This window comes from Cavia porcellus, unplaced genomic scaffold (genome assembly GCF_034190915.1).
Source record: "Cavia porcellus strain 051 isolate PalLab524CR breed Dunkin Hartley unplaced genomic scaffold, mCavPor4.1 scaffold_7, whole genome shotgun sequence".
Classification (NCBI taxonomy): Eukaryota; Metazoa; Chordata; class Mammalia; order Rodentia; family Caviidae; genus Cavia; species Cavia porcellus.
In genome coordinates, this window is record NW_026947490.1 from 35870042 (window position 1) to 35942130 (window position 72089).

At 41.1% G+C, this 72089-nt stretch overlaps 1 long non-coding RNA gene across 3 annotated transcripts; it reads right to left on the bottom strand.

Annotated features, from left to right (window-relative positions):
- Positions 1–18982: 18982 nt before the first annotated feature.
- LOC106026647 (uncharacterized) lies at positions 18983–35132 on the bottom strand. Of its 3 annotated transcripts, none has more exons than XR_010048751.1 (6): positions 34980–35132; positions 34769–34804; positions 31766–31930; positions 30986–31272; positions 30326–30374; positions 18983–20788 (listed from the first exon to the last, which is right to left on the bottom strand). It is a non-coding gene; the product is annotated as an uncharacterized LOC106026647 (long non-coding RNA). The 3 variants fall into 3 exon arrangements; XR_010048752.1 differs by having other exon boundaries at positions 30326–30465; XR_002790107.2 differs by lacking the exon at positions 30326–30374.
- Between the last annotated feature and the right edge of the window lie 36957 nt (positions 35133–72089).

Genomic DNA, 72089 nt, shown 5'->3' on the forward strand with positions numbered 1-72089 from the left:
TTCCTCTATAGATTATCTGTTTCTTGTCTCTAACAGCTTTTAATATTTTCTTCTTATATTGAATTTGTGGGATCTTGATTATTATATGCCTGGGTATAGCTCTGTTTTGGTTGTAGGAGGCTGGAGTTCTGTATGCCTCATATACCTGAATATAATTTCATTTTCCTATGTTTGGGAAGTTTTTCTTAATTATTTCTGTGAATAACCTTTGTAGTTCCTTTGTTTGTACCCCAGCTTCTTCATTCACATTCTTTATTCTCAAGTTATAGATCCTTTCATCATCTTCTACCCTTTGTATTGCTACTGCTTAGTTCCTTGTTATTTTTAAAAAGTTTTCCCTTTCATACTCCCACGTTGCAAAATTGTCCTCTAGTTTGGATAATCTATCCTTAGTTTCTTTCAAGATGATTTGCCATCTTTCCATAGAGTTTTTAATTTCCTGGTTATCTCTGAATCTGCTTCATGTATTCTATATTTTTTTATATTCTTCATCAAATGGTTCTTTCCTTTGAGTTCTTCCCTTCTTCCGTCGGTGTCTGCTTGAGGGGTGCTTAGTATCTCTTTAATTAATTTTCTTATACCTTGCTTTATTTGGCTAAATATTTCACTTTTGAACTCGTCTATGAAGTCCTGAAGATATCTCTTTATGTCCACTGGTGCCATGTCTGATATTGCATGTTTGCTGTCCTCATTCTGCTTTGTATTTACCTGTCCTGAGTCAATTTTCTCAGAGTTGGGACCTGGAGATCTTTTGTTGCTTCCTCTTCCCATCTTTTTTGTTTCTTCCAGGAGGCCCCAGTTTCTTTCTTTGTTGGTTACAATTCTTCTGAAGCACGCTGGCTAGGTGACCCTTCCCACTCCTGTGTGCTAGTGAGTTGCAAACAGGGGCAGTGCATGCTGGCCCCTCACCTCCAGGAGGGTCAACCCGCTGAGGCCTTCACTGCGTTAATGTGTGCTGCCACCGTAGGGAACTGATTTTGGATAACCTAGGCCAAGTTCACTCTGCCAACCCCATTCAGGAAGGGAACAATGGACTGAAGTCACTGCTGCCCCTTGTTCCTTCCAGTCCTGCCTGATCCCAGAATGTCTTCTGTTGGAGCCCCCTTCTCTGCGGAATGGCTTTATTCCTGTCGGTCACCACAGGTCAATGCAGGTTCCCTGCCAGCTCAGCTCTCTGTTTGGCTCACTGACTCCCATTCTCAGTGCAAGTGCATTTCTAGTGAGTTGAAGCAGCAGGATTTCCAATGGCTCAGTAAGTCGCCAGTGCTCGGATTCGGGCACTGCAGCAGGAGCACTGAACCTTCAGCTGTTCCAGTAGTAGCACTGGGACTGTATTTTGATTGGTTCTTCTCACCTTAGTTTCTTCTTGGGACGAGAGAATTCATCTCCCTCTGTTTGGAACTCTCCAAGCTGTATTATGTTGAATTCTAAGTTAACTATCTCAGGGAGCCTTTGTACCTGCTGTTATCTATCTACCGTCTTTGCTTCTCCACTACAATTAACTGTTCAAAGAATTATAACAATAATACTTTTCTAGCACCATGTATGGGCCATTGCCAGTGGGAGGACAGGCAGACCCCAGCCTTTCCCCGAAAGTCAGTGCCATTCACAGATATTGTGGAGAGAGAACAAGGACTCACCAAGAAGCAAGCTCTCCCTGTGAACCAGCACTATGTGCTGACCACTACCAGTAAGGGGACAGCCAGCCCCAGCCCCTTCCAATATGTGGGCTGGCAAACAGGTAAAGCCAAATGAACCTCCCCTGTAAATGACCAGCTGATCAGAGAAACACGGGCTGTGATGGTGGCTATTGAGGTGAAATGCAATTGGATGCTTGAAGTGCTGAATGCTTCATTGACCTTGCAGGTCTAGCACTGATGGTCTGATCATCTATTCAGAAGATATTGGTATGCAGTGTGGCACCTAGGGAGAATCTCCTTCTGAAGGGGGTAGCCATTGTTAATTTCCTACTATCTTCTTTTGAAGTCCTGTGTCATTTTCATTGTTTTGTTGGGTTGGGTTGTATTCTGTTTTGTTACTTTTGATTTTGTTATATCTGATGGCTTGGGTAGCTATTTCAAAGACAGCATGATCTATTGTTATAGCCATTTTGGATTTACTATTGTCTTGTTTTGAAGTCCTTTCTTGCATTCATTTTTCTGTTTTTATTGATTCTATTGTGTTACACTTTGCTTGATTTTTCCTGTGTCTAAAGGTATGGCCAGCTTTTTTTATTTTAAAAAGATTAAGGTAAAAGGGGACATAACAAAATAAATCAGAACAGACATTTTAAGCAACAGTGCTTCACCACAAAACAAAACAACATAACAGTAGCTACCATAGTGTCTCTTTCCTTGAAATAGTTGAGTATACCTTCATAAACTATAGTATCAAAAATAACAAAATAGTATAAAACCATTCAAGAGAATGAAAGCATTACAGGGTATTCAGAACCAACAAACAGAAAATGAACAATGGTTACTATATTATCTCCTTGTCCTTAAAAATTTTGCTTATACTATCACATATAATAAAATCCAATAAAATACAACATGATAAAACCGATGGAGACAGAAGAACAAAAGCTTGGTAGGACTTCAAAACAAGATGATATTAAATCAGCACTAGTTATTACAATGTCTTTTTTTCTTCCAAATAGAGGTTCATATCATCACAGACAACAAAATCAAACAACACAGAATAAAACTATTCCAGTTAATAAGTGAAAACATTATAAGGCTTCAAAGCAATATAATGCGGAATAATGATTACCACATACTTTTATATATTCTTACCATTTCTTACACTTGGGAGACTATACAGTATTTATACATGTGAGTTTGATTTATTTTGCTTGTTAGTATGATCTCAAGTTGCATCCATTTATTTATAAATATTTCAATGTGATCATTTTTTATAGCTGAATAGAACTCCATTGTATAAAAATACCACAATTTTTTTATCCATTCCTCAGTTGATGGACACTTAGATTGTTTCCAAGATCTGGCTTTTACAAATTGTGCTACTATAAACATGGGTGCACATGTATCACTGTGGTATGATGTTTTTGATTCTTCTGGGAATATGCCTAGAAGTCGAATAGCTGGAACAAATGGGACTTCCAATCCCAGCTTTTTGAGAAACCTCCAGACTGACCTCCACAATGCTTGTACCAATCTACACTCCCACCAACAATACAGGGGAGTTTCTTTCTCCCCACAGCCTCTCCAGCATTTGTTGTTGGCAGTTTTCTTGATCCTGGCCATTCTTTCAGGAGTGAAATGGAATCTCAGTGTGGTTTTAATTTGCATTTCTCTAATGAGTAATGATGATAAACTTTTTTTCATGTATTTATTTGCCATTTGTATTTCTTCTTCTGAGAACTATGTATTCATCTCAGATGCTTATTTTTGGATTAGATATTTGAATTTTGAATTTTTTTAATTCTTTATATGTTTTAGACAGAAGTCCTTTGTTTAAGGGACAGTTCACTAAGATTGTTTCCCAGACTGTGGATTTTCTTTTCACTCTACTGGAGATTTCTTTTGATGTGCAGAAACTTTTAATAAAATGTGATCCCAGCTGTTGATTCTGGGAAGTGTTTCCCGTGTGGTTCGTTCCTGTTCATGAATTCTCTACCTACCCCTATGTCTTGATGGTTTTTACCTAATTTGTCTACCAACAGATTTAGCGTTTCTGTTTTAATATTCAGATCTTTGATCCACTTAGATATTAATTTAGTACATGGTGATAGGCTTGGGTCTAGTTTTAGTTTTCAGCATATGGACAGCCTGTTTTTCCAGCACCATTTATTAAAGAGATTGTGGTTCTCCCAGTGAACATGTTTGGCCCCTTTATCAAAGATAAGGTGGTTGAGTGTGTTTGTAGTTGTGATTATATCTTCTAATCTATTCCATTGATCTTTGGCTCTGTATCATGTTGATTTTACTACAATTGATTTGTAGTATAACTTCAAGTTAGGGATTGTGATGCCTCCTGCCTTGCCTATGTTGCTTAGAATTGTCTTTGCTATTCTAGGTCTCTTCTGGTTCCAGATGAATTTTAGAAGTGATTTCCCTAGATCTATGAGGTATATTAATGGTATTTTTATTGGGATTGCATTGAATCTGTATAACAGTTTTGGGATAATGGCCATTTTCAAAATATTTATTCTTCCTATCCATGAGCAAGGGATGTCTTTGCATTCTCTGAGATCCTCTTTGATTTCTTTTTCAGGGTATTATGATTTTCCCTGTATAGGTCTTTCACTTCTTCCATGAGATTAATTGGTAAATATTTTTTTTTTGGTTGCTAGTGTGAATGGTGTGGCTTATCTTATTTCTCTGTCAGTGATTTCTCTGTGAGTGTATAGAAATGCTATTGATTTTTAAAGCATTGATTTTGTTTCCAGCTACATTGCTGAATTTATTTATTATATCTAGGAATTTTCAATGGAGTTTCGGGGGTCCTCTATGTAGGGTATCATGTCATTTGAAAATAATGATAATTTAACTTCCTCTTTTCCTATCTTTACCTCTTTTGTTTCTCTCTCTTGTCAAATTGCTCTGGCTAGTATTTCCAGTACTATGTTGAATAGGAGCAGTGTAAAAGGACATCCTTGTCTTGTGCCTGATTTTAAGGCAAAGGACTTCAGTTTTTGGCCATTTAGTATGATACTGGCTGTTGGTTTGTCATAGATGGCCTTTATCATATTGAGGTAAAGAACATCTATTCCAAATTTCTATAAGGCTCTTATCATGAATGAATGTTGGACCTTATCAAAAGCTTTTTCTGCAACTATAGAAACGATTATGTGATTCTTTTGGCTTTATTGATATGGTGGAATACATTTATTGATTTACATATGTTGAACCATCCCTGCATGCTTGGGATGAATCCCACTTGTTCATGGTGTATAATCTTCTTGATGATTTGCTGCATCCCATTTGCTAGTATTTTATTGAGAATTTTTGCATCTATGTTCACTAGGGAGATTGGCCTGTAGCTCTCTTTTTTAGTTGGGTCTTTCTCATGTTTTGGTACTAGAGTAAAATTTGCTTTCAGGAATGACTTAGGAAGGATTGCTTCCCTTTCAATTTCATTGAAGAGTTTGAGGAGTGTCGGCATTTAGTCTTCTTTGTATTTCTTTTAGAATTCCGCAGTGAATACATCTGGGCCTGGGCCCTTCTTTGTAGACAAGGACTTAACTACATTTTCAATTTCAGTAATAGAAACTGAGTTATTCAGCAGTTTTACATCTTCTTGACCTAGCTTTGGTACTTCATATGTTTCTAAGAATCTGTCCATTTCTTCTGTGTTATCAAACCTATGGGAGTAGAGGTTATTAAAATAGGTGCTGATGATCTGTATTTCTACAGAGTCAGTAGTGATTTTGCCTTTTTCATTCCTTAGTGCGTGAATTTGAGCTTCTTCTTCCCTTTTTTAAATAAGATTGGCTAGGGGCTTATCAATTTTACTTATTCTTTCAAAGAACCATCTCTTTGGTTCATTGATTCTTTGGATTGTTTTCTTAGTCTCTATTGCATTAATTTCTGCTCTGATTTTTATAATTTCCTCCCTTCTTTTGGCTTAACTTGCTCTTCTTTTTCTAGTTGTTTGAGGTATAACATCAAGTTATTTATTTGTATTTGTTCTGTTTTCCTGATGTGGGAACTCAGTGCAATAAATTTTCCTCTGAGGACAGCTTTTATTGCATCCCATAGATTCCACTAAGTTTTATTTGTATTTTTGTTTGCTTGTAGGTATTGCTTAATTTCCTCTTTAATTTCCCCTGTGACCCACTGATTACTCAAGAGTGTGTTATTCAGTTTCCATGTGTTTGTGGATTTTTGCAGCATCTTTTCTCATTAATTTCTAATTTCAAAGTGCTATGATCTGTTAACATGCATGGGATAATTTCAACTCTTTTTCATTTATTTAAGTATGTTCTTTGGGCCAATATATGGTCTATTTTAGAGACTGTCCCGTGTACTGCTGAGAAGAATGTGTATTCTGATGTTGTTGGACAGAACACTCTGTATATGTCTATCAAGTCCATTTGTTCACAGGTGTAGTTCAGTTCTGTTATTTCTTTGCTGATTTTCTGTCTGGTTGATCTGGCCTCAATGGTGTGTTAAGGTCTCCTGTTATAATTGTGTTACTGCTAATTTGATTTTTCACTTCTATTAATACTTGCTTTGTATAACTGGGTTCTCGGGAATTTGGTGCATATATATTTAAGATTGTTATCTCTTCCTCTTGAAGTTTTCCCCTAACCAGTATGTAGTGACCTTCTTTATCTCTTCTGATCATTCTTGGTTTGAAGTTCACATTGTCTGCAAACAGAATAGCCACTGCCACTGTTTTTTAGGTTCCTATTGCATGAAATATTGTTTTCCATCTTTGTCTTTCAGTCTGTGGGTTTCCTTTTGTGTGAGATGGGTTTCTTGTAGACAACATATGGTTGGGTGTTGTTTCTTGATCCATTCTGCCAGTCTGTTTCTTTTAATTGGTGAATTGAGGCCATTTACATTAATAGTTATAACTGTTATATATTGGTTTATTGTTGACATGTTATCTTTATGCTGTTGCATCTTCATCTTTCCATTCCATTTAATTGTCTGCTTTGCTTAGTGGTTTTTTCCTAAGAGTATCTAAACTGTCTTTCAGTATTCTTTGCAGGGTTGGCTTGGTGAACATGAAGTTCTTCAGCTGTGTCATGGAAGTATCTTATTTCTCCATCCATTTTGAAGGACAGTTTTGCAGTCTAGGTTGGAAATCACTTTTCTTTAGGATTTAAAATACTTCACTCCATGCTCTTCTTGACTTTATTGTTTGTGCTGAGAAGTCTGCTGTGATTCTGATAGGTTTTCCTTCATAGGTGATCTGTCTTTTCTCTCTGAGAGCTTTTAATATTCTATTCTTTTGTTCGATTTCTAGGATGTTCATTATTATATGTCTGGGTGTAGTTTTATTTTGGTTATGGCTATTTGGAATTCTGTATGCTTCACTGATCCTGAAATCAGTTTCCATTCTCGTTTGGGATATTTTCAGCTATTACTTCTCTAAATATCCTCTTGATATCATTTGTGTTGTCCCCTTCTTTTTCATTTATCCCTATCAATCTTATGTTATTTTCCTTTGCATCATCTTGCAGCTGTTGAATTATTATTTCTTGATTTCTTATTATTTTTAAAATATCTTTCCTTTCCTTTCTCTAGCTGAAATCTTGTCTTCAAGGTCTGAAATTCTATCTTCACTTTCGTTGAGGTGGTTTTTACAACTTTCAATGGAATTTTTTATTTCCTGTGTATCTCTTTAAATCTGCTTCATGTGTTCTGTTTGTTTCTTATATTGTTCATCCAGGTATTCTATCTTTTTGTTTTATTCTCCTAAGATTTTAACTGTGTCCTCTTTAGATGTGTTCAGCATCTCTTTCATTACTTTTTTCAAATCTTCTTTTACTTGGGAGATTATTTCTAGTTTGAATTCCTTTGAAGCTTCCCGGATTGCTTCTTTATTTCAGCTGCTATTATTTCAAGTATTTCAGGTGTGTGGCATATATTTTCTTCTATGTACATAACTCCTAAGCTTTCATGGGATGGGATGGGTGTTTGAAATTGCATTTTGGTCTTTCATTTTGTCGCTTTCCTATATTTCCCTATTTCAAGTGTTGTCCTAAGGCTTCCTTTGGGCCTGTTGAAAATCATCTTGTATGCCCTCAGCTCCTAGGACTCTGGCCGCCCAGTTCCTGGGATTGAGCGAAGTTCACTGCATGGCCTAGGCAGGGCGCAAATGTGCAGAGCTGGTCAAGTGTGGCAGGAAGCTGTGAGGTTCCTTGACCACTGGGAGTGATGATCTTAAACTCTCGGGGTCAGGATGGTACATGGACACTCACCTCTGGCTGCCCAGTTCCTCAGATTGAGAGAGGATCACTGGGGGTGGTGCAGACAGACCCAAGACCTACAGAGCCGGTTGAGTATGGCAGGAAGCTGGGAAGTTCCTTGGCCAGTGGGAGCGATGATCTTAAACTGCCAGAGCTCAGGATGGTGTGTGGACACTCACCTCCGGCTGCCCAGTTCCCAGGATTGAGCTGGGCAGCTATTTTGAAGACAATAGATGTTATTGCAACTATTGTTGATTTTGTATTGTTTTGAAGTCCTATATCACTGACACTGGCTTGTTTTGATGGTTTTATGATTTTATTTTCCTTGGTTTTCTCCTCTTTAAAATAAAATTAAAATTAAAAAGTAGAAAAAAGCTAGTTTTTCTGCATGATGAGTAGGTGTAAGAGTCCAGTGGAAAAGAGGTGACAATTAGAAATTGTGCTTGTTGATCACCTAGTAATCTCTTTTTTTTTTTTTTTTTTTTTTTGCATTATATACTATGTCCATCCTCCTGTTCTAACTGACTCCTCCTGTTTTGCTTTGTCACATTGGGTTTTTCTTTGGTCTCTCTTGTTTTGTTTTTTGTTTTTTGGTTTTTTTTTAATCTTCTTTCTTTCCTCTTCAAAGAAAAAGTTATAAGAACTGTGGGAGTAATGGAAACCAAAATGTGTGATTGTTAGCATAAAAAAGAGAGGAAGGAAAGTGATCTAAAGGTTATAACTGCAAGTATATTTAAATGTATAGGATAGAGAACCATATTGCTGAGTTTTTGTTGGATCATTGAACAGAACTGTCTGCAATCTCACTGTATTAATGTCCACTTTGTATGCTTTAATTTTGTACTCTGGACAACTGTTTCTAAGATGACAATGTGTGATCTATTAACTGGTGAATTCTTACTGTATTTTTTTCCCTTGAAATTCTGTATTATTTCTAGCCTTTTACTGTTTTGCTTCACTTAGTTTTTTTTTCTCTTTAAATAAACTTTTTAAAAAAGAAAGAAATTATGCTGCAGGTAACTGGTGACAGATAACCTTTGAATGAGGAAAACAAAGAAATCACAAGTTTTAAGGACGTTTGAAGGACAAACATGAGGACTGTGATGGTTGGGCACTGAGACCAAGGGTCACTGAAGGACACTCCACACTGAAGACACCTACAGCTGCTGGGATGGAGACAGGAGAGGGAGAGGAGACAGTGATGTCTGTCCTTCAAGGGCTCTGTGTAGATCCCCAGTGGCTGAATGAGCCAACACCAAATCCTCCAATAGATAACCAACATGGAGGTTCATGGACCATTTATCACTGACTGAAAAGACCAATGGCCATCAGCAGCCCAAACCCTGAAAATGCTTAGACCTAACAACACTCCTCCACAGACCTTAGCCCCACACCACTCCTTCCCTGCTCCATCCCTGCCACTGCTTCTTGCATTCCTGCCTCCTCCTGTCCATGCTCTGTCCTTCTCAGTTACCTATAGTTCCCAGAATGCACCTGGAAATCAACATCACCCCTCTGTGCTCCATACCTGTGCTCCCCAGGCCTGGGGCATGTTCTCTGCCTTGACTCTGAGAAGCCTCAGCTACCTGGCAAATCTAAGGAACACAGAGTTCTGCCTCATCCACCAAGGAGGTGGGAGCTGTCCCTTTCAGCATGACCCATAGGATCAGGACCAGAAATCCACCTTAGGAATTCCACCACAAATGACTTTCTGCATTCTAATTGTCCTGGCAGCCATAAAAGCCCACTGTGGTCACAGAATCATCTCAGAAAGGTGACACAAAAACCAAGAAAGTCTTCTGGAATGAAGAAACTCAGGCAGGTGATTTCACTTCCCTTTAACTAGCAGCTGGTGATGCCCTTGCTGTCACCTACACATAGAGAGTCACAGACAGGGGCAGGGCTGCTGGTGGGAGACACAGCAGTGGCTGAGTGCTGCATCATCTTTCACACTGCACCCCAGGGTTGTCACTAAATCATGCATCAATTCTGTGACACCGTATAGATCTCTTTTCTGCAAAACAACTTACTTCTGCCTCCCACAAACCCTGGTACTAAGTACTGATGTCCAGGGTCTAAACTCCAACAAGAGTGGATTAGACAGGATGAGGGACACAGTGCATACCTACACTAACAGTGACCATGGTGACCACACAGAGTGCACTTGAGATTCCCACCACAGACTTCCCTTAATGCAAAGTAAAGGGACTCACATGTGATAGAAAAGTGAAGAGGGTCATTGGGCAGGGACCAGAGATGAGGACTGTGACTAGTACAGCCAAAGCATGTGTAGACCCCAGCCTGGTCCAGGCTCAGAGGGGAGATGAGGAAGGAGCTGTGGTTCTGCTGAGAACAGTCCTAGAGGAAGGAAGCTCCTCCCACCCTGCATAGGATGTAAGTGGCATAGGAGTAGAACAGGTGACACAGGAGAGTCACACTTCCTCCTGAGGCCGCCTGAGCACCTGGGTGTGCTATGAGAAACAGTTTGTCCTTATACACACCAGGAGGGAATAGAGCCCAATATGAAAATCATAGTAAAATAGCCCCACTTCCTTATTGCCTGAGAGAGCACAAAGAAACTGAAAGGGAATTCACACTGTGGCACTGCATGAGGAATCTGGATCACCAAACCCAAAATTTCTCCTTTGTAATTTCCCAGCAGCCAGGACAAAAGAGGGCCAGGAGGCTCTCCCCATGTGGTGGCACCTGATGTCTCCAGCCTCCTATGTGAGAGAGCAGAGACCACAGGTAACACCGAGGAATGGGAAGCCCGACAGCTGGGATTGAGACAGGGCAGGGCCTGTGCAGTGACCATCTAGACCAGGGAAAGGGCTATAGAGAGTCACACAGGGCACAATGTCCCTGATGTCCTCACCTGTCACCACAAGCTCCAGTGACTCACTGAATCCTGACCAGATTCCTTGCTTTGAGCATTCACAGGAATAAATCCCTGCATCAGCATGTGTTGTAACCTTCAGGGAGAAGGCCATCACCTCTCTGGCCCCTTCTGGGTATCTGTCATACCACTCTCCTCTGGTTTCTTCATGATATACATGTACTGCAGTCACCCTTGGACCAAGAGGAAGGAGAGGCCCCACCCCATTCCCAAGGCTCCCAAGCTGCTGATGCTGCAGCTGTGGGACAGAGCCAGGATCTGAGATGTCACCTTGGGTGTGAACCCAGGCCACTTCTTCCCCTGACAGGTGCCTCCAGGCAGTGGAGGAGCTTCTGCCCTTCACCTGAAAGGTGAGTCATTGTGGGGTGTGAACTTATCCTCAGCCTCTGACACCACCTGTCTGGGACAGGAGCCCAGCCAAAGCATGTGTAGACCCCAGCCTGGTCCAGACTCAGAGGGGAGATGAGGAAGGAGCTGTGGTTCCGCTGAGAACAGTTCTGGAGGAAGGAAGCTCCTCCTCCCCTGCACAAGATGTAGGTGGCATAGGAGTAGAACAGGTGACACAGGAGAGTCTCCCTGAACGAGCAGAGTCTGCTCCCCAGCTAATTCTATTCATCACTAAAACACTTGAGTTTAGAGTGCACCTATGTTCCTTCCTCACTCAGTTTGCCATTTGTACAAAGTTTAGCATAATCAACTGTATGACAGTTCAATAGTTCCCTGTACCCATAAATGTCTGGAAGCCAATGGTCAGCACTGTGAGTGATTCTTTTAAATGTATAGGCCACCACATTTTATAATTGTAGTGGTCAACAGAAACTCCTATTAATTTCATGATGGCCCAAGAAATTTAGTATAAAATTGTTTGCACAAGTTTTTCTCTCCTCAAGTGCATACACACTGCATATATATTCATCTCCAGCAGATACCCGTGCATCTATCCTCTCTCACCTAGCTACCCTTTTACCTACCACAGATCTCTCCAGCAACCCTTACAGGTCTCTCTCTACATCTAGCACCTATGTACTGGCCACTGTCTGACTGTCTGAGTATATATTCACCTCTGTGTTACACACACATACACACACCCTCACCTGATTTCCAGAGCAGATCAGTCACCTCTCAAGCACTCCTGGGTGCCTATGTGCAAACTGAAGCTCCTGCATACACACAATTACCTTGCCCACTTTCCTGGACTCTTCCATGTAGCAGGCATTGTCCTTCCCAAGCACTATACTGCTGGCTTCTCCCTTCTTATCCCAGCCTGGGAAGGAATCCTCTAAATCCAATTTCCACTTTCTGCTGTCCCCACTGACATGCACTGGTAGATATTATGTTTACTTGAATCACTGTCCAGTGCCTTCCTCTGTCTCCTCCCACATCAACCCAGCCCCTTCCCAATTCTCATCCTTACCATGGAGCATGGAATTCTACTTATATCTGTCTGTCATCTCTGTCCTCTGTCATAGCCTGTGGTGGCACTGGTATCACAGAGGCTCCTGAGCACTGATACCAGTCCACACAGTTCTGTGGGGTGCTGAGCACACTGAGACCTTATCCTCATGCAGCCCCATCGCTGCATGTGCTCTGGTTGTGGACGAGGCCTGGTCAGCACCCCTGGCTTCTCACTAACATCTCACTGTCCCCACAATGACTCCAGCATGTCCCCTGTATATCCTCTACCACAGGAAACCCCACCACAACCTGCAGCCCTCCTCCTGTGACTGACACCTGCAAATGTCCCCATGGCCCACTCTCTGCTGTCTGCTCTCACACTTCTCCACCTCATCTGTCTCCTCCCATCTCAGCAAGTATACACATTATGCACTGTGCTCCTGATCATCTCCTTCAGAGGGCAAGGCTATCTGGGTGTCCTCAGCACATGTAGCAATGTTAAGGTCATTGGCAGGGCCTCATGCATCTGCACTAAGTGAGAATGAACTTTGCTTTTGGAGAAGCAAAGAGGGAAAATGAGAATCACACACACAGAGCTGGAGATGCATGCTCTGTAGAGATGGAGGAACAGTGAGCATTACCCAGCAGCTACAGCCTCTGTGCAACCTCACTCAGAGTGCCACAGCATTGATGGTCTCAGACAGCATCTGCCCTCTGCCTCCACCAATAATAACCCTGCTGTTTCATTATATGAGAGCACAAACACCCATAAAACAGAGTCACTCATCTCCCTTGCAAAAATAATGTACACAGAGGCTCACAGAGCAGACAGGCATCGAGTTATGCATTGCGATTCAAATCTGTGTTTTGACTTTGGGAACCTTGGCCTGAGACAACTTCTCCTACATCAACAGACATCAAATGGAGAAAATGCAATCTCAATCAAACCATTGCCACTGCATCCTCAGGGGACCAGGTCCTGTGTGAGGTCTCCAGTCCAGTGCCGCATTCCCAGTGCCTCACCTGTGCTGGCCATGGGCACTGTGGGAGGCTTATCAGGGAAGACTGTGGATAGCAAGTCAGGGGAGGCTCTTTCTTGCCTCAGCCCAAGACCCTCAAGCTCCTCCCACCCTCAGCCCAGCCTCACTCACAGCTCTCAGCACTGAAGGGAGGGAAACTCACCACTGTGAGCCCAGATCCTCTGCTACAGGGCAGATACTAAAGCAGAGAGACCTGCTAAAAGACATTTACCTGGAACCCAGCTGACCCCCAAACCTGGGCTCAGGACACAGAGATGGGGTCAGGATCCAAAGGTTTCATCCAACCCCAGCAAGGAGTTCACAGAGGAAGAACACTGTGAAGAACCTTGGTGGTAGATTTGGCACAGTTCTTCACGCTTCTACCACCTATCCCTGAAGTGTTCACTGAGTCCAAACAGCAGAGCAAGCCCAGCAGGCATGCCACTGCCTCAGCCAGATCTCCACAGCTGCCCAGTCTGCAGTTCACACTTTCAAAATAGTGGACATCAGGGGATGGGCAACTTGGATGCCAATCCTTGTCACTATATGATGAGATCAACTACTAAACAGGAAGGGAGGAATAATACAGCTTTATGAACATGGCAGACAGATAGCAGCAGCTATGGAGGCTGAGAGACACAGCTTAGAATCCAGGAATGGTGCAGAGTGAGGAATCCTAAGCAAGAGGAGATATACCCTGCTGACCCAAGAACGACATGGGCTGAGAGAAACCAACTGGGAATGCAATCCTGGTGCTATAACAGGAACAGATAAAGCCTCAGCATGGAAGCTGGAGCCCGAGCCAGTGGAAGCTGTGATTTGGATTTCCTGCCTCCGCTGCTGCGTCTGAATCAACTCAGCAGGGAGAGAGATGCGTGAAAGCTCTGAGAACAGGAATCAGTGAATGGAGTTGAGAGCGGGATGGGCGGGGAGCCGTGCATCAACCTGCAGTGAGTGAGGGAAACTGGGGCTCTTCCACGGTCTAGGAGGCTCCAACAGAGGACATTCTGGGACCGGGCAGACTTGCCAGAACAGGGCACTATAGTGACTTCAGTCACATATCCCCCTCTCAAGTGGGATTGGTGAGCAGTGCCTAGCCTATGTGACACTGCTGGCTGAGACCTAGTAGGCTAGTACAACCCAGGTCCCAGCACCAGGAGGTGCACCCTAGCAGTGAAGCCTTTGGTAGGTTGACCTGGAGGGGCGGGCCCCACATAGGCTGCCCAGTCTGTAACTCCCTGGTGTGCTGTGATGGGCGGGAACACCTAGCTGGAACAATTCAATCAGACTGTAGCTGGTAGGGAAGGAAGCTGGGCCTCCTATATACACTTGCATATATAAGGAACAAAGAATGTGGGAAGAGGGAGCAACAAGAAAGACTCTTCGGCCCCCAATCCTGAGAAACAGGCAATAGCAGACACGGCACCAATAGACATAAAGCACTATCTCCAGAACCTCATAGACGAGTTCAGGAATGAAGTAATTAATGACCTGAAGCAAGACATAAACAGAATGGTTGGAGAACTGCTAAGCACTACCCAAGAAAAAACAGATGGTGGAATGGAAGAACAGAAAAAGAGGGGAGAATTGTTTGATGGAGAAAATAGAGAAAACATAGAATACGTGAAGCAGGTTCAAAGAGATTACCAAGAAACTAAAAACTCTATCAAAAACTGGAATAACAGCTTGAAAGAAACTAAGGATAGATTATCTGAACTGGAGGGCAGACTTGTAATATGGGAGAATGAAATGAAAAACTTCTTAAAAATAACAAAGAAACAAACAGCAATAATACAAAGACTAGAAGATGATAAGAGGATCTATAACTTAAGAATTAAGAACATCAAAGAGGAGGTAGGGACACAAACAAATGAACTACAAAAGCTATTCACAGAAATAATCCAGGAGAATTTTCCTAATTTAGCAAAAGGTAAAGATACTCAGATGTATGAAGCATACAGGACCCCAGCCACCTACAACCCAAACAGAGCTACACCCAGGCATATAATAATCAAAATACCAGAAATCCAATATAAGAACAGAATATTAAAAGCCATAAGAGAAAAGAAACAGATCACTTACAAGGGAACACCCATCAGAATTACAGCAGACTTCTTGGCACAAACCATCAAATCACAAAGAGCGTGGGGGGAAATAATTCAAGCTTTGAAAGATAATAACCTCCAGCCAAGATTGATATATCCTGCACAACTATCCCTGGAAATTGATGGAAAAAGAAGGTGCTTCCAGGATAAAGAGGAACTAGGGGAATATGCAACCACCAATTCAACTCTACAGAGAATACTGCAGGATATTCTAAAAAAGAAAAATACAAAGAATCCAGAAATAGTGGCAGAGAGGCCACAATGAATGGAGCACAAAACTAAATGAAGAAGACAAACTGACAACTAATGACAGAAAAAGAGCTCAACAGAAATGAGGCAGAGAAGATTGGATGATAGGAACAGCTATTTTGGAGAAAACGACATCATAATAGGTAATGCTGATTTAGTATCATCTTGTTTTGAAGTCCCATCAAGCTTTTGTTTTTCTGTCTCCTTAGGTCTTAACATGTTGTATCTTATTAGATTTTATTATATGTGATAGTATAAACAAAAACTTTTATAGACAAGGAGATTATATAGAAACCATTCATTTTCTGTTAGTTGATTCTAAATACCCTGTAATACTGTCATGGTTTTACATTGTTTTGATATATTTGATGCTACAGTATATGAAGTTATACTCAAAGATTTTAAGGAAATAGACAATATGGTAGCTACTTTTATGTCAGGATTACCTTGTGATGAAACACTATTTTGCTTAAATGGTTATGTTTTGATCTGCACTGTTTTGTTGTTATGCCCTCTTTTATCTCAATCTCCATTTTATTATTTACTTTTTTATTTTTATCCTTTTAATTAAGGGAAAAATTAAAAATAGCAGGATATATTATAGTAACCCACTTTGATTTTCTATTAACTTGATTGAAGCCCTGTATTGCTCTCACCATCTTGTTTTGCCTGATGTTCCTCTATTCTGTTTTGCTTGATAGTACCAGGTTCGAAAGTTTAGACAACAGCTGTGAAGATACTGGGATTCATTATGATGCCCATTCTGGTTGACTATTATCTACTTTTGAAGACCTGTAATGTCGCCAATGTTTTGGTTTTGTTGGTTTCATTCTTTACTGTTTTGTTCAATTATTATAACTGATGATATAGGCAATTCTATTTGAGATAGCAGGAGGCATTATGGTAACCATTGTTGATCACCTTGTATTATGTTTTTACATTATCTATTATGTCCACCCTTTTGATTTGACCGACTCTATTCTGTTATGTCACATTTGGTTTTACTCTCTTCAAAAAAAAGTAATAAGAACTGTGGGAGCAATAAAACCCAAAATGTGTAATAGTCATTGTACAAAAGAGAGGAAAAGAAAGTGCTCTAAACGATGTAACTGCATGTATATTTAAATGTATAAGATAGACAATGATATTACTGAGTTTTGTTGAATCATTGAACAGAACTGTTTGCAGTCTCACTGTTTGAATGTCCACTTTATATGCTTTAATTTTGTAACTTGAACAACTATTTCTAAGATGACAGTATGTAATCCATTAACTAGTGATTTCCTAATGTTTATTTTTTTCTGAAATTCTGCATAACTTGTACCCTTTTTCTGCTTTTTTTTTCTTTTTCTCCTTTAATAAAATTTTAAAAATAAATAAATAAACAGGAAGGGAGCCTGCACAATGCCAGACAATGCCCTTCTCCCTCCTCTGCTTCTCTGGGTTCTTCAGTGGGTTTCCTGCTCTGACCTTCCAACCACAATCACAAGGGAGATGAGTGACTCTGTCCCATGGGTGTGCAGGTCTACTGTCCACGAGATGAAGACATCACAGACAAGGAGGCATGGTTCAACCAGGAAGACTGTACCTATCCATGTAGAATCCATTTGAAGAGTGACATAGCTCTAACTGGGCTACAGATAGAAACCAAATCTGAAAATACAAGGAGGATATTTGGGGCCAGTGAGGGTGTCTACAGTCTAATACTTTTGTAGCAGATGGGTTCTCTGTAAAGGAAATTTCTCTGACATATTTTAGAACCCATTTCCTAGAACTGACAGTGCCCTTTTGCCATACTGCAAATTTGCTAAGAAAATAGCTCTTCTGTTTTTTATAAACACATGAATTGAAAGAGTGGCTTAGATATTGAGAGGTGACAGGTACACCCTTGCAGAAGCAGGTGCCACCAAATATACTTCTCTGGGATCTCATCAAGATGTGAAGGTCACTGCTCCTTCCATGTTACTCATCCCTCTACAGTGTGTTTAATGATGAAAGCTTCTCCTGAGTTATTGCAGCCCAAGGATGCTGCCCTACAAATCTCTCTTCATGGCGACATCATTGCAAGATTTTGGAATGGAAATGTTAATTCACTTAAGGTGATAGGAGCATTCTGTGTCCTCGGGGAGTATGTAAACTCTTGAATACCTGTTGCCTCCTTGCATTTTAAAAATTTATCTTACTTCTCATTAAATATTTGTGATAGACTTTCATGAAAAAGATTCAATTGGATATTTCATGTCATTATGAAAACACACATATGATTAATTTCATAAGATTTTTTTCCAATTCGAAGTGTGACCCAACACTGTATTTCTTAACTTGGTGGAGATTCTGATTTTTCCCATTGTAATTCATTTGACTGGCTGGAGTTGTTTACTCGGGAAAATTTTCATTTCTACAGTAAAGATTCAGTTCCAAGAAATGAGCAACCACCCACATTTCCCACCACCCGGAAAAGCTCTAAAATGTAACCTTACAGTTAAATTGTATAAAATCTGACAGGAAGGAAGGGCATCAGCTGTAACCACCTCCAGAGAATGACTGATACTCTGGATTTAAGACCCCTGTTTCTATCTGCAGAGAAATTATTCCTGTCCTAGGCTTTTCAGCAAATCATGATAGACACACCATCCTAAACAACATGTTCCCTGGGGTGGGTTAAGTGCAGGACTACGGCACTCAAGAAGGAAGGAAAATAAACATAACTGGCCATTGTTCAGAATTTAAGTTTGCAAGAACTTTTTGGAACATTTCTGGGGAGAACAAGGCCAACACAATTGCTATAATTTGGATAATGACATGGGAACTGAACTCATGCATCTGTAAGCAAAGAGGCACTCAGCTGGTCCCTGAGTCCCCAGAAATACAAGGCTGGCTATTGCTGAAAGAGGAGGTTCAGAAAGTGCCCCCAAGCCCAAGCTGTACCTAGAGCACAGCACCCACAGACACCCCAGACCTGTGTTGAAATAGGTGTGTGTGCTTCTGTGCATGGCTGAGAACACTGCCCCCTTACCCACAGTGACTGGAGAAGGAGGTGTTCACCAAATGGCTTTGATGGGAAGGAAAAGCCACCCCCAAGGCCATGTTGCCTTGTTCACCGGTCTAATCCCATGGTCCCATTCCTCATTCATCTGGAAGTGACTTGAGCTCATGCACCCAAAAAATCAAGTGGATCACACCAAAGTCACCCTCCAGCGAGGCCTCAATTCCCATCTCCTCAATCCCTTGTCTCCTCATCCTTGGAACAAGTAATTAATGCATCACATGTTATGCTGGATTAACATTTTTGCACCTTTCCTTCCTTCCATTACAAGAAAGTGGCTGCAGGACAGAAGCTAACTATCTATATTTGTTCTCTGCTTTCCTTTTCAAGTCTTGAAAATCTTCAAAATTTGGCCCAGTACTCCAAAAACAACAACCAAATGCAAAATTGAACATTAAATTATTTATTGAAGAAGACTCTACTAGGATTCACCTGATTATTTCCTTCCATAACCCCCACATTTGGTGTCTTACATCATAAGTCACTTACACAGCACCCTGAATCTGTGATGAGACCACCTGCTTGTCACTGCAGTGGCACACACAGGGATCTTCTCACAAGAGCACACAGGGAGTCCAGTGGGTCATAGTGGGAAGTGCTGAGATGCATCCCACACCAGCCTCCCAGAGAATCTCTGAAACTCCTGTCCCAAGCACAGCAAGGTCCACTTGCTCACCAGCTGTGCACTCAGGAGGGGAACATTGGTAGTCTCAGAGCTGGAGTGCAGTGGAGGAGCACAAGTGGGAAAGGATGCATGGCAACTCTGGCCAAGACACTGTGCTGGGGTCACAGGGCTTGGGTAGATTAAAGAAAGGCCACAGTGAGAGAATGAGGGACAGAAGACTGGGAAACAGGAAGAGAAAAACAGATGTGCAGGGAGAAAAACCACTCAGACAAGTGTGGAAATGAGAACAGATACCCGAGAAGAACATCAGAGAGGAGCCAGAAGACAGAGGATGAAGGCTCTGCTGCGTGGAGAACCCATCCTCCAAGACTACAGATGTTTTTAATGTCACTCTCCCTTTCTTACTGATGAAGAATAGAATGTGAAGAATAGAAATGTGAAGAATACAATTCTACAATGTGAAGAATAGAAAAAGATGCTTAGGGAAATTTCCTCTTATTTAAAAGTCATGAATTGTGGAAGGACCAATGTCAAGCACAACTTTTAAAAAAGCAGGTAAGGTTATGGTATAAGAGATGGATTATGTATAATTTTCCTAACATGGTTTGCATAAACCCGGAAAAGTTCACACTTTAATTTCACAACCACTGAGGACAAGTGTGTGTATGACACACATTGAACACCATTGAACACCAGGAGGTTCCACTGCAGCAGAACCAACACTAGGTGAGTCCTGCTCTTCCTCGAGAGAGAGGCCCATACCTCATCAATGCAGGGACACAGGGTCTGTGTGTCAGTTCTGTGCCTAATGCTGGAGCTGGATTCTTGCAAACCTGAAGCTGAAAGAGGGTGGAGTCCCAGCATCCTGGGGGAAGGTGCAATAAGAGAAGACTAGGGTGAGAGATCTGAATGGATGAAGTATAGAAAATTGGAAAGAAGAATGAGAATAGAGTTTTGTAGAAAAAGTCATAGACTGAAGCAGGAATGAGAAACAGGCCTCAGAGAACATTATCAGACCCAAGCTAAACGAAAAACAAGATAAACATTGTGGTGTATGGAGAACTGTACCTCCAAACTATTATGAAATCTGAAAAGAATGTGCTAATAAATAAAGAGAAAATAAAATATAGATACTAGGAAAGAGGAGCTACAGCTGTTGCCAAGTGGGAGGAGATAGAGAGCTGGGAGAGGGAAGGAGAGGGGATGAAATAGGAATTAAGATGTCTTGTGTTCATGTACCAACTCATCACAGGAAGTGTAAGCATTGTGTACTGCAAACACAGGGTAATAAAAGATAAAAATTAAAAAAACTAAAAATATCAAAAGAATTACGGGGCTCTGTGCCATCCTGAAACATTGAACACAAAATCAATGGATCCCTTGTCCTTGAAGATTCTGTTTCAGCACTTTGATGTGGACTAGGAAGAGTTGCAGGTCTCCCAGGCTGGGCTTGCTGGCTGCATCTTACAGGCCTCTTCTGTTCTTCCAGGTATCCACCAACAAAGCCACAAGGACTAAGAGGACAAGGGCAACCAGGCTTAACTGGATGACACTCTCCACCCTGTAATCTGGGGAAGAAAGAAAAAGAACTGAGCATAGGACCACCAGCATACAAACTCACCCCAGGAATGTGAGGGTCATATGTAAACCACACAGAATCCAAATGGGATGTTGAGTTTGAGTAGCTGTCACATCCACACTGTCACTATGAAAAGCACATCACTTTTCCCATTTGAGACATAAAGGACCGCATATCGAGAACACTGGAGCTAGCCAAGCATGGCGGCACACGTCTGCAATCTCAGCACGCAGAAGGCTGAGGTAGGAAACTCACTGTGAGTTTGTGGGCAGCCTGGGCTATATAGCGATACTCTTTCTCAAAAAAAAATGCCTGGTCTATGCACAACTGGAGAGTGCTGTAGTCAGTGGTTGTGAGGAGAACAACTAGAATCAGGACACAGAATTTATAGTATTGTTTTATGATGGTCACCCAGAGTAACACAAGATAATGCAGGAAATCTGTCCAAAACACTGAAGACAGAATATTTAGCCAAGGGCTTAGATCCCACAGCAATTCCCTGAATGAGTCCAGATGAAGGCCAAGAGCCCATGACAATCCCTCCCATGAGTCTAACTGAAGGTCTGGAGCCTACAGAAAGTACTCACGCCAGTCTGTTTTATGGATCTGCACTAGGAAGACCCAAAGGTCAGTGGTAGAAGCTAGAGAGTCTATACCAGTGGGGTGAAGAAGCTGTGCTGGTAGGTTGAGAGTTCTACACTGGAGCCAAGAAGTCATGCTCAAAATCAAGACCAAGGCTTCTTTGAAATGTACCACAGCCATCCTCAGTGACAGCGGTCCTGAGTCCCTCCAGTGATAAGCACAGTCCAATACATGCCAGAAAGCCAGCATAAGTTTCTCCTGAAGATTAAATGGCACATGTTTTCCCCTCTGGAGCTAAGAAGTGACACTCAATGTAAAGACCAGAGCTCCATCAAAGTAAACCACAGCCACTCTCACCAACAAGGTCCCAAGCGCCTCTGATGATAATGGTCGAACCACACCAGGAAGCTAGTCATGACGAGCTCCTCCAGGACAACCAACGGCTCAAACAGAAACACTTAGAGAAACCCACAATGCCTCACTCATCTTCTCCATGTCTGTATTTATGTTGGCAACTTTCCTCAGCTGGACCATCTATGCTCAGCACCATGTTGATTTAACTCATCTGGTGTTAAGTTGACCATCAGTTTTTAATCCATAACAGAGAGTAAAACAAAGACCACAATTGGCTCCCCAATTCAAGACCTTTAAAATGATATTTTTTAACCCAAAGGAAGTAAATCAATGTGCTAAATTATCCCAGGAACCTAGCCTTAGCAGATAAATAACCAAGGAGATTTAAAAAAAAAAAAAACACCATCCGTGAACTGCCCCCAAAACAGGCACAATAACTGAAGACCTTCCAACCAAGTTTGACCCATAATCTTTAGTAGCACAGTGTTCTGGCAAAATTGTAGAGCTATGCACTGGCCATCCACCCACATACCTTACCTTTAAAGGACACAAGCCCTGTTTACCAGAGGGATCACACTTCTATGAGATGTGCAGGGAGAGTAGGTCATTTAGGCTCTGACACTCATTCACTCATTAGTGACAGCGATGCTCCAGAATTGAATTCACTTGAACTAAACTCAACACTACACAATAGACCAATATCCCAAGGCAAACCTTCTTCCTAAGAAGACTTTCTCTTAAAAGGAAGAGATTCTCATTCCAGCACTTGCATAAATATGAAGAAACATTAAAAATATACATAATTGAGGCCACATGACTGCGATAAAACAATATTTATACAGAAACTGAATCAAATTAATAATAAAATGGGCAAAATAACAAAATAGGGATTCAAAGGAATAATTGTAAAGTTATCATAGAACTCAAAGAAGATATAGATAAAAACTGAATGAGATAAAATTGACAGTACAGGTTATGAAAGAGATAAAAATTCTGCAAACACTACTTGCATGTGTCTCTTGCATTGGTTTTTTTTTTTTTTTTTTTTTTGGCCTTTTTCATTTTTATTGGTACCAGGGATCGAACTCACGACTGCCTGCTTGCAAGGCAGGCGCTTATGCCGCTGAGCTAAATCCCCAGCCCCTCTTGCATTGTTTTTTTAATGTTAAAATAAACAATTTTTTAAAAACTAAAAAAATTCTGGAAACAAAACCAAGAAAAAATCAGAAGTAAAAAGTTCAATCAAATAAAAACCTCAACAAAACGTCTCAGTCAAAACTCTCCTCAGGGGCTGGGGATTTAGCTCAGTGGCATAAGCACCTGCCTGGCAAGCATGAGATCATGAGTTCAATCCCCAATACCAAAAAGAAGTAAAAAATCTCTCATCAACAGACTGGATCAATGCCTATCTTGATCTGCACAGGATTTTTTTGTCTTCTTTAGTTTTGGTAATTCATATGAAACACTTATGAAATTACCCATTTCTTCTACGTAATATAATTTGCTCCAACCGGAATAGTTTTCAAAGTAGATTCCTTTAATCCTCTGAATTTTTTGCAATGTCTTTTGTGATTTTGCCTTTTTTATCTCTAGTTGCATTGATATAAGCCTCTTCGTTCCTTCTGATAAGGTTGGCTGAGGGCTTACCAATCTTCTTTATACTTGCAAAGAACCATCTCTGTGGGGAGACCAGAGAACATGGCGGACAGACAACAGCAACTACCAGAGGCTCTCTGAAAGGTTCGGCTCAGAGGCCAGAAATAATGCGGACTAGGGAGACACGAATCAGTAGAGATATGCTCTGCTGACTCAGGAACGAACTGGGCTGAGAGAATCCAACTTGGAATACAGTCCTGGCGCTAAAATAGGAACAGAAAAATCTCGGTGTGGAGGCTCGACTCCGCGCCATCGGAAACCGGTTTGGATTTCCCGCCGTGCGGCGGCCGGCTATCTCCACAGCGGCTCAGCAAGGAGAGACGCGCCGAGCTCTGGGAGCGCCGAGCTCTGGGAACGGGAGAACGGAGTCGAAAAAAAAAAGGACGGACAGAGGTGTACACGAAAACTGACTGGTGGCGAGGTGAGTGAGAATCTGACCCCCCACCACAGTTTGACTCTAGCGGAGATCTCTCTGGGCGCCATTCCCCTCTCGGACGGGATTGGAGAAAAGTGCCTGGCCTGAGTGACGCTGCTGGCGGACTCTCTAGGCTAGACTAGCCTAACCCAGATCCCAGAGCCGGACGATGGCCCGGAGGAGCGACTGACTTCCGCGTAGGCTGCCTCCTCCGACTCCCTGGTGCGCAGCGGTGGGCGGGAACAACTAGCCAGCGCAATTTGATCAGGCTGTGGCTGACAGGCAGGGAAGCCGGGCCTCCTTTGTAAGATTGCATTTTATAAGGAACAAAAAATATGGGGAAGGGAAGCAACAAAAAAAGCTCCTCGGCCCCCAATCCTGAGAAACAGGCAATAATGGACGCCGCACCAGTATACATTAAGCACCATATTGAGAGCCTCATAGACCAATTCAGGAATGAAGTTATCAATGATCTGAAGCTAGAAGTATGCAGAATAGTTAGAGAAATGCTAAACACCACCCAGGAAAAAACAGATGGTGGAATGGAAGAACAGAAAAAGAGGAGAGAATTGCTTGATGGAGAAAACAGAGAAAGCATCGAGTATGTGAAGCAGGTTCAAAGGGACTATCAAGAAATTAATAAGTCTATACAAGACTGGCATAACAGCTTGAAAGAAACTAAGGACAGACTATCTGAACTGGAGGGCAGACTTGAAATATGGGAGAATGAAATGAAAAACTTCTTAAAAATAACAAAGAAACAAACAGCAATAATACAAAGACAAGAAGATGATAAGAGGAGCCACCACTTAAGGATTAAGAACATAGAAGAAGAAGTAGGGACACAAACAAATGAATTACAAAAGCTACTCACAGAAATAATCCAGGAGAATTTTCCTAATTTAGCAAAAGGTAAAGATACTCAGCTGTATGAGGCATACAGGACCCCAGCTACCTACAACCCTAACAGAGAAACACCCAGGCATATAATAATAAAAATCCCAGAAATTCAATACAAGAACAGAATATTAAAAGCTGTAAGAGACAAGAAACAGATCACTTACAAAGGAACACCCATCAGAATTACAGCAGATTTCTCTTCACAAACCATCAAATCACGAAGAGCATGGGGGGAAATAATTCAAGCTTTGAAAGATAATAATCTCCAGCCAAGATTGAGATATCCTGCACAACTGTCCCTGGAAATTGATGGAAAAACGAGGTGCTTCCAGGATAAAGAGGAACTGGGGGAATTTGCAACCACCAATTCTACTCTACAGAAAGTATTGCAGGATATTCTAAAAAAAGAAAAATACAAAGAACCCAGAAATAGTGGCAGGGAGGCCACAACGAATGGAGCAGAGAACAAAATGAAGAAGACAAACTGACAGCTACTGACAGAAAAAGAGCTCAACAGAAATGAGACAGAGAAGATTGGATGATAGGAACAGCTATTTTTGAGAAAATGACATCTTAATAGGTAATGCTGATTCAGTACCATCTTGTTTTGAAGTCTCATCTAGCTTTTGTTCTTCTGTCTCCAAAGGTCTAACCAGGTTGTATCTTATTGGATTTTGTTATGTACGTTAGTATAAGCAAAAACCTTTTAAAGACAAGGAGATTATACAGAGACCATTGTTCATTTTCTGTTAGTCAATTCCAAATACTCTATAATGCTGTCATTCTCTTAAATGGTTTTACATTGTTTTGATATACTTAATGCTACAGTATATGAAGTTGTACTCAAGGACTTCAGGGAGGGAGTCAATATGGTAACTATTTTTAAGTCGGAAATATCTGGTGGTGAAACACTATTCTGCTTAAAAGGTTATGTTTTGATCTGCCCTGTTTCGCTGTTATGCCCTCTTTTTCTTTTTCTCAATCTCCACTCCATTATATACTTTTTTATTGTTATCCATTTAATTAAAGGGAAAAATATAGCAGGATATAATATAGTAACCCACTTTGACTTTCTATTTTCTCGATTTGAAGCCCTGTATTACTCTCACCATCTTGTTTTTGACTGAGGTTCCTCTATTCTGTTTTGCTGAATAGTATCAGGTTCGAAAGTTTAGGCATCAGCTGAGAAGATAATGAGATTCATTATAACGCCCATTCTCGTTGACTTCTATCTACTTTTGAAGACCTACAATATCTCCAATGTTTTGGTTTTGTCGGTTTTATCCTTTACGGTTTTGTTCAATAGTATTACAACTAACGATATAGGCAATTCTATTAGAAATAGCGGGAGGCATTAGGGTAACCATTGTTGATCACCTTGTATTATGTTTTTATATTATCTATTATATCCACCCTTTTGACTTGACCGATTCTGTTCTGTCATGTCACATTTGGTTTTACTCTCTTCCAAAAAAGCAATAAGAACAGTGGGAGCAATGAAACCCAAAATGTGTAATAGTCACTGTACAAAAGAGAGGAAAAGAAAATGCTCTAAACTATATAACTGCATGTATATTTAAATGTATAAGACAGAAAATGATATCACAGAGTTCTAATGGATCATTGAACAGAACTGTTTGCAGTATCATTGCTGGAATGTCCACTCTACAAACTTTAATTCTGTGACTTGAACAATTATTTCTAAGATGGCAATATGTAATCTATTAACTAGTGATTTCCTACTGCGCATTTTTTTTCTTCTGTAAATCTGTATAACTTGTACCCTTCACTGTTTTTTTTTCTTTTCTTTTCTCCTTAAATAAAAATTAAAAAAAAAAAAAAAAAAAAAAAAAGAACCATCTCTGTGGATCTATGAAACAAGTTGATTATTTGAAATGATTAACAAGAACCCAACCAAATTAGCCAAAAGTAAGAGAATACCCAGTTTGATAAAATTAGAGGTGAGAAGCAATGCTATAAAAGTTACTTGAAATCCAGAGTCATCAGTGGCCATTTTGAAAACATACTCCAATAAGTGAGAAAATCTAGAAAAAAAACAGATAATTTCCTATATGCTTTAAGTATACAACAGGAGGGGCTGGAGATTAAGCTCAGCAGCATAAGCACCTGCGTTGCAAGCACGTGATTGTAAGTTTGATCCCCGGTACCGATAAAAAAAACAAAAGATGTACAACATGAACTAAGGAGATATCAAAAGTATAAACAGATCAATGGGACAGAAGTAGTAATATAAAGTCTCCCAACAAAGAAAAGCTCAGGGCTACACTGAGTTTCACCAAAACTTTAAGGAACTAATGCTAGTGTTTCTGAGCTATCTCATAAAATACAAACGAAAGGAATATGTTCAAATTCATTCTATGAAGTCAGTATCATCTCTCTAATTCCAAAAAGGTAAGGACACAACAAAAAAAGAAAACTACAAAACTCCTTAATAAACAGACATAAAAACCCTCAGTAAAATATGTACAAGCTGACTTCAATAGCACATAGAAAGATCACACGCCATGATTGATTCTAAAAATGTAAAGAAATTTCAACACACTTAAGTCAACAGATGCAGTGCCACACATAAATAAACTTAAGGATAAAAATTATGTGATCTTCTCTGGCCAGGTGTGGTGGCACGCCAGCATGGGGGACCTGAAGCAGGAGAACCACCATGAGGTCAGGACCAGCCTGGACTACATAGTAAGTTCAATACCATTCTGAACTACACAGTGGGACCCTGCCTCAAAAAACAAAGAAAAATCTCTGTCAGTGTTCAACTCCATTTCATAATAAAAACACCAAATAAACTGGTTGTAGAAGGGTGCTCCCACAGCATAATAGAAGCAACACTCAACAGACACTAACATCAGCTAACATCTTACTGATTGGAAAAAGCATTTCCTCCAACATCAGGGACAAGATACGCGGTATCCTTGCTCACTGCTTCTGTTCAATATATTACTTGTCATTTTAGTGAGAGAAGTTAGGCAACAGAAAGAAACATGCACAGCCTATAATTAATACACATTAATTTTTAAATTATTTTTCAACTTAATTTATTAAGAAAACTCAAAAAACTGCAAGTGCCTTCTGAAAATTGTCTCTAAAAATGAAACAGCACAAGAAAACATGGGTCTCATAATACAAATAGAAAGCATATGTTCCTCAAATATGAAATACAGGGTATGACATGAGGCACTTAGGCCCAAAAGGATATTGTATATGCTATATACAGTAGAACACACATGCTACTGTTACTTTGCACAGTTACATATGCTGTTTAGTAGTCTAACAGAACTGTACTTTATGTGCATAGTCAAGAATCCAGAGTAGATGCTGGGAAGCTTTCACAGTTAATCTTTACCATTTTCAACCTTCTCATAAGACTTATGACTGTATTCACCATTTTTAGTGAGACACAATAAGTCATCTTCCTGTCATTATCAACACTTATTCCTTCCTCTGACATCTAAACCCTCACTTATGCACATAAACATCTATTGTGCTGTTTTGCCTGTGTAGTTCTTATTACTTGTCAACATAAAAGAATATTGTTCATCCTTAAACATCCATCAATCAGAACAGTAGAACACCTCTCATAGAGTACAAAACTCTCTTAGTTGCTTTCTCATTGCTGGGACAAAATACCTGACACCCAAAGTTAAAGGAGAACAGGCTTATTTAGCTCACAGTTTGTAGAGGCTCAGTCCATAGTCAGGTGGCTCCAAGGCAGAGTGGCTTGACAGAGGGGCATCCTAAGGGACTAATCAACACAAGCAGGCAGGCAAGAGCAATCAAGCAAGGGACCTTAGCAGCTTCTTTTTCCCCCTTATATATTTTATCCAGACTACCAGGATTAGGGTGGTGCCAAAGCAATCAGTGGACTGATTTAGTAATTGCACGCCTTTAATCCAAGCATCACACACTCTAGATTCAGCCACCTCTGAGAAAGCTTCCCCTATGACCAAAAGAGGTTTTGAGGGACATCTAGACACAAACCATAACATTCTGGCCCTGGACCTCTGAAGACTCAAGTATATTCCTTCACACAAAAGGCATTTAGTCCATCTCCAAGAGTCACCAAAGTCATAACAATTTCATCACTGCTACAAAGTCCAAATCCAAAGTCTCCTCTGAGAATTGAGGTGAACTCTTATCTGTGAGGCCCTGTATAAGTGAAGAGAAAGTTAAATATTTCCATTCCAAAATGGGCAAAGAGAGAGAGATAGAAAGGAATGGAAATGGGGGCTGGGAATTTAGCTCAGTGGCATAAGTGCCTGCCTTGCAAGCAGGCAGTCGTGAGTTCGATCCCTGGTACCGATAAAAAGGAAAAAGACCAAAAAAAGAAAAAAAGAAAAGAAAGGAATGGAAACAAAGCAAGACCAAAATCCAAATGGACCAACATTTAACCCTGTATTTGCTTGTCCAGCATCCAAAGTAATCTGTGACCAGATGTGAACTCCAAAAGGCTTGGTTGTTCCATCCCTATGACAGTGCTAGTGGTTGTAGCTCCCAAAGCTTCTCTCTTGGGCTGGTCCTGCTCCCTCCTTTCAGTGTTCCTCAGACAATTCATATTCCTGGATTCTCCAAATTTCACCATACCTTCAACTTCACACTCACAGCTCCACACACTGCCTTCACGCCTTCTTCTGAACTCTGGGTGGAAGCTTTCCTGATCCCACAGTTCTTGCATTCTGCATGCACCTAAAACCAGCATCATGTAAATGATGCCAACATCTGCTGCCAGCTAGAGCAGTAGCCAGGCTTCCTTCTCTCTTAGCTTGTGAACCAAATCCCAAGTAACAACTTCACTAGGCTGCCACCATGCTGAAACACAGTGCTCAGGAGTTCTCAATGCACAATCTTTCACCTTTGCAATTCCAAGGCCAGAGTCCTGCTGGTTCTTGTGATATCCTTGGGCTATCTTTTGAGTTGTCTTCTGAAATACTTGGTCTTTTCTTTCTAGTCTTTTCAGCAACCAATTTCTCTTCTATTCCATCTTTTCAGGTCCCAACTTTACTGGAGCTTCTTTTCTGGTAAATCCACATTTTGAATCAATCTACTGAGCTCTTTGTTCTCAACTTTCCACAGCAATCTGCCCACAAAGCTCCCAATAGTAGGAATACCACTGCTTCAACATTAGACTGCCTCAAAATTTCTCCTGCAAGATGAATTAGTCCATCACCCTCAATCTCAGTCTCTGGCAAAGTCTCTGGATACAACAAGATGCAGACACTCTCTCTCTGCCAAGCCATAACACAGATTGCCTGAGTGCAGCAATCAATGCCATCCCTCTTCCCAGCAAAGACCTCCTGAACCTGGTCTTTACTGGCAGAATTTCTCTTAGCATTCTGATCTTCTGAGCTCTGACCAGAATCTCCCATCAAATACAGCCTCAAGCATTACAACTCTGCTTTCTCGGCCATCATCTCCAAACCTTTCCTAATTCTTCCCACAGTTCATTTCCAAAGGCTCCTAAACCATAGTCATGTGTGGTCACAGCAACAACTCCACTTCTCTGGTAACAAATTCTGTCTTAATTTCTTTCTCATTGCTGGGACAAAATACTCAACACTCAAAGTTAAAGGAACAAAGGTTTATTTAGCTTACCATTTGCAGAGGTTTCAATCCACAGTTGGCTGGTTCCAAAGCAGGGTGGCTTTGCAGGGGGGCATCATAGAAGAGAAAGAGTTCATGGCAAGCAAACAAAAGGGCCTTGGCAGCTTCTTTCTTCACCCTTTATATTCTATCTAGACTACCAGGATTAGGACAATACCAAGCCACTCAGTGGACTGCTTTACTAATCACACACCTTTAATCTCAGCATCACACACTCTAGATCCAGCCACCTCTGAGAAAGACCCATCTACTACTGCATGAGGCTTTGCAGGGACATCTAGAACAAGCCATAACAGAACTCCTACTCAGAAATTCAGTAACAGCACGTTGTCACAGGGTTTCCATGGGACTATAAGAATAACCATAGGATCTGTCCTAGTCACTGTTCAGTCATTTTCTGTCCAACCCACCCTGGACTCAATGAGTCAGGCTCATTCACACAGGCCAACATCACTGCTTTGTCCCACCTAGGTGAGGACCCAGGTATCCTAAGTGAAGACTCCAACTCCAACCTCTGCAGTTTAAAGTGACTGTATATGTGTCCCATGTACAATGCTACAACACAGGAAGTAGTTCTCACCCCTGAGCTGAAACTCCTCTTCAGTCATACAGAGGACAGGGACAAAGGCGTCAGTTGTAGACTTTACTCACCTGTGAAGGAAAGGTCAAGAGGGTCGCTGGGCAGGGACCAGAGGGAGCCATATACTCTCTGAGACATAAGCACCTGTAGGTCCCACCTTCAGCCAGGCTCACCGAGGAGATGAGGAATGAGCCATGGGCCTGGTGTGAACAGTCCTGGAGAAAGGAAGCACCTCTGTCTCTGCAGAGAATGAAGTCATCATAAAAGTGAGGTGTCTCACACAGGAGCTTCATGTTCCCTCCTGCCACCACCTGGAGCCCTGGGTGAGCAGTCAGGGAGGGTTTGTCCTTGTAAATGCCTGGAGAGGAACAGAGAGTGTTGTTAAAATAACCCCACTATACTCCTTGTCTGAATGAGGCAAGGATGAAACTGGGAAGAAATTCACCTCTAGAAAATTTACAGGCACCACAAAGGCAAAGCACACTTGTGTTATTTCCCATGACCCAGGCAGTGGCTGGATATGTACAGGAAAGCCTGGTGTCTGTCCTCATGAGGTATGTTGTTGGGGCTCCTAGCCATCTATCTAAGGATCCTGGAACAGAGTTGGCACAGAAGGAGCCCAGACTCTCACAGACTGGGGGCAAAGGAACAGGGTGGGCTATATGATCCAGAAGATCATCCAGTGAGATGGACACTAATACAAGGGTACAGTGTCCTGGGCCATCCCTTACCTGTCACAGTCAGCTCCAGTGACTCACTGAATCCTGCCCAGACTCCTCCCTTCCAGTAGATGCAGTGGTACATCCCTGCATTTGTGTATACCACATCTTGAAGGGGAAACTCAACAATACCTTGGGCTCCTTCAGAGTTGACATCATGCCACATGTCACTGGGTTCCCCACGAAAGAGATACAACCTTGTCACCCCTGGAGGGACCCTTCAGAAGATGGTCACAGAACTACCATTGGGCATCACAGCTCCTGGCACTGCCCAGATAGAGGGCTGGGAGTGTAACCCTGGGGAGAAAGAGAAAAACAAACCAATTCATGTAGTGTCAGAGAGTATGTGCCTCAGCCAGAGGTTCTGGAATGGCCCAGAGGTGCTGGGAAGAGACCATAATAAGAGCTGTGGCCCTGAGTGTGAATCCAGTCCACCCCCCCCAATCTGATATGAGACTCTGTGGGTCCATTTCCCTCATCTGCAAGGTGAGGTCATTTAAGATACTTCAGGTGTCACCATGTGACACCATCCCACCTGTTTTGTGACCCCTTCCTTTGCCTTCTAGGAACACACACTGTCTGTGGGTCCCTGCACAAGCTGTCTCTGCTTCCTATCATCCCCAATCACTGCTCTCCAGAGTATCCCTGGGCTCTGTCCCTCAACCCGGTTCTGTCTTCTGCTAATACACTCAGGGGTCACCCCAGCAGCTATCTGTCATCTATGCACCACTATCTGTCATCTGTCTATCTACCCATTACCAAAGGAAAGCTGAGACACCCTGTTTCCACTTTCTATTGGTTGATTTAAGAAAATCTCTAACCTCTAGTGGAGGAGCAATGTGTCATTACTGTGCCCAATCTGAGCTGTGGACAATTCTGATGTCTGAGGTGGGAGATAAGGGGTACTGGGATCACTTTCCAAGGACTGAAAGACTACAGTACTGAAAACTATGATTCTCCCATAGGTCCTCAGAGATACATGAAGGGGATAGAGATGAGATTTTTTCAAATACCTCACATCCCTGACTGTATGAATCTGTCTCCTTTGCTCACTAGAACACTGAGAATTCTCCTGCGCTCTATGTGCAGACATGCTGATCACTTGAGACAGCTTGCATTCAGAATTGTATACCGCGTTGATTCATCTAAGACTTTCCTAGTCTCTCCTCCCCTTTGCAAGTGTTAAGGCACCTCCTGCTCCCATGCCAGGAAACACCAGTCCATAAAAGGAGGGAAAGAGGTGGCACCTGCCTCTATCCCCTGGAAAGATGTGAGTAACCCTCCCATGATCAGCCTCCAGGATCCCACTCTACATCTGGACTCCCAGTCCCTGAGGCTGAGGGATGAATTGGAGCTGAGCTCCTGCTTCTCTGTTCTTCAGCCCCTGAATAATCCTGGGCTATCACTGTTCAGCATTCAGTTTCATTTTTGGCTTTGTGATACCAAACCAAAAACTAGTACCTATTTAGGGTGATCTTCCACGAAAGACAAACAACAAAATACAGCTGCCACGCAGTTCACACAGCTGTCACCTACCTCTCTTCCTGAATATGTGTGCGGGTGGATCTATATATATTGACCTATTTTTCTTTGCATTCACACACATGCCCCTCACCAGAACTCCAGACTAGCTAATCTAACCATGAACTAGTCGTCTGCAAAACTTGTGAAATTTGAACTGGTGATGTCTACACTTAAGCCCCTGGCATATTCACAAAGACCTCAGCCCCCTTACTCTATCTGGCACTGGAAGGACCACTGTCATTCCTTGGCACTCCACTGATTGGCTTCTCCCCTCTCCCATCTAGCCTGGGAAGGGATCCTTGGGGATGCGTTTGTCACCTTTGTGGCCCCTGCTGGTTAGTCCTGGGCCAACTAGGCATTATGTCTCCTTGCACCATTGTGCTAGGTCTTCTATTGTATCCTTCTTCCATGTAAACTCCAACTCCTTCCCCCCCCCATGTTCTCCCTAAAACCGGGAATCCTGTTAAATAAGTCAGTCACCTCTGTCCTCTCCCCACAGCCTAGAATGGCTCTGCTGTCACTCACAGACTTATGAGCACCATGTCTGGTCCATATGAGGCCCTGACTGCACTCCAGACCTGATCCTCACACATCCCCATCACTGCCATGGCCAAGGCCAAGTCAACACTTCAACTTCCAGCCTCCCTGCCCTCAGGACATTGCTGTGTGGCAACAGGAGGGGGCATTTCCCACTGCCACAGTGCTTACACTTGCAACTGTCCCCAACACCACATGCATCCTTTCTGCCTTCGCACTTCTCCTCAGCATCCACCTCCTCCTAAACCAGCACAAGTGTATGTGATCCAATGTGTTCCTGCTGCTTTCCTTTATGTATAGGGTAAGGGCATTACGGTGCCCAATTCCCTGTCCCAGCAGGAGTCCAGGCCCTCAACCAGGGCTCAGATATCTGTATTAACCAGAAATGAATCTGACTGTTAGGGAGCTGTGTTCAAAGTATCAATACCGTATACACCATGACCTGAGCATAGTCCCTAAGAATGTGGAAATACAATGAATAGTTTCATGAACATGAATTTTATTTGACTCTCATAAGGGAGAAAAATCAGTGACAAAAAAAAAACTACCAGGGCTGGAGGTTTAGCTCAGCGGCATAAGCGCCTGCCTTGCAAGCAGGCAGTCGTGAGTTCGATCCCCAGTACCGATTAAAAAAAAAAAAAACTACCTTCCACAAGGCCAGAGAATTAGCAGAGGCTGAGGTCTGCATTTTACTTCAACTCAGTCTCTTGGACAGGCCCTCCTGAACTGACCACTCAGAGAGCAAGAACCTTGCCAGGTGACAGAATTGGAAAAAAAGACAGAGGATACATCAAAAAACTGCTAGTCCACACCCTCAGGGAGACTTAGAGCCTGTGAATCTGTCCCCATTCCTGTGTCTGCATTGCAGTGTCTACCTCAGTGGTGCTTCCTGTTTACATTGTTAATGTTCTTGGTGACCTGGCCCTGAACCAATCCTCAACGCAGATGAACAGGGAAGATTGTGAGTGGCAGCACAGGTAGACTCCTTCCTGCCTCAGCCCAAGACCCTCAGGTTCCTCCCACCCTCAGCCCACTTCACTCACAGATCCCAACACTGAAGGAAGGGAAACTCACCACTGTGGGCCCAGATCCTCTGCTCCAGGGCAGACACTGAAACAGAGAGACCTGGTGAGAGGCTTCTGCCTGGGACCCAGTGACCCCCAACCCTGGGCTCAGAGAGCCAAAGTCTCATCTAACTCCAGCCAGGAGCTCACAGAGGAATATCCCTGTGAGAAGCCTGGGTGGTGGATTAGGCATCTGAGTTCTTGATCTTCCCACCACCCACCTCACTTCCTTGCAGTGCTCACTCAGTCCAAGCAGCAGAACAAGGCCAGAGGGCATGGTGCTGCCTCAGCCAGGTCTCTACAGCAGTCCAGCACAGGGGGCACCAGGGAACAGGCAGCCTGGGTGCCAGTCCTTGTCACCAGAAGGCAACATCAGCTGCTAAACAGGAAGGGGCACAGCTCTTGCACAAGACCAGGCTCTGCCCATAACCTCCCCAGTCTGGGCTGGGCCTGAATGCCTCTGTGGGTTTCATGCTCTCACCCTCCAGCCACAAAGTTGTGGAAATTTGTGTAGCGCTGTCAACCAGATCTGCGGGGTCTCCTGTGGGAGATCGAAGGGGCAGCGCAGAGAAGGAGAGATGCAACCAGGAAGAGTGAGTCCCACCCGTAGAGCTCACTGAAGCAGGATGGAGATTCTGAGACGGGCACATGCAGAAACTAAACCCGAGAATGTGGGCAGAGAAGGTAGAGCTCGCAAAGGGCCTGGGGACCAGCAATTTTGCAGCAGATGGGTACTCTGTCCAAGAAATCTCTCTGACTACTAGATAGCTGAGTGCCAAAACTGGAACTGTTCAATTGTGCACCTGAGATTTGCTCCAAATACACCTCCTCAGTGTTTTGAGAAACAAAGTGATAAGAATAACTAAGGGCTGAGGCAGAGGATCTCACAGTGAATTCAAGGCCAGCCTGAGCTACATAGCAAGACGCTGTTTCAAAAAATAAAAACAAGAGTGAAGGGGCAGGGGAAATGTGGGGAAATGATGGAAATGCCCAGGATGGTGACATCGTCTTCAAAATTCACACTTATTCCTGAGGTCATCAACATCTGTACACTAAACACATATGCTTTTTTTACATGTCATATGCCACACAAAGCCTCCTCACAAATTATTATCTAAATATCTATGCATGGGGTTGTCACATCAAGTACTGGAAATGGGAACTTTAATTCACTTGGGTGGTTATGAACCCTCACTGGAAACTCACTGATAAGTATCTTACACAGGCCTTTTTAATTTTATCTTATTGACCTTGATTTAAATGTATATGATATTGAGGCTCCACCACGGGGCTTGGGAGGAGACACAGTAATAAGACAAAGAAAGCCTTCCCATAAACCAGGCTCTGCTATGGGGATCGGGAAGAGACACAGCAAATGTATATGATATTTAATTAAGTGGATTTTGAATAATAAAGATTTAATGGATTATTTTATCTTGTCACTCAAGTGTGTATGTAGTTAATTTTAGATATCTATTTAAATTGATCATGTGGTGTATTTCATACTGTATGTGGGTACTGTGTCTCTATACATGTGGAATATATGTGTCCCTCAGAAGCTGGGCCTCCAGGCAGCATGTTCACAGATTGGGCTGGGAAAGTGGGTCATAAAGACTTGGTTCTCACCGATTGGTAAATCCACTGATGTTTCATAAATGAATGAACCGTTACCACTTAGTGGCAACCACAGGAGGCGGAGCCAAAGTGAAGGAGGTAGATCACAAGGATGTACCTAAACAAGTATGTCCTGGCCTGGGGCCTGGGGCCCCAAGCTCCCTACCTCTGTCTCTTTGCTTCCTAACAACTACAAAGTAAGCATCCTCACTCCACCACACACTATCTTGCATTTCTGCACGAGAGACAGCCTCCCCATAGGACCAAAGAACCCCAGACCAAGTGACTATGGACTGATACCATAAACCAAAGTAAATCTTGTTTGCTTTAAGTTGACTTTCTCCAGGATTTTGTCACAGCAATAGAAAGTTGACTACAAGTGTGGAATTCCTTGTTTTCTTATTTTTTTAACTTCTAGGGAAGGTTTTTGATCTTAAAGACAAGGGTTCAACTCCAGAAAAGGGATGACTTCTCTTAGAAACCCACATTCCACATACATGAAAGGGTCTGTAATGTAAGCTCACAGAATGGTGTAGAGAAAGAAACAGGAAAGGGAGAGATTAACCAAACACTTTTCATCATTATTAAAATAGCTTTAAGACTCCAGCTTTAGCCCTCAAAGTGATTAAGCCTCTCCTTTGTTTTTTAGAAGTGTGATTTTTTAAAAGGGAACAAAAACTCATGTCAATGCATTCAGCCATGGAATAACAGGCAGTGTGGGATGAAGCTTCCCAATAAGGGAAAAAAATTAGCGAGACTGGCCATTGCTCAAGCCATTGCTTACAAGACTTTCAGGATAGCCGCCCAGGGAGCACATTCTAAACCAAGTTGCTATGATTTGGGCAATGACATGGGAGCTGACCTCACGTACCTACAAGTAGGCACCAGAAGAGGCATCTCAGCTGTTCCTCAAAGCCAGGGTAACCAAAGCTGGAGATGTCCTTTCCTCTGGTGTTAAAAGAAACAATCTAGGAAATGCACATGACCCCAGCCTGTACATGGGGCACAGGACCTGCAGCTCCCCAGACCTGCTATTGGAAATCAGGGTGTGCTCCTATGCACACCTGAGAGCCCAGGATACTTTTGAAATAACAATTACAGCAAAATGTGACCTAGTCACAACCCTGCTCTGAGAGAAAAGAAATGCAATGCCAGGTTGAAGGTCATGTGCTCACCTACATTGTTCTCTGGTTCCATCACTCCCTTCTCTGTAAGAATTATGTTGTAGCAGCTCGTCTCCCTGGTACACTGCTGCAGTGTGACAGACTGCAGCCCTACGAGGGGGAGAACCACCAGTGTCTCCTGAGATCCACGCCATGTTGGAACTTAGGACCCTGGGAAACCAAGCAAGCAGCTCGCCTCCCTGGTAAGCGGTGGCAGTGTGGCAGACTATAGTCCTTCCAGGAGCAGATCCACACCATGTTGGAGCTTAGGATCCTGGAAAACCAAGCAAGCAGCTTGCCTCCCTGGTAAGCGTTGGTGGTGTGGCAGACTGCGGCCCTTCCAGGGGGAGATCCACACCATGTTGGAGCTTAGGGTCCTGAAAACCAAGCAAGCAGCTTGCCTCCCTGGTAAGTGGCTGCAGTGTGGCAGACTGTGGCCTTTCCAGGGGGAGAACCACCAGTGTCTCCTGAGATCCACACCATGTTGGAACTTAAGACCCTGGGAAGCCAAGCAAGCAGTTCGCCTCCCTGGTAAGTGGCTGCAGTGTGGCAGACTGTGGCCCTTCCAGGGGGAGAACCACCAGCGGCTCCTGAGATCCATGCCATGTTGGAACTTAGGACACTGGGAAACCAAGTAAGCAGCTCACCTCCCTGGTAAGTGGCTGTGGTGTGGCAGACTGCAGCCCCTCCAGGGGGAGAACCAGTGTCTTCTGAGATCCACACCATGTTGGAACTTAGGACGCTGGGAAACCAAGCAACCAGCCTGCCTCCATGCTAAGCAATAGTGAACCTACTCGTGCAAAGCCTAGAGTCAAATATCCCACTTCCCCTATCCCTTTTCCCCTATCCCTCCATTAGCAAATGGGAACCAGAAATCTGAGCAGCTCTTGGGAGGTTGACCATAGCAAATAAGGGGGATTTCCTTCTACCATCTCTTTGAAGGCAAATATTTTTATTACTTACTGTTTTTACTTTATTCTGATTAATGGTACTGCTCTATTCAATATTCTGTTTTGATAAGTTCTATAATGTTCTGTATTTCGTTTTATTTTGATATACATTATTGAAAGAACAACTATTATAAAGATAACAAAATATACTGCAATACCTATTACTGTTATCCCAGTAAACTGCTGTGAAGTTCTGTACCAACTTCACTACATGGTCTCAGTTGGCTTTATTCTGTCTTGTTCTGTTGTATTTTACTACTTTCAAAATTTTAAAAAGTGCAAAGAATTATGTTGTAATGCACTAAAAGTTCCATACAGACCACAGTATTGTGTTCTGATTTTGGTCCAAGGTCACCATTGAGTGAGGTCTCATTTACTATTATTCCAATCATTTGTCTCCCCATCTTGGAACACATAATCAATGTATCATGTCTTGTAATTAATTTCCCCTTTCACAATAGTAACTTTTCTTCATTTTTTTAGCTTTGCTCCTTTATTTGGTTGAGTGATTTTTTTTATTTTAAAGAGAAAAAAAAACAGAAAAATCAACAAGCTTAACAAACCAAAATAAAAAAATCAATACCAATATGGGATTTCAAATAAGATGATAGGAATTTAACAATGGTTGTTATATTGCATATTGCTAATTTCAAAATAGTTGTTCAGGTTACTAGACACAGGAATAAAACAGAACAAAACTTTGGATTTCATAAACAAGACAGAAGGAAATCCTCTACAGTTGCATATTGTTATCCTTCAAATAGGTGCTCAGAATACCAGCTTTAGGCCTGCAAAGTCAATCAAACAATACAAGCATTAAGTTATCTTTTTTACTTCAGTTGCTATCATCTCAACCTGTGTTCCTCTGAATCAGCCAGTTGTCTATGGGAGGAGGGGGCAGTGTTGCTCTTCTTGTCTCCCAGCCCAAACGCCAGCTGGCTCATGGGAAGACATGGGTTGGTCTCTTGATTCTCCTCCTGGCCCACATGGCTGCCAATAGTACCTTCTACTAGGGTGCAAAGTAAGCTACATACTGGAATGGGGTCTTCATTTTGTTCTCTGTTTTCTTTCCAATGCCCTGAAAACCAGGTCACTTGTCCTAGTTCTGAAAAACAAAGTGCCTGATTGTAGGAACAAACACTGAGTTATTAATTGAGGCACTATCAACTGGGTTTCCCTTGACTTATTTCCTTTCAAATTTCAATGTCACACACTTTAGAGCCAGTGAGAGTCACACAGCACCCTGAATCCAGGATGGAGACAATCATGCCTGGCACTCTGATGATGTCCACAGTGATGTGGATATAGCATCATGAGATAGCTCCAATAAGTTTCTCTCAGAAGTGATGACCACAGCAACTCTATAACTTCCCTTCTACTAAATTACCCTTCCATTGTAAATAATCATTTATTCTGGACAGAATGAAAAATCTCTAAATGGAAGAAGAGATCATATCCTGCTCATCACAGCCCCCAGGAAGACAGCATCCATTCCCCACATCCCTACACACCAGGTCCACAAGCTTGACTGGTTTGCACACAGATGAGGAACCATTATCATGGGGGATGGAGCTCATGTAGGGTAGCAGAGGTAAGGGCAGAAATGGAATGAAATGAAAGCTCTGCCTTTCACAAGATAACAGATATTTTAAGTATGCTCTTTCCATTGCATCCTGGTAATGAGAGAGGCATCTAATATAGGAAAAATAGAAAAGATGTTCATTGAACGTTCCTTTCATATACAAATACATTAATTGTGCAAGCATTGATAACCAGAAGAATGAGCATGCAGACATTGCTGTGGGACAAAAAATGGATTGGAAGACAGGCATCACATTTCAGTATAAATTCATATACACTGTGGACAAATGCAACACTATATTGGATCCTGTGTGGTTCAAGTGCCTCAGAATCAACCTTTGTTGAGTCCCAGTCTTTCTTTTGGTAGAGGCCTATACCCTATCAATGCAGATAGCCCTTTAGCTTCTACATGATGATGCCTAAACTACAGAGGGAAAGAGCAGTGGTCAGAGATGAAATTCTGTAATCTACCCTGGGATGCAAGCCAGAGGGGTAGAGTGATGTGGTTGTTGAATACATAATGAAGTGCAAGGTTTTATTCTTGTGATGTGATTAGAATGTGACCCACTATTAAGAGAAAATGTTGGCTGTCTCTGCAGACCACCTCACAGACCCAGGAACTCCAGCCAGAGGAGCACATGGGGCCAGACTAGACCCCAGCCCCTTCTGTGACTCCTGCTGTCTCCACAGACCACCTTGTGGGACTGGGGAACTCCAGCCAGAGGTGTGCATGGGGCTGGGCCAGAACCAGGCCCCTCTCATGTCCCACAATCCTGGCCAACCACCTCAGGACCTAGAACTCCAACCTGTGATGCATGCTGCCCCTGCAGTCCCACTGCTGCCATTAGGGACCTTCCCACCTCCTGGCCCTAGCATTGCTTTGATCTTCAGCTCCCTCACCTCCCCCCAGAACTTTAGAATGCAGTGGATTAACCATGCAGTATCTAGGGGAGACACAGTAAGAAGAACTCAGCAGGCTTCCATCAGTGAGGTGAGTTTGCCCCTAAAATAGGAATACAGTTTGCCACCTTCAGTAGGTAAACAGGAGCAACAAAGAAGCCCCCTCCAGAAGTAGGCCACAGGTGAGCTTGGCAAGTGGGTGGGTGAGTCCTTCCTCCACACAGAGAATATCAGGTAGCTTAAGGAGGGTGCAAATAAGGCCTCCCCCAACCTGAAGAAAATTAAGTGGGCCTGTGGAACACCCAGATGACACAAATACTATAAACATGAAGATCTTATGACTCTGAACAACCTGAAGACAAGATAGCAGGAACTACAGGTTGATTTCCATCAGTACTCCTAGGCTTGTAAGCCAAGGAAGAACATAGGAGCCATCCAACAGGCCCTGCAGGGGGAATTCAGGTGGCTAGCCCACATCTTCATTGTGGGACCCAGCAATTGGACAAACATCAACCTTACATTAGGACTCCAAGATACACACTACCAACAGTTGACACTAGTGGGATTGATGGACCAAATATTAACCTGAAAGGGGAAAACAGCAAAACAGAAAAGCAAATTGCAATCTCAAACATCTAGTCCACCAGGAGGAAGTACAGGAGACATTGAAATAGAGGACTTCTAAGTTAACACATCAGAAATCTCTGAAAAGATTGCAAGGGAAATGAAAAAACAACTCCGTGAGGCTATAGAGGAAATCAAATTAGAAGTAATCTCTCATGTAAAAACAGAAATAACCACCTTAGTAAAGGAGTTTTTCAGTGCAGCTAGAGAAGAAATAAAATTTTTTTTTTGTTTTTTTTTTTTGTTTTTTTTTTTTTTAATTTTTATTTAAGGAGAAAAGAAAAGAAAAAAAAAACAGTGAAGGGTACAAGTTATACAGATTTACAGAAGAAAAAAATGCGCAGTAGGAAATCACTAGTTAATAGATTACATATTGCCATCTTAGAAATAATTGTTCAAGTCACAGAATTAAAGTTTGTAGAGTGGACATTCCAGCAATGATACTGCAAACAGTTCTGTTCAATGATCCATTAGAACTCTGTGATATCATTTTCTGTCTTATACATTTAAATATACATGCAGTTATATAGTTTAGAGCATTTTCTTTTCCTCTCTTTTGTACAGTGACTATTACACATTTTGGGTTTCATTGCTCCCACTGTTCTTATTGCTTTTTTGGAAGAGAGTAAAACCAAATGTGACATAACAGAACAGAATCGGTCAAGTCAAAAGGGTGGATATAATAGATAATATAAAAACATAATACAAGGTGATCAACAATGGTTACCCTAATGCCTCCCGCTATTTCTAATAGAATTGCCTATATCATTAGTTGTAATACTATTGAACAAAACCATAAAGGATAAAACCGACAAAACCAAAACATTGGAGATATTGTAGGTCTTCAAAAGTAGATAGAAGTCAACGAGAATGGGCGTTATAATGAATCTCATTATCTTCTCAGCTGATGCCTAAACTTTCGAACCTGATACTATTCAGCAAAACAGAATAGAGGAACCTCAGTCAAAAACAAGATGGTGAGAGTAATACAGGGCTTCAAATCGAGAAAATAGAAAGTCAAAGTGGGTTACTATATTATATCCTGCTATATTTTTCCCTTTAATTAAATGGATAACAATAAAAAAGTATATAATGGAGTGGAGATTGAGAAAAAGAAAAAGAGGGCATAACAGCGAAACAGGGCAGATCAAGACATAACCTTTTAAGCAGAATAGTGTTTCACCACCAGATATTTCCGACTTAAAAATAGTTACCATATTGACTCCCTCCCTGAAGTCCTTGAGTACAACTTCATATACTGTAGCATTAAGTATATCAAAACAATGTAAAACCATTTAAGAGAATGACAGCATTATAGAGTATTTGGAATTGACTAACAGAAAATGAACAATGGTCTCTGTATAATCTCCTTGTCTTTAAAAGGTTTTTGCTTATACTAACATACATAACAAAATCCAATAAGATACAACCTGGTTAGACCATTGGAGACAGAAGAACAAAAGCTAGATGAGACTTCAAAACAAGATGATACTGAATCAGCATTACCTATTAAGATGTCATTTTCTCAAAAATAGCTGTTCCTATCATCCAATCTTCTCTGTCTCATTTCTGTTGAGCTCTTTTTCTGTCAGTAGCTGTCAGTTTGTCTTCTTCATTTTGTTCTCTGCTCCATTCGTTGTGGCCTCCCTGCCACTATTTCTGGGTTCTTTGTATTTTTCTTTTTTTAGAATATCCTGCAATACTTTCTGTAGAGTTGAATTGGTGGTTGCAAATTCCCCCAGTTCCTCTTTATCCTGGAAGCACCTCGTTTTTCCATCAATTTCCAGGGACAGTTGTGCAGGATATCTCAATCTTGGCTGGAGATTATTATCTTTCAAAGCTTGAATTATTTCCCCCCATGCTCTTCGTGATTTGATGGTTTGTGAAGAGAAATCTGCTGTAATTCTGATGGGTGTTCCTTTGTAAGTGATCTGTTTCTTGTCTCTTACAGCTTTTAATATTCTGTTCTTGTATTGAATTTCTGGGATTTTTATTATTATATGCCTGGGTGTTTCTCTGTTAGGGTTGTAGGTAGCTGGGGTCCTGTATGCCTCATACAGCTGAGTATCTTTACCTTTTGCTAAATTAGGAAAATTCTCCTGGATTATTTCTGTGAGTAGCTTTTGTAATTCACTTGTTTGTGTCCCTACTTCTTCTTCTATGTTCTTAATCCTTAAGTGGTGGCTCCTCTTATCATCTTCTTGTCTTTGTATTATTGCTGTTTGTTTCTTTGTTATTTTTAAGAAGTTTTTCATTTCATTCTCCCATATTTCAAGTCTGCCCTCCAGTTCAGATAGTCTGTCCTTAGTTTCTTTCAAGCTGTTATGCCAGTCTTGTATAGACTTATTAATTTCTTGATAGTCCCTTTGAACCTGCTTCACATACTCGATGCTTTCTCTGTTTTCTCCATCAAGCAATTCTCCCCTCTTTTTCTGTTCTTCCATTCCACCATCTGTTTTTTCCTGGGTGGTGTTTAGCATTTCTCTAACTATTCTGCATACTTCTAGCTTCAGATCATTGATAACTTCATTCCTGAATTGGTCTATGAGGCTCTCAATATGGTGCTTAATGTATACTGGTGCGGCATCCATTATTGCCTGTTTCTCAGGATTGGGGGCCGAGGAGCTTTTTTTGTTGCTTCCCTTCCCCATATTTTTTGTTCCTTATAAAATGCAATCTTACAAAGGAGGCCCGGCTTCCCTGCCTGTCAGCCACAGCCTGATCAAATTGCGCTGGCTAGTTGTTCCCGCCCACCGCTGCGCACCAGGGAGTCGGAGGAGGCAGCCTACGCGGAAGTCAGTCGCTCCTCCGGGCCATCGTCCGGCTCTGGGATCTGGGTTAGGCTAGTCTAGCCTAGAGAGTCCGCCAGCAGCGTCACTCAGGCCAGGCACTTTTCTCCAATCCCGTCCGAGAGGGGAATGGCGCCCAGAGAGATCTCCGCTAGAGTCAAACTGTGGTGGGGGGTCAGATTCTCACTCACCTCGCCACCAGTCAGTTTTCGTGTACACCTCTGTCCGTCCTTTTTTTTTCGACTCCGTTCTCCCGTTCCCAGAGCTCGGCGCTCCCAGAGCTCGGCGCGTCTCTCCTTGCTGAGCCGCTGTGGAGATAGCCGGCCGCCGCACGGCGGGAAATCCAAACCGGTTTCCGATGGCGCGGAGTCGAGCCTCCTCACCGAGATTTTTCTGTTCCTATTTTAGCGCCAGGACTGTATTCCAAGTTGGATTCTCTCAGCCCAGTTCGTTCCTGAGTCAGCAGAGCATATCTCTACTGATTCGTGTCTCCCTAGTCCGCATTATTTCTGGCCTCTGAGCCGAACCTTTCAGAGAGCCTCTGGTAGTTGCTGTTGTCTGTCCGCCATGTTCTCTCAGTCCGAGCCCGAAATAAAATTTTTTTAAAGAAGTACAGGATCATAGGAAACTGATTGAAACCTTGAATGAACAATACAGAAAACAAGCAGAATTCATGAAACAAACTCAAAGAGATATCCAAGAAACAAAAAAATTCTATTGAAAGCAGACCTCTGGAAGAACATGGTGGATAGATAGCAGCAGCTACGGAGGCTCTCTGAGATATCCCACTTAGAATCCAGGAATGCTGCAGTACGAGGAGTCCTAAGCAAGAGGAAACACACCCTGCTGACCCAGGAATGAACTAAGCTAAGAGAAACCAACTGGAAATCCAATCCTGGTGCTATAACAGGAACAGATAAAATCTCAGCACAGAAGCTAGAACCCATGCCACTGGAAGCCGCGATCTGGATGTCCTGCTGCTGCTGCTGCTGCTGCGTCCAAATCTTCAGGGCAGGTAGAGAGATGCGCGAAAGCTCTGAGAGTGGGAATCTGCGAACGGAGTTGAGAGTAAGACTAGCAGGGAGCCCTACATCAACTTGCTGGTTGACTATTATCTTCTTTTAAAGCCCTGTAATGTCTCTAATGTTTTGGTTTTATTCTTTACTGTTTTGTTCAATTTTATTATAACTGATGATATAGGCAATTCTTTTTAAGATAGCAAGAGGCAGTATGGTAACCATTGTTCATCACCTAGTATTTTGTTTTTGCATTATCTATTATGTTCATCCTTTTGATTTGACTGACGCTGTTCTGTTATGTCACATTTGGTTTTACTCTCTTCAAAAAAAAAAAAAAGTAATAAGAACTGTGGGAGTAATAAAACCCAAAATGTGTAATTGTCATTGTACAAAAGAAAGGAAAAGAAAGTGCTCTAAAGAATATAACTGCATATATATTTAAGTGTATAAGATAGATAACCATATTACTGAGTTTTGTTGGATCACTGAACAAAACTGTTTCCAGTCTCACTGTTTGAAAGTCCACTTTATATGCTTTAATTTTGTAACTTGAACAACTATTTCTAAGATAACAATATGTAATCTATTAACTAGTGATTTCCTATTATTTTTTCTGAAATTCTGTATAACTTATACCCTATTTCTGTTTTTTTTTTTTTCTTTTTCTCCTTAATAAAAAAGAATTTTTAAAAAATTCTACTGAAAGCTGACTTCCGGGAGAACATGGCGGACAGATAACAGCAACTACCGGAGGCTCTCTGAAAAACTAGGCTCACAAGCCAGGTATGGTGCGGACTAAAGAGACATAAGCAGGTGGAGTTATGCTCTGCTGACTCAGGAATGAACTCAGCTGAGAGAAACCAACTTGGAATGCAGTCCTGGTGCTAAAACAGGAACAGAAAAGTCTCGCTGCTGAGGCTGGACCCTGCGCCATTGGAAGCCGCGATTTGGGTTTCCCGCCACGCGGTGGCTGGCTGCCTCTACATCGGCTCGGCAAGGAGAGAGATGCGCGGAAACTCTGAGAACGGGAGTCTGCGAACGGAGTCGAAAACAGGACGGGCAGGGAGGCATGTTCTGACTTGTGGCGAGGTGAGTGAGAGAAACTGACACTCCACCACAGTTTGACTCCAGCGGACTTTCTGGGCCCGAGCAGTCCTGCGGGAGCAGGGCGTGGTGGCGACTCCAGCCACACATTCCGCTCTCGGGCGGGATTGGTGAAAAGTGCCTGGCCTGCGTGACGCTGCCGGCGGACCCCGTAGGATGGCCCAACCCAGATCCCAGAGCCTGACGGAGGCCGGGAGGGGCGGGCCCCCGCGTAGGCTGCCTGGTGCGCAGCAGTGAGTGGGAACACCTAACCGGTGCAATTCGATCAGACTGTGGCTGACAGGGAGAGAAGCTGGGCCTCTCATATAAGCTTGCATATATAAGGAACAGAGAATATGGGAAGAGGCAGCAACAAGAAAGGCTCCTCGGCCCCCAATTCTGAGAAACAGGCAATAGCGGACACCGCACCAATACACATAAAGCACCATATAGAGAGCCTCATAGACCAATTCAGGAATGAAGTTATCAACGACCTGAAGCTAGAAGTAGGCAAAATAGTTAGAGAAATGCTAAGCCCCACCCAAGAAAAAACAGATGGTGGAATGGAAGAACAGAAAAAGAGGGGAGAATTGTTTGATGGAGAAAACAGGGAAAGCATAGAATACGTGAAGCAGGTTCAAAGGGACTACCAAGAAACTAAGAAGTCTATCGAAGACTGGCATAACAGCTTGAAAGAAACTAAGGACAGACTATCTGAACTGGAGGGCAGATTTGTAATATGGGAGAATGAAATGAAAAACTTCTTAAAAATAACAAAGAAACAAACAGCAATAATACAAAGACAAGAAGATGATAAGAGGATCCATAACTTAAGGATTAAGAACATAAAAGAAGAAGTAGGGACACAAACAAATGAACTACAAAAGCTACTCACAGAAATAATCCAGGAGAATTTTCCTAATTTAGCAAAAGGTAAAGATACTCAGATGTATGAGGCATACAGGACCCCAGCTACCTACAACCCTAACAGAGAAACACCCAGGCATATAATAATAAAAATTCCAGAAATTCAATACAAGAACAGAATATTAAAAGCTGTCAGAGACAAGAAACAGACCACTTACAAGGGAGCACCCATCAGAATTACAGCAGATTTCTCTGCACAAACCATCAAATCACAAAGAGCATGGGGGGAAATAATTCAAGCTTTGAAAGATAATAATCTCCAGCCAAGATTGAGATATCCTGCACAACTGTCCCTGGAAATTGATGGAAAAACAAGGTGCTTCCAGGATAAAGAGGAACTGGGGGAATCTGCAACCACCAATTCAACTCTACAGAGAGTATTGCAGGATATTCTAAAAAAAGAAAAATACAAAGAATCCAGAAATAGTGGAGGCCACAACTAATGGAGCAGAGAACAAAGTGAAGAAGACAAACTGACAGCTACTGACAGAATAAGAACTCAACAGAAATGAGGCAGAGAAGATTGGATGATAGGAACAGCTATTTTGGAGAAAATGACATCTTAATAGGTAATACTGATTTAGTATCATCTTGTTTTGAAGTCTCATCTAGCTTTTGTCCTTCTGTCTCCAATGGTCTAAATAGGTTGTATCTTACTGGATTTTATTATGTACGATAGTATAGGCAAAAACCTTTTAAAGACAAGGAGATTATACAGAAACCATTATTCATTTTCTGTTAGTCGATTCTAAATACTCTGTAATGCTGTCATTCTCTTAAATGGTTTTACATTGTTTTGATATACTTAATGCTACAGTATACGAAGTTGTACTCAAGGATTTCAAGGAAAGAGACAATATGGTAACTACTTTTAGGTCAGGATTATCTGGTGGTGAAACACTATTCTGCTTAAATGGTTATGTTTTGATCTGTGCTGTTTCGTTGTTATGCCATCTTTTATCTCAATCTCCACTCCATTATTTACTTTTTTAATACTTTTTTTATTTTTATCCTTTTAATTAAAGGAAAAAATAGCAGGATATATTATAGTAACCCACTTTGACTTTCCATTACCTCGATTTAAAGCCCTGTATTACTCTCACCATCTGGTTTTTAACTGATGTTCCCCTATTCTGTTTTGCTGGATAGTATCAGGTTCGAAAATTTAGGCATCAGCTGTGAAGATAATGAGATTCATTATAACGCCCATTCTCGTTGACTTTTATCTACTTTTGAAGACCTACAATGTCTCCAATGGTTTGGTTTTGTCGGTTTTGTTCTTTACTGTTTTGTTCAATTGTATTATAACTAATGATATAAGCAATTCTATTAGAGATAGCGGGAGGCATTATGGTAACCATTGTTGATCACCTTGTATTATGTTTTCACATTATCTATTATGTCCACCCTTTTGACTTGACCGATTCTGTTCTGTTATGTCACATTTGGTTTTACTCTCTTCCAAAAAAGTAATAAGAACCGTGAGAGCAATGAAACCCAAAATGTGTAATAGTCATTGTACAAAAGAGAGGAAAAGAAAGTGCTCTAAACTATATAACTGCATGTATATTTAAATGTATAAGATAGAATATGATATCACAGAGTTTTATTGGATCATTGAACAGAACTGTTTGCAGTATCATTGATGGAATGTCCACTTTACAAGCTTTAATTTTGTGACTTGAACAATTATTTCTAAGATGACAATATGTAATCCATTAACTAGTGATTTCCTACTGTTCATTTTTTTCTGCAAATCTGTATAACTTGTACCCTTTCTCTGCTTTTTTTTTCTTTTCTCCTTAAATAAAATTTAAAAAATTTTAAAAATAAAAAATTCCACTGAAAGCTGACAAAACCATTTAAATGAAGCTGAGGATACAATTTCAGACCTTGAGGACAGCAATCATGAAAGGATAGAACTTTTAAAAATAACAAAGCAGCATGAAGTGACAATACAGCAGCTCCATGATATGCCAAGAGAAACAATATAAGACTAATAGGCATCAGTGAAGATGCACGAGTCAATGCAAATGACATAACTAAATATTCACAGATGTAATAGCAGAAAATTTCCCAATCATGGAGAAAAAATATGATATGCAGATAAGGGAGGCATATAGAACACCAGACAATCACAACCAACATAAATCTACACCAAGACATGTAATAATTAAGATCCCAGACATGCGCATAAAAACAGAATACTAAAAGCTGTTAGATAAAAGACACAACTCACCTATCAAGGAAAGCCCATTAGAATCATGTCAGACTTTTCAGCACAAACCCTCCAGTCAAGACGAGTGTGCACTGAGGTATTTCAAGTCCTAAAAGAAAACAACTTTCAACCCAGACTGATATACCCAGAAAACTGTCTTGCAAATTTAATGGAGAAACAAGATACTTCCATGACAAAGAACAACCAAAGGAATTCATGTCCCTCAAAGCAACCCTAGAAAGATTATTGAAAGACATACTAGATAGAGCTAAAAATGACCACAATCCCCAGAACAACAACAGAAAGAATCTACCAGGTAGGAAAAGCAATTAAACAAAGGAGAAAAGCAGAAAGCAAACAACTGGAACATAACATGGCAAAGTTGAGCCAATACATATCAGTGATATCCATAAATGTAAAGGGCCTCAATTCAACTACGAAAAGAAACAGGTTGACAGAATGGATCAAGAAACAGGATCCCACAATACACTGTATACAAGAAACACATCTGACCCAAAAGGAAACTCATAGATTAAAAGTCAAAGGATGGAAAGTATTCCATGCAACAGGTACCCAGAAAAAATCAGGGGTAGCTATCCTATTTGCAGACAATGTGAACTTCAAACATAAAACTATTAAAAGAGATAAAGAAGGTTACTAAATACTCATTAGTGTGGAAAAATTCAAGAGGAAGAAATAACAATTATAAATATATATGCACCAAATACAGGAGCACGCAACAATATAAGACAAATACTAATGGACATGAAAAACCAAATACACAAGAACACAATTAAAACAGGGGACCTTAATACCACACTATCACAAAGAAATAGAGCAACTAGACAAAAAGTCAGCAAAGAAATAACAGAACTGAAACATACATATGAACAAATGGACTTAGTGGATGTTTACAGAGTGTTTCATCCAATCACATCAGAATATACATTTTTCTCAGATGCATATGGGACAGTCTCCAAAATAGACCATATATTAACCAATAAAAGCATCCTTAACAAAAAGCAAAAGGAGCAAAATTATCCCATGCATAGTATCTGATCATAGCCCACTGAAATTGGAAATCAATGGCAAAAAAACTGCATAAATACATGGAAATTAAATAACAACCTTCTGAATAACCAGTGAGTTACAGATGAAATTAAAGAAGAAATAAAACGATACCTAAAATAAAGTGAAAATGCAGATATAACGTATCATGACTTATGGGATGCAATGAAAGCAGTCCTAAGAGGGAAATATATAGCAGTAAATAGTCACATAAAGAAAATGGAATGAATGCAAATAAATAACTTAATGCTACATTTCAAGCTTCTAGAAAAGAAAGAGCAAGTCAAACTCAAAGCTCATAGAAGAGAGGAAATTGTAAAGATTAGAGCAGAAATTAATGCAATTGCCTTTCCTGGCTACAGTGTCCTGTCTAGGCCAAAATCCTTTTACTCATCACAGTCAAAATGCTTCCTGAGACACCCAGGGAGAAACAGGACAATGAATGCTGTCCCCAAGTCAAGTTCAGTTTGGACAGTGAAAGGCTCAAGTCATCCAGAGGCCCCACAGCCTGCGGTAAGTGCTCAATGCACTCTGCCCGAAGCCCAAACTGTGCAGGACCCTCCAGGCTTCCGGGTGCAGTGAAGTGGATAAGTGGGTTTGAGGCATCTACATCTGCTTCCCTATTCCGACTGCACTTGGAGAACGGTGGAGTTTCCAGCAAGTAGGCGGGCGCATACTATGCCCGGAGCCCAGCCTATTTGGGACTCCTGCACCTCACCATTGGTGTGCAGAGGAAGGGCTGGGCGGATCCGGGGTGCCTGCATCTGCCTCCCCATGTGTCTGGAGGACTGTGGATATCTCAGCAAGCAGGGGAGGATTGCAGGTTCCAGAGGCCCCGTGGCCTGCGGTAAGTGCTCAGTACACTTTGCCAAAGCCCAGACTGGCCCGGACCCTCCAGGCTTCCGGGTGCAGTGAATTGGATAAGTGGGTTTGAGACATCTACATGTGCCTCCCCATTCCGGCTGCACTTGGAGAACTGAGGAGCTTCCAACAAGCAGGTGGGCGCACAGTGAACCTGAAGCCCAGCTTATCTGGAACTACAGACTTCTAAACTGGCAGAAGAGGGCCATTGGTACTACAGGCCAAGTGGCTTGGGGTAACTGGGTGCCAGAGTCTCAGGAGATGCGAACATAGAAGAGGATTTCCAACAGACCCTGAGGAAGCTTTCAAATAACACTTGAAACACAGAAATATAGGAAAATGACAAAACAAAAGACCAAATTACAACCTCAAACCTCCAGCCTATCTCAAGAAACCCTAGGAGTGATGTATACAGAAGAAAATATATGCCATTCACCTCAAATATCAGACATAATAGCTACTGAAATTAACAAGCAACTCCAGGAAGCTTTAAAGGAATTCAGACTCGAAATAATCTCCCAGGTAAAAGAAGAAATGATAAAACAAATGAAAGAGATTCTGAATACATCTAAAGAAAACACAGTTAAAAAATTGGAGGAACTAAACAAAAAGATACAATCCCTAGATGAGCAATATAAGAAACAAACAGAATACATAATGCAGATGCACAGAGATATACAGATAATAAAAAAACTCCACTGAAAGTTGTAAAAAACCACCTCAATGAAAGCGAAGATAGAATTTCAGACCTTGAAGACAGGATTGCAGCTAGTGAACAGGAAAGGAAAGATCTTTGAAAAATAACAAGGAATCAGGAAACAACAATTCAACAACTGCAAGACGATGCAAACAAAAATAACATAAGAATGATAGGGATTAATGAAAAAGAAGGAGACAACATAAAGGATGTCAAGAGGATATTTAGAGAAGTAATAGCTCAAAATTTCCCAAGCATGAGATCAGAAACTGACATCAGGATCAGTGAAGCATACAGAACTCCAAATAGTCATAACCAAAGTAAAACTACACCCAGACATATAATAATCACCATCCCAGAAATCCAACACAAGAATAGAATATTAAAAGCTGTCAGAGAGAAAAGACAGATCACTTATGAAGGAAAACCTATCAGAATCACAGCAGACTTCTCATCACAAACAATAAAGTCAAGAAGAGCATGGAGTGAACTACTCCAGACCCTAAAGCAAAATGATTTCCAACCTAGACTGATGTATCCTGCAAAACTATCATTCAAAATTGATGGTGAAATATGACACTTTCATGACAAAGAACAGCTGAAGAACTTCATGAACACCAAACAAACGCTGCAAAAAATATTGAAAGACAGTTTAGATACACAAAGGAAAAAACCACTAAGCAAAGCAAATAATTAAACAGAACAGAAAGATAAAGGTGCAACAGCAGAGAGATAACATGTCAACAATAAACCAGCATTTAACAGTAATAACCATTAATGTAAATGGTCTCAATGCACCAATCAAAAGAAACAGACTAGCAGAATGGATCAAGAAACAAAATCCAATCATATGCTGTTTACAAGAAACCCATCTAACCCAGAAGGATACTCACAGACTGAAAGTCAAAGGATGGAAAACAATACTTCATGCAGAAGGAATCCAAAAAAAAAGCAGGAGTAGCAATTCTGTTTGCAGACAACATGAACTTTAAAACAACAATGACCATAAAGGACAAAGAAGGTCATTACATACTCGTTAGGGGAAAACTCCAAAAGGAAGAGATAACTATCTTAAATATATATGCACCAAACTCCAGAGCACCCAGTTATATAAAACAACTATTAACAGAAATGAAAACTCAAATTATCAGTAACACAATTGTAACAAGAGACCTTAATACACCATTGACACCAAGGAACAGATCAACCAGACAGAAAATGAGCAAACAAATAACAGAACTGAATCACACCTGCGAACAAATGGATTTGATAGACATATACAGAAAGTTCCACACCACAATATCAGAATACACATTCTTCTCAGCAATACACTCAGCAATGGTCTAAAATAGACCATATATTAGCTCACAGAACATATTTAAACAAATGCAAAGGAGTTGAAATTATCCCTTGCATGTTATCAGATCATAGTGCTCTATAATTAGAAATTAATGATAAAAGATACTGCAAAAATCCCACAAATACATGGAAACTGAATAACACACTCTTCAGTAATCAGTGGGTCACAGAGGAAATTAAACAATACCTACAAGAAAATGAAAATGCAAATACAACCTACCAGAATCTGTGGGATGCAATGAAAGCCGTCATCAGAGGAAAATTTATTGCAGTGAGTTCCCGCATCAGGAAAACAGAACAAACACAAATAAATAACTTGATGCTACACCTCAAACATCTAGAAAAAGAAGAGCAAGTCAAGCCCAAAGCCAAAAGAAGAGAGGAAATTATAAAAATCAGAGCAGAAATCAATGCAATAGAGACTAAGAAAACAATCCAAAGAATCAACAAATCAAAGAGTTGGTTCTTTGAAAGAATAAGTAAAATCAATAAGCCCCTAGCCAATCTTTTTTTTAAAAAGGGAAGAAAAAGCTCAAATTCATGCAATAAGAAATGAAAAAGGTGAAATAACTACAGACCTAATAGAAATACAGACGATCATCAACACCTATTTTGAAAACCTCTACTCTCAAAGGTTTGATAACACAGAAGAAATAGACAGATTCTTAGAAACATATGAAGTAACAAAGCTAGATCAAGAGGACGTAAAACTGTTGAATAACCCAATCTCTGTTACTGAAATTGAAAATGTAATTAAGTCCTTACCTACAAAGAAGAGCCCAGGCCCAGATGGATTCACTGCAGAATTCTACAAGAAATACAAAGAAGACCTAATGCCAACACTCCTCAAACTATTCAATGAAATTGAAAGGGAAGCAATCCTTCCTAAGTCATTCCTGGAAGCAAATATTACTCTAGTACCAAAACCTGAAAAAGACCCAACTAAAAAAGAGAACTATAGACCGATCTCCCTAATGAACACAGATGCAAAAATCCTCAATAAAATATTGGCAAATAGGATGCAGCAAATCATCAAGAAGATTATACACCATGACCAAGTGGGATTCATCCCAGGAATGCAAGTATGGTTCAACATATGCAAATCAATAAATGTAATCCACAATATCAATAAAGCCAAAAGTAAGAATCACATGATCATTTCTATAGATGCAGAAAAAGCCTTCGATAAGGTCCAACATTCATGATAAGAACTTTACAGAAAATTGGAATAGATGGTCTTTACCTCAATATAATAAAGGCCATTTATGACAAACCAACAGCCAGCATCATACTAAATGGCCAAATATTGAAAGCCTTTACTTTAAAATCAGGTACAAGACAAGTCCTCTATCACCACTCCTATTTAATATAGTACTGGAAGTACTAGCCAGAGCAATTAGGCAAGAAAGAGAAATAAAAGGGGTAAAGATAGGAAAAGAAGAAGTTAAACTATCATTGTTTGCAGATGACATGATACTCTACATAGAAGACCCCCTAAACTCCATTGAAAGACTCTTTAGATATAATAAATTCAGTGATGTAGCTGGATACAAAATCAATACTCAGAAATCAATAGCATTCCTATACACTAACAACAAAATCACAGAGAGGGAAATAAGAGAAACCACACTCTTCACATTAGCAAGCAAAAAAGTGAAATATTTAGGAATTACTCTTATGAAAGAAGTGAAAGACCTATACAGGGAAAATTATAATACACTGAAAAAAGAAATTGAAGATGATCTCAGAAAATGGAAAGACATCCCTTGCTCATGGGTAGGAAGAACAAACATTGTGAAAATGGCCATTCTCCCAAAACTGTTATACAGATTCAATGCAATCCCAATAAAAAATACCATCAACATACCTTATAGATCTAGAGAAATGACTCCTAAATTTCATCTGGAACCAGAAGAGACCTAGAATAGCAAAGGCAATTCTAAGCAGCAAAGACAAAGCAGGAGGCATCACAATCACAATCCCTGACTTGAAGTTATACTACAAAGCAACAGTAGTAAAATCAGCATGGTATTGGAATCAAAACAGAGCTGAAGATCAATGGAATAGATTAGAAGATACAACCACAACTACAAACATACTCAACCACCTTATCTTTGATAAAGGAGCCAAGCAGGTTCACTGGAAGAACAACAGTCTCTTTAATAAATGGTGCTGGAAAAACTGGCTCTCCATTTGCCAAAAACTAAAGCTAGACCCATGTCAATCGCCATGTACTAAATTAAAATCTAAATGGGTCAAAGATCTGAATACTAAAACAGAAACACTAAATCTATTGGAAGACAAATTGGGTAGAAACCTTGAAGACATAGGAGTAGGTAGAGAATTCATGAACAGGACTCAAACCGCACGGGAAATACTTCCCAGAATCAATAACTGGGACCACTTCTTATTAAAAAGTTTCTGCATGTCAAAATAAATCTCCAGCATAGTGAAAAGAAAACCCACAAACTGGGAAAAGATTTTAGTGAACTCTCTCTCAGACAAGGGACTCTTGTCTAAAACATATAAAGAATTTTAAAAACTCAGACCCCCAAAATTCAAAGACCCAATCCAAAAGTGGGCATCTGAGATGAATACGCACTTCTCAGATGAAGAAATACAAATGGCAAATAAATACATGAAAAAATGTTCATCATCATTGGTCATTAGAGAAATGCAAATTAAAGCCACACTGGGATGCCATCTCACTCCTGAAAGAATGGCTAGGATCAAGAAAACCAACAACAACAAATGCTGGAGAGGCTGTGGGGAAAAAGGAACTCTCCTACATTGTTGGTGGGAGTATAGACTGCTACAACCTTTGTGGAGGTCAGTCTGGAGATTTCTCAAAAAGCTGGGATTGGAAGTCCCATTTATTCAAGCTATTCCACTTCTAGGCATATTCCCAGAAGAACTGAAAGCATCATACCACAGTGATATATGTGCACCTATGTTTATAGCAGCACAATTTGTAATAGCCAGATCTTGGAAACAACCCAAGTGTCCATCAACTGAGGAATGGATAAAAAAGTTGTGGCATTTCTATACAATGGAGTACTACTCAGCTATAAAGAAGGATCACATTGAGATATTTATCAATAAATGGGCGCAGCTTGAGACCATACTCATAAGTGAAATAAATCAATCTCACCTGTGTGAATACCGAATAGTTTCCTTAACGTAAGTAATGATTCAAATATATAAAAGTATGTGGTAATCATGATTCCCCATTATGTGGCCTTGAAGCCTTATAAAGTTTTCACTTATTAATTGGAAAGGCTTTATTCTGGGCTTCTTAATATGGAAATATTTGAAGTTCTATTCAAATATTTCAAGGAAAAAGATAGACACTATGGTAACTACTACTAAATCGGGTTATTTGGTGGTGAAGCACTAGGTTGCTCAAACAGTCATGCTTAGACCTGTATTGTTATGTTGTTATATCCTCTTTTATCTCAATCTCTCCCTTATTCACTAAAAAAATTTTTTTTATTTTTTATGGTTTTTTTTAATTAAGGGGAAAAATTAAAAAAATTAGCAGGAGATATTATAGTAACTTTCTTTTATTTCCTATTAACATGTTTTGAAGTCCTGTAATACTCCCACTATCTTGTTTTGACTGATTAAACTCTGTTCTGTACTGTATGATAGTATCAAGTTTGGGGGTATAGGCAACTACTTTGAAGGCAATTAAATTCACTAAGATGCCCATTCTGGTTTGACTATTATCTCCTTTGGAAGTCCTGTAATGTTTACAATGTTTAAGTTTTATTGGTCTTGTTCTCTCCTGTTTTGTTCAACTTTATAATACCTAATGAGATAGACAATTCTTTTTAAGGAAACAAGAGACATTATGGTAACCATTGTTGATAACCTTGTACTCTGTTCTTACACCATGTACTATGTCTATCCTTGCTTTTGACTGACAGCTTTGTTTTGCCATATTTGACTTTATTCTCTTCCAAAAAAAAGTAATAAGAACTAAGGAGTAATAAAACCCAAAATGGGTAAATTTTGTTGTAAAAAAGAGAGGGGAAAAAAAGAGCTCTAAAGGATACAACTGCAAGTGTGTTTAGGGGTGTTAAATAGCTGACCATATTAATGTTTTTGCTTGGATCATTGAACACAACTGTTTCAGTCTCTCTGTTTGAATGTTCACTTTGTATGCTTTGATACTGTGACTTGAGCAACTATCTCTAAGACGATAATGTGTAATCTATTAACTGGTGATTTCTTACTGGTTTGTTTGTTTGTTTGGTTGGTTGGTTGGTTTTTTTGTAGTTCTGTATTACTTGTACCCTTGCACCACTTTGTTTTGTTTTGTTTTTTCTTTTTCCTTTTAAATAAATTTTTTTTAAAAAAGAAATTAATGCAACTGAAACTTTAAAGAATACAAAGAATTAATGAATCAAAGAGCTGGTTTTTTGAGAGAATAAACAAAATTGATAAACCCCTAGCCAACCTTATCAAGAAAATGAAAGGAAAAATTCAAATCCATGAAATAAGGACTAAAAAGAAGGAAATTACCACAGACCCCATGGAAATTCAAAAGATCATGAACAACTACTTTGAAAATCTCTACTGAACAGGGAGTTTGGATCCTTCTGAAGGAAGAGGAAGCAGAGGCAGGCTGAGGTGAAATGTGAGCTCCAGCCCCTATGGCCTTGTCAGTTCCACCCACAAGGCTTCTTCCTCGGGCTGGCTCCAATCACTGACTGTAGCTTTCTTCAGCAGGCATTTCATGTTCCTGGCCTCTGTAACTTCCTGGGGTCTCCACTGCAGCTGTGGCTCCACTCTCACAGCTTCTTCTCCTGTGACTCTCTATCAGGCACTTTTTAGGGACTGTGACTCTCTCAAATATTTTTGGCTGGACTCTGCAGGTTTTCATCTGAAATCTGGGTGGAACCCTCTGTGATCCTGTAACACTTGTATTTTGTATGCCTGAAACACTAGCACCACATGGAAGACAGGAAGGTCGTCTACCAGCTTGAGCTTATGAGGATAGTCTCAAATTGCCTTCATTTCAATATGAAGGCCTCAAGATCATCTTTTTTATAGCTGAGTAATATTTCATTGTATAAAAATACATCTTTTCATCTACTCTGCAGTTGATGGGCATTTTGGTTGTTTCCAAGATTCAGCTATTACAAATTGTGCTGCAGGGGGCTGGGGATTTAGCTCAGCGGCATAAGCACCTGCCTTGCAAGCAGGTAGTCATGAGTTCAATCCCCGGTACCGATAAAAATGAAAAAGACAAAAAAAAATTGTGCTGCTATAAACATAGGTGCACACATATCACTGTGGCATGACCTTTTCAGGTTTTCTAGGGAAACACCCAGAAGGAGAATAGCTGGATTGAATGGAACTTCCAATCCTAGTCTTCTGAGAAATCTCCATAGTGATTTCCATAGTGGCTGCACCAGTCTACACTCCCACCAATAGTGGAGCAGTGTTCCTTTTCAGATTTTTTAATGTAGGCAGTTAGAGCTATATACTTCCTTGTCAAGACTGTCTTTACTGTACTTTGCAGATTCTGATATGTTGGGTTTCCATTTTCATTTGATTCCAGGAATTTTTAACTTCTCAATCTTTTCTTTTTGATACAGGGTCTCACTATCAGGTCAGGCTGGCCTTGAGCTCACTTTGTAGCCCAGGTTGTCCTCAAACTTGTAAGGATGCTGCTGCCTCAGTCACCCAAGTGCTGGGGTTACAGGTGTACACCACCATGCCTAACTCCCTTAATTTGATTATCTATTTATTGTTGAGAAATGTATTGTTCAGCCTCTTTGTTTTCTATTGTTTCCCTGCTGTTGACTTCCAATTTTATTCCATTATTATCTAATAAGACACAAGTAATTACTTCATAGTGTTTTTACATTATTTCAGTCTTCATAAAGCAAGTACTTGCTTAAAGGCCTAAAATATCACATATTTTGGAAAAATTTCCACATGCCTCTTAAAACAATATACATTCCACTGTGTTAAATGGAAAACTCTGTGCATGTCTGTTAAGTAGTTTAACTCTTCATTGGTTTCTTTCTAGATGAGAGAGAAGTACTGAAGTGACTCCCTACTATTTTATTGGGCTCTCCATGTTCTCTTGTCAAATAGTGTTTGTTTTATGAAATTAGATGCACCAACGGTCAGTGCATACTAGTATGCAGTGACCTTCTCTGTCTTTTAATTTTGGCCCAACTCTGCTTTGTTAGATATGTATAGCTATTCCTGCTTGGTTTTGGATTCCTTTTGCACGGGATAGCCTTTCCCATCCTTTCACTTTCAGTTCATGTAGATCTCCGCAGACTAGGTACATTTCATGCAAGCAGAAAATATTTAGGTATTTTTTAATTCAACCTATCAGCCTGTGCCTTTTAATTGAAGTACATTCAGGATTACTGTTGAAGGATAAGTACTAATTTCTGTCATGTGATAGTTTTCCTGATGTTTGATTCTTTTCTACTCTTCCTCCTCTGGGTTGTAAGTAATCTTCCACAATGCTGGCCTCGTGTCATTCCTTTATTTCTATTGATCTTGGGAGGTCTCTAGCTTTGCTAGATACAGTGGTCTAGATTAGCAATCATTCTCCTTCAGAGCTTGAGATATACTAACTATGCCTTGCCCTCCCAGCTCTTAGAGCTTCTGCTGATAAATCTGTTGTTATTTGAACAGGTTTTCCTTACAAGTAATTTGGCATTTCTTTCTTACAGTTTTCAGTAGTCTTTCCTTGTTCTGTATTTGTCACAAGACAAATGACACAGGGAGATTCTCTTCCAGTCATATCCACTTGGAGATCTAAATGCCTTCCATACTTGGGTGTCCATACTGGTCCCCAGATTTGGAAAATGTTCTGCTATTGTTTCACTGAATATATTTTCTATGCCTTTAGCCTGTGCTGGGTTTTGGGGGGGGGGTTGTTTGGTTGGTTTTTTTCTTTTTTTTTTTTTTTTTTTTTTTTGTTGTTGTTGTTGTTGCCGGGGCTCGAACTCACAACTGCCTGCTTGCAGGGCAAGCGCTTATGCAGCTGAGCTAAATCCCCAGCTAGCCTGTGCTTTGGAGCCATCTTCTGTTCCAAAAACTACTAGACTTAGTTTTTATCATGTCCCAGAGGTCTTGCATCTTTTGTTCTAATTTTTTACTGCTATCTAAATGCATTAATCTACTTTTATCTTCAAATCCTGAAAGTCCATCTTTTTATTGATCTGGTTGAGGATTTTTACTGGCTTTTTTTTTTTTAAAGACAGGGACTCGCCATGTAGTCCAGGCTAGTCTCAAACTTTGTGGCAATTCTCTTGCTTCAGCCTCCTGAGTGCTAGGATTATAGGTGTACCCTGCCACACCTGGTTTTATTGACTTTTACATCTGACTTACTGAACTTTTCATTTCTAAGATTTCCAGGGAAGGCTGACATCTATTATTATTTTAATAATAGAAATCTTTTTATTGAATTATTCTTTCATATCCTGCATTGTCTCCCTTACTTCATTCATCACGTATCCGAATTCTTTTTTACTCACTTATCACTTCCACTTTTATATCACTGGAGTCACTTACTACAGAAATTTAACTGTGGGAAGAGCTGCACTGTCTTTTTTGGTATTTCTTAAGTATTTATTAAGGTTTGCACAAGTGTTAAGCTGCATTTACTCACCCTTTAATATGAGGGCCTTCTCAGCAGGCAAGCTTCTTTTGATGTGTATTCTGGGATACGGATCTGTGTGTGGTAAGGAGTTTGATTCCAAGTGGATCACACAGTGTATTTTCCCTGTGGATTCTTTGTCTGTGATTAGTGGGCATCAACATGGTGCATGCTGTCTCCAAGCTGAGTGACCCACTCTCAATGTAAATCTTGCAAGAATGGGGTCATTGGGCCTCGAAGGTGTAGTGTGACAGAGGACTACATGAGGTGGCCCTCTGTGACTAATCTCTGACCTTGTCATGAAAATACATCCTGAAAGGTTGTGGGCCTGACCTGTGCTTGGTCCTTTGTAGGAATGGAGTTTACAAATTTGAGTTCTTTCTCCCTGCTCTTGCTCCGAGGGTGAATGTCCAGAATAGGACATTTAGCATGCCTAGTGGGGGCCAGTTCATTGGCTGAGGGTTTGACTTCCCTAGCTATTTAAGTTGAAGTAGATGCCCAGTTTTGAGCAGACTCTGTTGTGGCTCAAGTAAGGTGCAATTCTTTCATGTTAGTTAGAGACGTAACTCACATGCCCCAGTATAATACTGCCTGCCTCAATCTCCAGTCCTGCTCAGAAGGAAGACAATAAATAATCAAAGTCCCCTGATTTAAATAAACTTGACCTAGTCATAGAGAGAGAATCCAAATCAAAACACAATGCCAACAAAATTTAACTTTAAAAAAAAAAAATAACTGCAACTTAGGCAGTGTTTTACACCTGTAATTCCAGCACTGTAGAAGGCTGAAACAGGAAGATGTCAAGCTTAAGCCTAGCCTGGACAACTTAGTATTTAGTGAGATCCTGTCCCAAAATGATTTTTTTAATATAAAGAGCTTGAGATGTAACTCAGTGTGAAAGCCATGAGTTCCATCCCTAGTGCTGCAAAACAAATAAATACCACATCTATAGCCATAAAATAAGAAAGGGCAAAAGCAGTATATAATACATTAAATACCAAAGATTAGCAAAACAAATCATAACAAAAGGAATAACAAGTGATATAGAAAAAGAGAAAATATTAAAGATAAAATTCAATGAAAGGAAAAGGGAAATTAGAACAATAAGACATTACTAAATTTTTTAAAACTAAAAGCCTGAGCCACGTGTGGTGATGCACGCCTGCAATCCCAGCACATGGGAGGCTGAAGCAGAATGATCAGCATGGGTTACAGGGAAGACGTGAACCATAGCGAGTTCAAGGTCAGCCTGATCTACATGGCAAAACCCTAATTCAAATAAATAAATGAATGGAAAATAGTGAGAAATGCAAAAAAAAGAAAATTAAAATGCTGATGGAGAAAAGAGAAAGAAAAAAACAGGAAGGGGAAAAAAAAAAAAAAAACAAAGCAGAAGACGCTGGAAATTCCTCCTAGTAGAGGACTCTGGTTAGGGAAGATGTCGGCCAGCCGCCGCGGGATGTGGAAGGGAAGTGGCCGCAGTTTAAGTCCCACAGTCCAGGCGGCTTGGCAGGGGGGCGCATCCTCCTTTTGGGTAGGCTGAGAAAGTGTAACCGGCGCTGCACAATGCAACTCTAAAAATTACATTTCCTTCTTTTATAGAAATGCAACTTCTAGGGCAGGGGGTTTAGCTCAGCGGCGCAAGTGCCTACCTGGCAAGCGCTAGGTCATGAGTTCGATCCCTAGTACCACCAAAGAAAAACGCAACTTCTCTAATTTCCTCCTGCTGAGCACGTAACCAACACCCACTCCTCTCAGCCCCAGGAAGAGGCAGAGCTCGCGGAGGCAGCACAGAGGCCAAGCCAGGTCCTTCCCACCGGAAAGAGGAGGAGAAGCAGCGGGAGGACGCGCGGGGTAAAGCAAGGATGGAGATCGTGCCATCTCTGCGTCCGCTCTTCTCCCTGCCCTCCTGCTCAGGGGCGTGCAGACCTCAGTCCTGGGGGCCCATCTCCGCAGAGCTGGCGGTGAATAAATCCTTTTTCCCTTTTACCCAAATACACAGCCCCCTTCGATTTGGTCAGCGGCGAGCAAAGGAGCCAAAACAGCCGGAAACAAAAGCACTGGTCGCTCTGAGAGGGCTCTGACAGACTCCGCGCACCCCAAGACCTCGGCCATTGCTGCACAGATGCAGCACCGTAACCACAGCGGGAAGACAGGTGCCGCTGAAGCCAGAAACCCGGGAGCTACTGACACCTAGCGAGTAGAGGCCAGGAATGCAGCTCTCCTCTCAACCAGGCACAGGACGGTCCCTACTCAAGGTCTAGCCCACGCTAAACTTGCAAATAATAAGTGGCGAGGATATTGTTGCTTTTCCCACAAAAGTGAGTTAGAGCAAGAAAATCATGGTTATAGCTGCTTCTCTCCCGTGTGACTCCACCACGCAGTTAGAGGAAGAGGAACCTTTGGGTTTGGCTTCTGGAGAAGGACTGGTACTTACCTGAATGAGGCTCACGCTCTGTGGGTGGCCTGGGGAGGTGCGCAGAGGCAGGACGCCCTGAGAACGCCAGGAACCAGGCTCAGCGTGCTCTGTGGCCCGGGGCCCAGTGTGCAGACGCTGTCTCATTCCTGCTTCTGTCTCAGAAGGTCATGACACATAGGTGTAACTGTGAAGCAGTGTGCTGTGCACAGTACTGGATACCAAGGTAACACTCTACAATGCTGGGGGGGGGGGGGTGGTAAATAGAATGACCACTTTGGGAAACTGCCCAGTCCCGCTGAGTGTTAGACACAGCCAGGATTACAGGTGGTGCATGCCTGTCATCCCAGCACTTGGGAACCTGAAGCAGGAAGATCGCCATGATTTGGAAACCAGCCTGGGCTGCATAGTGAGTTCAAAGCCAGCCTGAACTACACAGCAAGACGATGTCTAGGGGAGATAAAGGCTAAATATAAGGTCATCACGAAACTGGGCAGTTCCATTTGGGTACATACCAAATAAATTTTTGAAGTCTCATTTTTTGTTTTGGGGACAAAGATTGATAGCAACTTTTTTTTTTGAGAGTCTCTCTATGCAGTTCAGTCTGGCCTTGAACTCACTTTGTAGCCCAGGCTGGTCTCGAACTCACAGGAATCCTCCTGCCTCAGCCTCCCAAGCACTGGAATAACAATCGTGTGCCACCACACCGGGCTGTGACTGACTGTCTTAAATTACTTTTTCGACGCTGAGACACCTGACACTCACAAGTTAGAGAAGGAAAGATTTATCTTGGCTCACAGTTTGTAGAGGTTTCAGTTTGTAGTATAACTTCAAATCAGGGATTGTGATACTTCCTGCCTTTCCTTTGCTGCTTAGAACTGTCCTTGTGGACTTCCAGGAGAACATGGAGGAAAGATAGCAGCAGCTACGGAGGCTCTCTGAGAGACCCAGCTAAGAATCCAGGAATGGTAAGGAGTGAGGAATCCTAAGCAAGAGGAGATATGCTCTGCTGACCCAAGAATGAAGTGGGCTGAGAGAAACCAACTGGGAATGCAAGCTTGGTGCTATAACAGGAACAGATAAAGCCTTAGCATGGAAGCTGGAGCCCGCACCATTGCAAACTGTGATTTGGGTTTGCTGCCACCACTGCTGCGTCTGAATCAGCTCGGCACAGTGAGAGACGCGCGAAAGCTCTGAGAACAGGAATTGGTGAATGGAGTTGAGAGCGGGATGGGCCAGGAAACATGCATCAACCTGTGCTGAATGAGAGAAACTGGAATTCTTCCACAGTCTAGGAGGCTCCAACAGAGGACATTCTGGGACCGGGCAGACTTGCTGGAACAGGGCGCTGGTAGTGACTTCAGTCACATATCCCCCTCTCAAGCGGGATTGGTGAGAAGTGACTAGCCTATATGATGCTGCTGGTTGAGACCCAGTAGGCTAGCACAACCCAGGTCCCAGCACTTGGAGGTGTACCCTAGCGGTGAAGGCTTCAGTAGGTTGACCTGGAGGGGCGGCCCCTGCCCAGTCAGTAACTCCATGGTGCGCTGGGGTGGGCAGGAACACCTAGCTGGAACAATTCAATCAGACTGTGGCTGACAGAAAAGGAAGCTGGGCCTCCTATATACGCTTGCATATATAAGGAACAAAGAATATGGGAAGAGAGAGCAACAAGAAAGACTCCTCGGCCCCCAATCCTGAGAAACAGGCAATAGCAGACACGGCACCAATAGACATAAAGCGCTATCTCCAGAACCTCATAGACAAGTTCAGGAATGAAGTTATTAATGACCTGAAGCTAGACGTAAGCAGAATAGTTAAAGAAAGCTAAGCACCACCCAAGAAAAAAAAGATGATGGAATGGAAGAACAGAAAACAAGGGGAGAATTGTTTGATGGAGAAAATAGAGAAAACATAGAATACATGAAGCAGGTTCAAAGAGATTACCAGGAAACTAAAAACTCTATCGAAAACTGGCATAACAGCTTGAAAGAAACTAAGGATAGATTATCTGAACTGGAGGCCAGATTTGTAATATGGGAGCATGAAATGAAAAACTTCTTAAAAATAACAAAGAAGCAAACAGCAATAATACAAAGACTAGAAGATGATAAGAGGATCTATAACTTAAGAATTAAGAACATAAAAGAAGAGGTAGTGACACAAACAAATGAACTACAAAAGCTACTCACAGAAATAATCCAAGAGAATTTTCCTAATTTAGCAAAAGGTAAAGATACCCAGATGTATGAAGCATACGGGACCCTAGCCACCTACAACCCAAACAGAGCTACACCCAGGCATATAATAATCAAAATACCAGAAATCCAATATAAGAACAGAATATTAAAAGTCATAAGAGACAAGAAACAGATCACTTACAAGGGAACACCCACCAGAATTACAGCAGACTTCTTGGCACAAACCATCAAATCACGAAGAGCATGGGGGGAAATAATTCAAGCTTTGAAAGATAACAACCTCCAGCCAAGATTGATATATTCTGCACAACTATCCCTGGAAACTGATGGAAAAAGAAGGTGCTTCCAGGATAAAGAGGAACTAGGGGAATATGCAACCACCAATTCAACTCTACAGAAAATACTGCAGGATATTCTAAAAAAGAAAAATACGAAGAATCCAGAAATAGTGGCAGAGAGGCCACAATGAATGGAGCACAAAACTAAATGAAGAAGACAAACTGACAACTAGTGACAGAAAAAGAGCTCAACAGAAATGAGGCAGAGAAGATTGGATGATAGGAACAGCTATTTTGGAGGAAACGACATCATAATAGGTAATGCTGATTTAGTATCATCTTGTTTTGAAGTCCCATCAAGCTTTTGTTTTCTGCCTCCATAGGTCTTAACATGTTGTATCTTATTGGATCTTATTATATGTGATAGTATAAACAAAAACTGTTATAAACAAGATTATACCAAAACCATTGTTCATTTTCTGTTAGTTGATTCTAAATACCCTGTAAAATTGTCATTCTCTTGAATGGTTTTACATTGTTTTGATATATTTGATGCTACAGTATACGAAGTTATACTCAAAGATTTCAAGGAAAGAGACAATATGGTAACTACTTTTATGTCAGGATTGTCTTGTGGTGAAACACTATTTTGCTTAAATGGTTATGTTTTGATCTGCACTGTTTTGTTGTTATGTCCTCTTTGATCTCAATCTCCATTTTATTATTTACTTTTTTATTTTTATCCTTTTAATTAAGGGAAAAATAAAAAATAGCAGGATATATTATAGTAACCCACTTTGATTTTCTATTAACTTGATTTGAAGCCCTGTATTGCTCTCCCCATCTTGTTTTGACTGATGTTCCTCTATTCTGTTTTGCTTGATAGTACCAGGTTCAAAAGTTTAGGCAACAGCTGTAAAGATAGTGGAATTCATTATGATGCCCATTCTGGTTGACTATTATCTACTTTTGAAGACCTGTAATGACTCCAATGTTTTGGTTTTGTTGGTTTTGTTCTTTACTGCCTTGTTCAATTTTATTATAACTCATGATATAGGCAATTCTATTTGAGATAGTGGGAGGCATTGTGGTAACCATTGTTGATCACCTTGTATTATGTTTTTACATTATCTATTATGTCCACTCTTTTTGATTTGACTGACTCTGTTCTGTTAGGTCACATTTGGTTTTACTCTCTTCCAAAAAAGTAATAAGAACTGTGGGAGCAATAAAACCCAAAATGTGTAATCGTCATTGTACAAAAGACAGGAAAAGAAAGTGCTCTAGGGAGGAGCTGGGCGGATCCGGAGTGCCTGCAGAAGCCCCTTCCTTTGTCTGGAGGACTGTGGATATCTCTGCAAGCAGGGAGGGATCGCAGGCTCCTGAGGCACCGCGGCCTGTGGTGAGTGCCCAGCACAGTCTGCCCAAATCTCAGACTGTTCCGGACCCCCCAGGCCTCTGGGTGCAGTGAAGTGGAGCAGTGGGTTAGAGGCCACTACAGCTGCCTCCCCATCCCTCTCGGCTACACTTGGAGGTCCGCTGAGCTCCCGACAGATGGGCGGGCCTACACTATCCTCCGAGCCCAGCCGCGCCTAGCCATCTGCCTGCAGAGGAGGAGCTGGGCGGATCCAGAGTGCCTGCAGAAGCCCCTTCCTTTGTCTGAAGGACTGAATATTTCTGCAAGCAGGGAGGGATCGAAGGTTCCTGAGGCACGGCGGCCTGTGGTGAGTGCCCAGAAAAGTCTGCCCAAATCTCAGACTGTTCCGGACCCCCCAGGCTTCTGGGTGCAGTGAAGTGGAGCAGTGGGATAGAGGCCACTACAGCTGCCTCCCCAGCCCTCCCGGCTACACTTGGAGGTCCGTTGAGCTCCCGACGGATGGGCGGGCCTACACTATCCCCTGAGCCCAGCTGCGCCTAGCCATCTGCCTGCAGAGGAGGAGCTGGGTGGATCCGGAGTGCCTACAGAAGCCCCTTCCTTTGTCTGGAGGACTGTGGATATCTCTGTAAGCAGGGAGGGATCACAGGCTCCTGAGGCACTGCAGCCTGTGGTGAGTACCCTAGCCCGGCTGCGATTGAAGAGCTGTGGATCTTCCAAGGGGCAGGTGGGCGCACAGTGTCCCTGAGGCCCAGCTTGTCTGGAACTGTGGAGTTCTGAACAAGCAGAGGAGGGCCATTGGTTCTGCAGGCCCAATGGCTTGGGGTAGCATGGTGCCAGAGTCTCAGTAGCTGCAAACATAGAAGGGGATTTTCAACACATCCTGAGGAAGCTTTCAAATAACACTTGAAACACAGAAATATAGGAAAATGACAAAACGAAAGACCAAATTACAACCTCAAACCTCCAGCCCATCTCAGGAAACCCTAGGAGGAATGTATTTAGAAGAAAATATACCACATCCACCTCATATATCAGACACAATAGCTACTGAAGTTGACAAGCAACTCCAGGAAGCTTTAAAGAAATTCAAACTCGAAATAATCTCCCAGATAAAAGAAGAAATGATAAAAGAAATGAAAGAGATTCTAAATATATCTAAAGAAAACACAGATAAAAAATTGGAGGAACTAAACAAAAAGATAGAATCCCTAGATGAGCAATATAAGAAACAAACAGAATACATAATGCAGATGCACAGAGATATACAGGAAATAAAAAACTCCACTGAAAGTTGTAAAAACCGCCTTAATGAAAGTGAAGATAGAATTTCAGACCTTGAAGACAGGATTGCAGCTAGTGAACAGGAAAGGAAAGATCTTTGAAAAATAACAAGGAATCAGGAAACAACAATTCAACAACTGCAAGACGATGCAAAGAAGAATAACATAAGAATGATAGGGATTAATGAAAGAGAGGGAGACAACATGAAGGATGTCAGGAGGATATTTAGAGAAGTAATAGCTCAAAATTTCCCAAGCATGAGATCAGAAACTGACATCAGGATCAGTGAAGCATATAGAACTCCAAATAGTCATAACCAAAATAAAACTACACCCAGGCATATAATAATCACCATCCCAGAAATCCAACACAAGAATAGATTATTAAAAGCTGTCAGAGAGAAAAGTCAGATCACTTATAAAGGAAAACCTATCAGAATCACAGCAGACTTCTCATCACAAACAATAAAGTCAAGAAGAGCATGGAGAGAAGTATTCCAGATCCTAAAGCAAAATGATTTCCAACCTAGACTGATATATCCTGCAAAACTATCATTTAAAATAGATGGTGAAATACGATACTTCCATGACAAAGAACAGCTGAAGAACTTCATGAACACCAAACAAACCCTGCAAAAAATATTGAAAGACAGTTTAGATACACAAAGGAAAAAACCACTGAGCAAAGCAAATAATAAAACAGAACAGAAAGATAAAGATGCAACAGCAGAGAGATAAGATTCCTACAATTAACCAACATTTAACAGTAATAACCATTAATGTAAATGGTCTCAATGCACCAACCAAAAGAAACAGACTAGCAGAATGGATCAAGAAACAAAATCCAACCATATGCTGTTTACAGGAAACCCATCTAACCCAGAAGGATACTCACAGACTGAAAGTCAAAGGATGGAAAACAATTCTTCACGCAGCAGGAATCCAAAAAAAAAGCAGAAGTAGCCATTCTGTTTGCAGACAACGTGAACTTCAAACCAACAATGACCATAAAGGATAAAGAAGGTCACTACATACTCGTAAGGGGAAAACTCCAAGAGGAAGAGATAACTATCTTAAATATATACGCACCAAACTCCAGGGCACACAGTTATATAAAACAATTATTAACAGAAATGAAAACTCAAATTATCAGTAACACAATTGTAACAGGAGACCTTAATACGCCATTGACACCAAGGGACAGATCAACCAGACAGAAAATGAGCAAAGAAATAACAGAACTGAATCATACCTGTGAACAAATGGGTTTGATAGACATATACAGAATGTTCCACCCAACAACATCAGAATACACATTCTTCTCTGCAGTACATGGATCATTTTCTAAAATAGACCATATATTAGCTCACAGAACATATTTAAACAAGTGCAAAAGAGCTGAAATCATCCCTTGCATGTTATCGGATCATAGCGCTCTGAAATTAGAAATTAATGATAAAAGATACTGCAAAAATCCCACAAACACATGGAAACTGAATAACACACTCTTGAGTAATCAGTGGGTCACAGAAGAAATTAAAGAAGAAATCAAACAATACCTAAAAGAAAATGAAAATGCAGATACAACTTACTGGAATCTGTGGGATGCAATGAAAGCCATCCTGAGAAGAAAATTTATTGCACTGAGTTCCCACATCAGGAAAACAGAACGAATACAAATAAATACCTTGATGCTACACCTCAAACAGCTAGAAAAAGAAGAGCAAGTCAAGCCCAAAGCCAAAAGAAGAGAGGAAATTATAAAAATCAGAGCAGAAATCAATGCAATAGAGACTAAGAAAACAATCCAAAGAATCAACAAATCAAAGAGTTGGTTCTTTGAAAGAATAAATAAAATCAATAAGCCCCTAGCCAACCTTATTAAAAAAAGGGAAGAAAAAGCTCAAATTCATGCAATAAGAAATGAAAAAGGAGAAATCACTACAGACCCAATAGAAATACAGACGATCATCAACACCTATTTCGAAAAACTCTACTCTAAAAAGTTTGATAACACAGAAGAAATAGACAGATTCTTAGAAGCATATGAAGTGCCAAAGCTAGATCAAGAGGATGTAAAACTGTTGAATAACCCAATATCTGTTACTGAAATTGAAAATGTAATTAAGTCCTTACCCACCAAGAAAAGCCCAAGCCCAGATGGATTCACTGCAGAATTCTACAAGAAATACAAAGAAGACCTAATGCTGACACTCCTCAAACTATTCAATGAAATTGAAAGGGAAGCAATCCTTCCTAAGTCATTCCTGGAAGCAAATATTACTCTAGTACCAAAACCTGAGAAAGACCCAACTAAAAAAGAGAACTATAGACCGATCTCCCTAATGAACACAGATGCAAAAATCCTCAATAAAATATTGGCAAATAGGATCCAGCAAATCATCAAGAAGATTATACACCATGACCAAGTGGGATTCATCCCAGGAATGCAAGGATGGTTCAACATACACAAATCAATAAATGTAATCCACCATATCAATAAAGCCAAAAATAAGAATCACATGATCATTTCTATAGATGCAGAAAAAGCCTTCGATAAGGTCCAACATTTATTCATGATAAAAACTCTACAGAAAATTGGAATAGATGGTCTTTACCTCAATATAATAAAGGCCATTTATGACAAACCAACAGCCAGCATCATACTAAATGGCCAAAAATTGAAAGCCTTTACTTTAAAATCAGGCACACAAGACATGGATGTCCTTTATCACCACTCCTATTTAACATAGTACTGGAAGTACTAGCCAGAGCAATTAGGCAAGAAAGAGAAATAAAAGGGGTAAAGATAGGAAAAGAAGAAGTTAAGTTGTCATTGTTTGCAGATGACATGATACTCTACATAGAAGACCCCCTAAACTCCATTGAAAGACTCATAGATACAATAAATAAATTCAGTAATGTGGCTGGATACAAAATCAATACTCAGAAATCAATAGCATTCCTACACTCAACAAAATCACAGAGAGGGAAATAAAAGAAACTGGACTATTCACATTAGCAAGCAAAAAAATGAAATATTTAGGAATTACTCTTATGAAAGAAGTGAAAGACTTATACAGTGAAAACTATAATAAACTGAAAAAGGAAATTGAAGATGATCTCAGAAAATGGAAAGACATCCCTTGCTCATGGATAGGAAGAACAAACATTGTGAAGATGGCTATTCTCCCAAAACTCTTATACAGATTTAATGCAATCCCAATAGAAATACCATCAACATACCTTATAGATCTAGAGAAATCACTCCTAAATTTCATCTGGAACC